Source organism: Sciurus carolinensis, chromosome 10 (genome assembly GCF_902686445.1).
Source record: "Sciurus carolinensis chromosome 10, mSciCar1.2, whole genome shotgun sequence".
Classification (NCBI taxonomy): domain Eukaryota; kingdom Metazoa; phylum Chordata; class Mammalia; order Rodentia; family Sciuridae; genus Sciurus; species Sciurus carolinensis.
The window spans coordinates 74,453,005-74,525,093 of record NC_062222.1 but is presented as its reverse complement, the minus strand read 5'-3'; the positions used below and the strand labels follow the sequence as shown (position 1 = coordinate 74,525,093).

Here is a 72,089-nt window from a genome sequence, read left to right as displayed (position 1 = left end):
TTTTGACTTTAAGAGCTTTCCAGCCTCTTGCTGCTTAGAAACGATCATACTGTTTTAGTGCTATCCTTGTTTCCACCGCTTGATGGCAATAAAGCCCTTGGACGTCTCATGCCCATTTTCTTTTTTGCAATGTTGGCTGTTCTTTCCAACGTCCTTCAGTCTGTGCCTTATCCATACACCCCAGTTCCATCCTGCTCAAGATGCTGTGGGGTCTTCTGAAAGTTGGATGCCAGGTCATGCTTCAGGCCTGTCCCCTCTTTCTGAGCTATCACTTACATCTTCCATGGGAGCCAGTGCAGAGATTCAGACTCACTTTCTCACTGTTGGTCTAATACTTTTAGTAATTTTCTACCTCCAACCTCCACCCCTCCACAGTTAGCTAAGCCTTCTTGGGTTCTTTTGAAAGTCCAGCTCACTCATTTGGCCCTCCCCGTCACTTGCAAAATTCCTACATGCCTCTGTACCTGTGGTCTCACATGGGGCAGTGGACACTGACACCTTGTGAAACACAGCTCCTGAGGGACTCTATCTAGTAGGATCAGCAGTCCTCACACACCTGTTGAAACTGAGATTATCTTGGGTGTTCTTTGTGAAGCCAGCTCTTACTTTCAGCAGAGCCCAACATGATGTCTGCCAGTTTATGGAATGAATGGGTAATTATGAAATTGTGATGTCCTTAGTTTCACTGATGCTGATGCTAAGTTTCCTGAGAAGAGGGGGCCCTTTCAAGTCCTCTGCTTAGAGTCAGGCCTGCCACTGCCTCTTCTGGTCCAGGAAAATGAGGACAGCAGGGGTGAGTCAGCATCACATAGGCCACAAGAATTATCTAGTGCGGGGCCACTGACAGGATTCTTGGAAGACTGTTAGGGAAGAGGAAGGTGTGGGGAGAGCAAAGGGGAGGGTCATGAGGATGGATATGATCAAAGTAGAATATGCCACGATGAAACCCATTATTCTTTTTTCTGGGGTGTAGGGGATTAAACCCAGGACCTTATACAAGCTGGCTAGTGCTCTACCACTGAGCTACATCCCCAGCCCCTTTTCTGTTTATCTTTTCATTTGAGACAGGATTCACTGAGTTGCCCAGGTTGGCCTCAAACTTGCAATCTTCCTGCCTCTGCCTCTCTTGTAGAGTCCATGGAATTATAGGTTTGTGCCACCACACCTGGAAAAACCCATTATTCTGTATAATTAAAAATCACTAATTTAAAAAAAAGACAATTCCTGGTTTGGCCTTTAAAGCAGTGAAGGACTACACGACGTCTTGCCCTCTAGGCTGCTGTGCCTCCATATCGACAGTGGCCTTGAACGCAACATCAAGGCTGTTGCGGATTTTCTTTCTCCTGAGATGAATTGACTTACATCCCGAGATGCTATTGCTTTGACCTTTTAAACCTCATTTCTTGCTTGAACATTGCTGGAAAGAAACAATGGAAAGGATTTAGGAAGCCCACTTAATGAACTAAAGGAAAAACTAAAGACCGAGGCTTTGGTGTTGTAGATGGGGAAGGCTGAAGAGAGGGTTGCTTTATAGTTCCTTAAATACTTAGAGTTGGTTGAAAAAAGGAGTAGATGGGTGGGTGGAGAAGCTGATGAACAGGACCTGTCCTCCAAAGGAAGTAGTCTTTGTGAAATCATTTCAACCTCTCCCCTTTTCTTTTCCTGTAATTCCGGGTATCCTATCTACTTCTCTGGTCTACTGTTACCTCTAAGATCGCATCTCTGTGCTGAGTGAGGCAAAGATTTCTTGGCACTCACTCACACACACTTGGTGTTTGTAGACAGTTATCATATCATTAGTCACTGCTAGTTAGTTCTTTCATGTTTCCACATAAACGAATCCCTCCCACTCCCTCAGTCATGTCTGTCCTGACTCTCTGATCTCTTTCCAGTCTTTCCATCTCCTTCCGGCCCCAGGGTACCTCATTGACAATTTATTGTCTCAGGTAAAAGATTAGACTTATCCAAGGTGAGAGTGGGGGGAATGGTGTGCAGACTCAGGGGAGAGCAAACATTTTTCATACAGTTCAAAGTCAGACCCAGAAACAAAGAAACTTTGTTATTGACCTCCTCATTTGTATAAAATGTCCAATCTGTTTCTGAAGTGTTTGACTACCTCTTAGAGGTACCCATAACAGCAACTTTGAAAACATGCCTCTAAAATACATTATCACACATGTAATGCCTTTCTCCCCATAATAATGAAAACTGTTAATAGGAACAGTAAACTTTTATAAAAGGAGGTGGAGCAAGACTCCAGGAGAGAGGAGGAGAGGGAACAGCCATCACAGGAAGAGATCTTCACCTTGGACAAGAAAAGACTGTCCTTCAGGAAGTTGGCAAGTAGTCACTCTGGGTTGGGCCCAGACGAGGTGGAAGAGAGGGTGGTGTAGGTGCAGGAAGGTGGGAGATGAGTTGATTTACACCTGTTGACCTCAGTTGGCTTGATGAATATGGAAGAAAGTGAATAATAAAGAAGCTACCAGGGGTTTTGGAGAAAGTAAAGGTTGGCTAGGCTGTGAAACACGGAGGCATTTTGGACTCAACAGGAACTGGAAACTCTCACCTGGAAATTCTAGTGCTTTACCCCAGCATACTAATTATACCATCAACACTTGTTCATTCCATTAAATACTCTTGGTTCTGCTCTCTCTTCTCCATCCTAATTGCTGCTCTTTTGCTACAGGGTTCATTATTTGTCTGTTGCTTCCTGCCTCACCCTCCCAATCCTCCTCCTTACTGGCAGTTCTTATTACCAAACCTTGTCATATGACTGCATGGCTAAAACCTCTCTTCCTTGGCTCCTTTGACTATGGAATGGAAACCAAATTTTCTTTGGTAAATGAGGTTTTTGATAAACTTTAAAAAATTGCAACAAAATTGCAACCATCATATATGTATGTGTGTGTGATACACACACACACACACACACACACATATACATATTTTTATGAAGTGACTTTGCACCTCTTTCTATCAAGAAGTGAAGTTTGTCTCTCCAGTCCTTTATTTGGACTTAGACATGTGATTTGCCTTGATCAAGAGGACAGCAGCAAACTCGACACACAGAGACTTTAAAATTACCTGTGCCCTTTCTTGCTCTCCTGTGGGACCCCAGAATCCCTGTGAAGCTCAGGCCAAGGGTTTGGAGGAGAGAGACCAGGTGGAGAGAGGAACCAGTCACCACCAGTATAACAGCTACAGCCATCATCGACCTGTCAAATCCTGTGGCTCACAGGAACAGGAACAAACCTGGTCTAGACTGGCAAAGTTGCCCAGCTGAGCTCACTCCAAAATACTAACCCACAGGTTAATGAGCTAAACCACGAAGTTTGGAGGTAGCTGAAGGCAAGTCCTGAATAAAGAAAAGTGAAGCCCTTGGGGAGCAACATCTAAGGAGGCCCTCACTGCACTCCCAGGACGTTGAGCCTGAGTGCTCCTTGACTCTCATGTCCCCACAGCCTCACTCACTCACCTCTGGCCTACTCCCGTGGGAGTGGCTACACCACCATGGAAAACCAATACAACAATCTTGATCTGGATCCTGGAAAGTTTATTCTGGCTACTCATGGCACATGCACTATGCCCACCACTCCCTTTAGTCTCCTTGTTGTGTCCTATACCACATTAGCCAGTACTCCCTGTCTGATGGGTACCTGGAACCTACCCTGGACCTTCCAGCAGATTAAGGAACATGTGATACAAAGTGTTCTGCTCAGATGATGTCAGTGATATTGAGTTAGGTCAACCAGATTCTTGATCTTGGACATTGGCTCAGAAAAGGTGAACAAAAATCTATCAGAGAACAAAAATACTAATTCATGAATTCCTACTTCTGAAGTCCCTAGAGACCTAAATCCTGAGTCACCTTCCAGAACTAGCCAGCAACAAGCATCAACATACTATTGTTTGCCCCCAAGACTTCCATGAGTTTCCTCCCTCTCTTGAGCTACCTTGCTAGTGGATTTTTATCTTGATGCCACAAAATTCTACTGCCTTAGACCTTTGCTTTATTTTCTCCTCTGTTCTCTTCACTCTTTGTGTTCCATTGAAATGACATCTACCCATCTAAGTACCCGTCACATTCTACATCTTTGATCATTGAGTTCTTTTGCTAGAAGACCCTCTCTTTGGGCTGAGGATGTAGTTCAGTAGTACAGCCCTTGCCTAGCTTGCAAAGGCCCTGGGTTCCATTCCCAGCATGCACGCGCATACACACACACACAGACCCTCCCTTTTGTATTCCTGATAAAGGGCACTGTTGGTGTTCCCACCAGATCCCTTTAACCATGCACGTGTGATCCTTTAACCATATCATGCTCTCATCCTCCAAGTTCTGCATTTCTTGCTGTTAATGGCTCACACTGTGGACCAATGATCTTCAGAGTCTTGCTTGGGAGATGCTCAGTCAATACCTCACATGCCTAGAAGTCTTGCATTCCCAGGCCTTGGGCCATCAGGTAGCTCATAACCAATGACAGATTAAGGAAGTACAAATCCCAGCTCTTTTGCCACAAGGGGAACGAATTCTCAAGAGCAATCATCCTCCCTAGGCCCAAGGAATCAGGCTGAGTCTGGAATGTCACTTGAAATTGCACTCTTACTTACTTGGCTTTTTATATATGACAACCCTAACTCCCTTCCTGGTTTCTTCTGGGAGCATTTCTTTAGCACTTGCCCCCTGAAAAATCTTACCTGTTCTTTTAAGTCATTCTTAATTGTCACTTCTGTGAAGTGTCATTGACCACCAAGGGAGAGAGAATCACTCCTTCCTCTGGACCACTACTGACTTCACTGCAACTTCAATGATTTTGTTTCAGTAGGTCAACATTTATCATGGAGCAAACTCTCTCTCACTGGTAGAGAGAGGGTAGAGGCCCAGTTATGTTACCATCCGCTAGAATATCTTCTGTAACATTAGGACTGCAGGACACATTTGTTGGTTGGAAAAATATTTTACATTGACTTGAAATCTGCCTCCATATACTTTTCACTTATTGGCCTGAATTCTTTTCCACAGTAGAGTGGTTCATTTTTCACCAAGTCTTCCCTTCAGGCCTAACAACTCCAGTTCCAAGAAGTCTCACTGTCTTTGATTTCTAAGTCTTGCCATCCTTATCATGGTCTCTTTGGTGCTCTCAAGTTTGTCAATATTCCTGTTAAAAACAAGGAATCAGAACTGAAAGAATGGATGACGAGAACAATAGGATGACATAAAGCAGATATGGTTTAGGAGCTGGACTGACTTCCACTCTTCCTCAACCTGGATGAAACGTTCTTAGTGAGACTAAGATGGTTGATAAAACACTTGTGTCTGTCACACTCTGGGTCCACATGAAGACAGGAATCAGTTTTAAAATCACTAGGTTTCTTTACATGCACCTTTCTTAAGACCTTTTTTCTTCTACCTGAATTTTTTAGATTTTTTTAAGGGTTTTGAATGTAAGTGCAAGGTTTAACTTCAGTTTATCAAGCTTCATCTGGTTTCACATTTTTTTTTTTTTTTTTGCAGCAAAACAAACTTTTTTTTAAAGTATTAATGCCACAATAGTTTTGCAGCCTGTTCAACCTTCATCCTGGTCAATGATGAAAATAAGAGCAAGACCAGAGAGCAGAGCCAGGACACTGTCACACCACTAAAAACCTGTATCCAGGTGGACAATTATTCATTGAGCCACTCTCTGTGGAAACCACTGCCCAGCAAGCTCTGACTTTTCCTAACCGTGTTATGATACAGTCTGAATTTGTTTCCCAGTAGAATGACAAACAAGAAGATTTAAAATTGCCAAGTCTTAATATGCCTTTAGAGTCTTTCTAATCAATGGAGAAGTACATAGCAATTAAGAACATGACTTTAAGAGTCTGTAAGACACAGGTAAGTCCCAATTACCTGTTTTGTGATGTTAAGTAAATTTTGGTATCTCTAAGCCATAGTTACTATACCCATTAAATAATAATTATGGTTTCCATTCCATAGGATAACTATAACTAAATGAGTTTATTTATATCAAGATAAATATAAATAAATATATTTATATTTATTTTAACAGAGGCTGGGTGTAGTGGCACATACACCTATAATCCTGGTGGCTCTGGAGGCTGAAGCAGGATAATAGCAAGTTCAAAGTCAACTTCAGCAACTTAGTGAAGCCCTAAGCAACTTAGTGAGACCCTGTCTCTAAACAAAATATTAAAAAGGACTGGGGATGTGGCTCAGTGGTTAAGTGACCTGGGTTCAATTCCTGGTCCAGAGAGAGAGAGAGAGAGAGAGAGAGAGAGAGAGATTTACAGAGAACCTAGCATATAATTACAACTTTTTTCTTATTATTTCCTACTCATGGGAATGCTGGGGACAGAAGGACTCAGATGACCTCACAGAAAAGATAACATTTGAGAAGAGAACTGATAAGGAAGAGGAAATAAGCCACAGGACTGTCTTGGGAAGAATATTCCAGGTCAAGGGAATGGTAAGCACCCTTGGCATGTCCACAGACCTGTGCAAGGAGAGAGTGCATGACAATCTGAATGACCACAGGGAGGATCATGAGGCTGATGAGAAAATGAGGCTGGAGATCAGCAGGCTTAGATCTTATAAGACCTTGGATTTTACTTACAGTGAGATGAGAAATCACCATAAGAACCTGAGCAATCATATAAGCCACATAAATGGACTTGTGTTCTGAATGACCAGTCTTGTAGAGAGGTGACAGACTTGCCTATAGGGAGGCAAGGTTTGGGAGGTAATTCAGCAAAGATGGTGTCTTTACCTGGTGGAAGTGGTGGAGGTGGCAAGATGTGGGCAACTGTTAGACATGTTTCAAGGTACCACTTCCAGGACTGTTGATATAAAGTGAAAGAAAGAAGAATCAAGAATAATCATGTGATTTGGGAAAACAGCCCAGAGGACTGAATTTGTGTTTACTGAGCGGGGGAAGCTGGAAGAGGTGCCAATTTGGGAGGTATATCAGTCAGAATAAGCTAGGTTATGCTGGGGTGACAAACAATCCCCTGACTTCTACAGCTTAACCTACAAGTCTCTTTCTCTCTTGCAGTGCATGTCCATTATTACCAGTTGGCAAGGGGCTGTGCTCAGTGTCTCCACTCAGGAAGCCAGAGGTCTGAGGTTCGTCTTGATACTTGTTATCTTGATCCTTGCAGCACAGCACCTGAAGGATTATGGAAAATTGCACTCTGGCTTCTAAAGCTCTTGCCAGGAAGTGAGGTCATTTCTACTCACATTTCAACGGACAAAGCCATCACATAGTTCTGCCTAAGTTCAAAGGGAATAATGGGAAGTACAACCTACCACAGGCCTGGAAATGACAGTACAGGAAATTTGGGGCTTATTAATTAAAAGGAGAAGGAACTGACTACAGGTCAAGAGAGTAAATAACACCTAGGACTGCCACAGGTGGGAAATCAGAAGGTTTTGGGTGTTTGGGTTTTGGGGGAGGAAAGGGGTGGGGCATGTCCTTCCCAGTTGAGTTTGCTGTACTCGTATGAAGTTCAGGGGAAAGTGAGGGGTCCAGGCTTGTGAGACTTGAAGTTTATACAACTTGGGGGAAGCTTCTTTAAGATAAAGTCCAAGGGTTGCATAAATGAGAGGCTCTAAAGCTTCAGTTTCCTAAGCTCCAAGGTGAATATACTTCTAACTAAGACCTAGAGTTGCAGCTAGAGATGCCACCAGTGGTAGAAGTTCTTAAAGCAGTGTGACTGAGGGAAGTCACCTGAGGAGTGAATATGAATGAAGAACGAAGGGTCCCTGAATCCTAGAGAAATCCAGTGTCTTGAGATTGAGGCATAATCAGTCAAGGAGACTGAGAAATGGCCAGTGAGATTTCCTTTCTCTTCACGTTTACCTATTTCTCATCCTTCTACAGGCTATTCATTTTATTACAGCCCTTTCCTTAAACTGCTGCAGGGTAGAGCATCTCAGATTGTTTTCCTTTTTTTAAGTGCTAGGAATGGAGGCCGGGGTTTGCACATGGTAGGCAAGTGCAAGTGCTATTCATTTGAGTTTTATACTTATATTCAAAAACTGGAAAAAACATCAGACTGATTTAGTTCCAAGGGAAGTGCAGCATTTAAGCAGAACAAGGAAAAAGAACTGACAACAGGTCAAGAAATTAAGTCTTAACTTCTAGTCCTGTTACCAACCTGCTAAATCATTTGCCCAAGGTGACATAAATTCTCTGAACCTTAATGCACATGCCTATAAAATGAAGGGATGTGCTATTTTCTCTAGGGTTATTTCTGTCTCTACCATTTGGCATGCTGTCCAGCCTCTGATGGTTTGGGCCTCAGGACTGGATCCTATCAGTTTTCCATCATAGTATTTAATTGTATTCATTGATTTGGGAATACACTTCAACTTCCCCATTTACTTTGCATTGATTATGATACAATTGAACATAATAAATAAATGAAGCCTAAAAAGGATATTTGGCAATAAATGGGGTGACTACTATTGTGGAGTTCAAGATAGAGTATTGCTTAAACTCTTTTTAAACATCCCCTTTATTAAGGGAATTTAATCAATGGAAGATATCAGCTAATAAATAATTTAATCCTGAAACAGTCTAGTTTACTAAGGCTTCTGAATGGCTTAAACAACAGACATGTATTATCTCATGGCTCTGGAGGATAGAAGTCCCGGCAGAAGGTGTTGGCAGGACCATGCTCCCTCTGATGGTGCTAAGGAATCATCCCTTCCAGGCCTCTCTCCTAACTCCTGGGAGTTCCCTGGCTTGTGAAAGCATCACCCCAATCTTCACAAGGGTTCTCCCTTGGTGCATATTTGTGTTCATTCCCCTTCACCTTCTAAAGGATGCTAGGTGTGTCAAATTAAGCCCACACTTACAACCTCATTTTAATTTGATTACTTCTGTAAAGACCATGCCTTCAACTAAGGTCACTTTCTGAGCTCCTGTGTTTGGGACTCCAATATACCTTTTTGTGAAGGACACAGTTCAACCCCTAACACAGACCTACACAGAACTGCTCTCCCCAGCCTCAGTTCCCCTTCCTCCTCAAGGGTGCCTGCACATTTTGTTAGTTTCACCCCAGGCTTTTATCTCTACTTTCTTGACATTTCTCAGGTCCACCAACTCCTCTCCATCCTCCTTGCTTTGTCTCAGACCCTTCCGAATTGCATTCTCTGGTCTAAGACAAGAATCCCCTCTCTGGTTCCTTAAGTCTTTCACAAACCCACTTCCCAACACTTGCCCTCTCAGAGCAGCCAGGGTTTTCTTGATTAAGGCCACCTCACCACTGAAAGTCCTTCAGGGTTTCCACATAGAACTCTAGTACAAAATGGAAGTCCTCAGCCTGGAGCCAGAAACGTCTCCATCTGCCTCATGAGCACCTGTTAAGCCTTAACCCTTTCTAGCTTTCACAAACACCAGGTAGTTCAAAGGGGACTTTGTTTCTGCCCGTTCTCAAGGCTGCCATCAAGAACCTTTGTGCCAATTAGAAGGTACCTCATCAGAAAAGATGAATTACTTAAAAAAAAATCTCTCCTTCCTCCAGGTGGAGGCAGACTCCACGCAGGCTTGGTAGACGGCCTGGTGACCTGGGGACTGGTTGGATTTCAGTTCCTAATCCATCTACCTCCATCGTGGGCAGGGTAAAATAATACGCCCATGCGGGCTGCCTGCCCACACTCACATGCATCTGGAGTTCTCCAGAAAAACATTCATAAAATCTTAGTTTTGTATCTGCCACACAAAGCTCCCTGACCTCCCAAACTGAGGGAGCTTGGAGATTAGAGGAGTCAGTGGCAGCACCAAAGACAGACTGACTCCAAACACCTGCTGTATCACAAGGGCAATTTCCCCATGAGAAGATGAGCTTCCTCCAAGGAGGAGCCAGGTCTTGCTCCTATCTCAGCATCTGTAGTAATATGCAGTGTAACAGCAATAGGGACTTTGCTAACCTTGCAATGAATTCCATTTTTTTCTTGCCAGTTAAACTATGGAGTCACAAGTGCTGGAATAGCTGACAACAGCAAGAATTGCTTAGGGCAGTGAATGTGGGTAGAATTCTAGGCAGGCTGGCCTGCTTGGGAGGCAGTCTGCTTAGTACTTACTAGGTGATGGTCCCAAATTCTGGGTCTAGACCCAGGCCAGACACCAGCCAGCTTGATGGCTAAATCAAGCAACCACTTGGTAGTATTTTAAAACCATTTATATTTTATGACTTTCGAGACCCTCCCATCTATATCTCTCCCCTCGGTCTTTGAATTTTAAAAGTTTACTCTAGGGCTGGGGAGATAGCTCAACTGGTAGAGTGCTTGCCTCACAAGCACAAGGTCCCGAGTTTGATCCCCAGTACCGCAAAAAAAAAAAAAAAAAAAAAAAAAAAGAAAAAAAGTTCACTCTATTATATGCCCTAAAACTCCACCAGAGTTGTAGAAAGCTAACATGAAAGAATTCTCAGTCAGTCAAAAAATAGTATGAATTAGGTTAACATTTTTAAACCTTCAAATCTTAAAATCCTGGCTAAGATCAGTATACTCTGAAGAAATGAACATTTTGATTTGGAGACAGGAGTAAAGGAAAGCTGCAGGACACAGAGCACATTAGGAAGAAGGATGGGAGCTGGAACTTAGCAAACTACTGGAAATAGTGTTGTCAGTTACGGGTGGGGTTGAGTTTCCTCCCTTCAGCTCCTAATCCTCTGCAGGCCTGGGTGGCACATATGTCCACTGACCTCCTGGAGCCCAGGCCTATTCCAAAGGAGCATAATTGATAACTATTAAGACAAAGGATTGTCTGGTTTTAAAATTATCTTAAGTTGTTAAGACAAAGAAATGGGACTCTCTAGACCTCACACTCCCTGGTAGTTGTGTTGGAGGAAAGAGGTAGCCACTGGCCACTGCAAAGTTCAGTCCTCACTCCCTTCCAGCTCCAGTAAAAAAAGAGACTGGAAATGACCGTCCACACTTGGCTCCAGGAAGAACAAGGAAGAACTCTCTTTAAGCTCATACCAGATTGACAGAGTGTGCACTCAAAAAATACAAAACAAAAACCAAAGAATTGCTTTCATCGCATTCAAACTCTGAACATAGGTAATTCTTTATGTAAGATCATTTTGGTAACAGACCTACACTGGCCTCAGAAAGTTTAAGGACAGAGCATAGGTACTCCATTTATTCCATTCTGTACCTGACCATCCCAGCAGGAGTGGATTAATCTGTGCACCTAATTATGTAGGAATACCCTAAAGCAAAGAAACGTTTTGCAACACTGGAGCCTGCTGGGGGCATTCAGAACCCCTCAGGTTATCCTCTGTTCCCTTTCAAGTCCCTTTTAACTTTAGAGAGTGAGCATTCCCACCAGTTTATCTTCACCCTTTACAAAGGCGTTGTTAGTTTTTGAATAGGTGGATAGGGGTTGGTCATGACTATTTTCCAGAATGTTATGGAATTTATTACAAAGAGTCAGTTCAATAAGTTGCTATAATTGAAAATAATCCTCTAAGTCATCTAGTTCTATTCATTTCCCTAATATCTATTTTAATAACAAACAATTTATAGTTTCCCAAGAGACTTTATTTCCTGGCTTCATTGTTTTCTTATTAGATTTTAAATGAGTTTGAGCATTTCAGATGCTATGACATTACTACTGTCACACCTCTCCTTAAACTCTCCTTGTCAAAAACTATTTGTTATTTAAATGTCCCTCTACATTTTCTCCCATGTAGGAGTTTTGTTTGGCTTTTTCTTCCTTTGATCTTTTTCTCTTTTGCAGAGGACTTTCTGGATTACAACTCACCGAGCATTTATAGCCCAAGAAGAGAAGGTCTCCAGCCTCCCAGGACTGCTGTATGCCCTTTTTCTGGTTCCCTTCCGTGGAGGACTTTCCCTAATACCTATGTCAAATTCAACAGCCCACCCTGTCTGGACAATCTTCAAAGGAGGTCCCCAGAAGTGAATGTTGACAAAATGCAGAATTGGACTCTGATTATTACTTCCCTTAGTCTTGGTCTGTTAAGCCAAATAGTGACTCATTTGTAAATGACTAGGTATGAACAGGCACTTTATATATGATTTTATCTGTATATCTATATCCACAAGCACAATTACGGCAGCTGCTGTGACAAAGATGTAGTCTATACAACAAAGCTATTTGGTAGGCTTTATGCTTTCTTAATCTAGCTCCTTTGAAATCACAGCAACTGATCTTGCATGAGGGTGTTTTCGATTTCTGGGCTGGGTAAAAATCACTCTTTGCTGTGAAGAACTCTATCCTGTTTTGTGGCGAGCTGCTAGAGGGGTGGGTTGAGGCTTGATCACTCCTTTGTTTCCTACCAAGTAGTAATTAGCCTCTTATCCCTTCCCTCTTCAAACACAATTAAACAAAACACAAAAGAGTCCTGCAGGAAGAAGAGAAGGCTGAGGCACACAAGCAGGATGCTGCATTTACTGGCTAATTTATCTTTGAAGCCTGTGAGCTGAGAAAGTGCTTTCTGAAACCATAGGCTATTAGACCCCCATCGCCCATTCCATGCCAATTAGTCCAGACCCACTCCTTTAGAAGACACTGAAGTTCAGAAGTGGGGGAGACTTTCCCGAAGTCCAGAAATCCAGGCAGTGTGCTTAGCACATAGTTCTCACAGTCTAAGTCTAATGTTCTGGCAGAGTACATTTAAAATTCACCCCATGTCCCTAAACCATGTTGATCCCTTGTAATGGCAGGTGTTTATATGATTGCTAAAGGAAGATGTATTGTCAGGATTATCGGTTCTAACTAATAAACACAGGGGAATGTAAACAAGCTAATTGATAATCATCATTTTTTAACAACTCCACAGAGATTTGGATTTTCTTTGTTGATCTCCATGACACTACAGTGGAATCATTTCAATTTCTACACATTTCCAAAATCTGGATGTCTTAAGGGTACATTGGAGATTTGTTCAACCAAAGAGAGGGAAATCTGTGACTCCCCAGTGATAACCAAACTAACAATTGGCTTGTCCATGCATTCAACATATATTTATTGAGCATACATTAAATCTCTATCATAGCTCACCTGCACTTAGGATTCATAATCACACTGCAAAACTACAATGCTCACGATCTTCCAACTGTCAGTCTCAGCCAACTTGAGGACACCTTCTGCTGAACTCACTTTCCCACAATGATTCATCCAGAAAAAGATGATTTCACGCTTTCATTTTCTCCAGGCAGTGTAGGTGGAAAGTGGGAAAGAAAACAAACTTTGTTCCATGCTAGAAAACCTTCTAGTTTGGCATCCAATTAGGAGCATATAATTTTCCTCTTTATTCTAATAAGTATCGTCCCCTTTTTCTTAATTCCCAAAATTATGATCTACGAACTTGTGCCTAGAAATGCTGAAGTGGATTATGTGCACCCTTTTATTTAAGTATGCTAACATTTAACTGTATTCCAAGATAACTGCCCCTTCTTTCCAGAATGTGATTATGTGCATGTGGATGTTTACTCTTTTTATTAGATTCTTAGAGAAGTGAAGAGTTTCCAGCTTGAGGAGTAGAATTTAAGCTTGCGGAAGCCTGCTGGCATTAAAAAAGGGATTAGCAATCTGGACTGCCCTCACTGCATTAAATGGACAAACAAACTGCATCCTCTAAGTGGAGTTGATTCTTAAGTGCAGAATTAAGGCACTCTTCTATTTTACATGGAAGCAGTCTTGTCTGCACTTTTGAATGTCAGGTCCCTAAACCATAAGATGTGGGTACATAAACCTCGAACCCCAACATCTTTCAGAGATCGAGTAGGGCCAAGTGAGCTTGCTTACATGAAGCAGAGTACTGAAGCAATTATCCAATCATTCAGACCCAGAAAAAATGTTGTCTTGAATTACCCAGGAAGTGCTCCAATTTACTGTTAAAAACTCTAGAAACCCAAGTTTGACCGAAGCCTTTCCTTTTTAACATGTCTTAAGGGTAAAACTAATGGAGTTGCCATCAGAATATCTTCCAGTTTTATATGTTTAGTTAGTAGTTTCCAGGTCACTAGCCACATTTTTTTGTTCCAGGAAACACATTAAAAAATTCCTTTGAACCCTCAGCTCCAGCAGAAAATTGGCCTAAGCCTCTTTTCTATTCCCAGTTGCTCATTCTCCATCAGAATAGTAAGATGTGTTTGGATTAAAGGGAGGCATTGCCTTTTGTTGAGACAGACCACAGGGTAAACAAAAAGCACCCAAGTGGAGGGTAGAGGCTGTTTAGAATCTACAGCTGAAAATTCTTATATAGTTTAAGGACTCAACTTCCAGTGGTGGGCTGTTTCGTTGAGGTTCTACACACCGGAGGCATGTGGACAGCAGTTGAAAAAGAAAGTACCAAAAGAAATAAAGTGTGCCAGGAGGAAGGTGTATGAGGAAATGGCAGAGGTGCCAGGGCCAGGTGGAGAGGAGGACAAAAGGCAAAATCCTTTAAGACAAAGTCAAGACAACCAATTTCCAGTCATGTTGTCTTTGTTAGATGGAAGACAGGCCATCCCTAGGGAACTTGGCCCTGTCTTTAAAAACAAGGCATACTTCAAGTAGTAAAAGGTGTACTCTCCTTTTACCTACCTACACCCAGCTTGTGCTGCGGCTCCCTCCAGGCCCCAGCCTGTAGCCTTGGAATGCGCAGCGTGCCTGGGCAGAACCACCCTCAATCAGCCTGACCGACATTGCCTGGTGCCGTTCATGCTTGTATTTATCCAGGCTTCCATCCAGCCTAGTGAAATTACAAATGCATCTATAAACCCAGTGGGGAGTGCAAATACACACATGCACAAGAGGGAGACTAGCCAACCATTTCCACAGATAAGTTAATTCAGGGTTTAAACCTCTGGCTAACCTGGACATTAAAACAAGAGGCTATATTTAAGAATGGTAACTCCATGAAAGCTTTTTGCTGAAATAGCCTCACATTCTTTAAGCCTAAGAGCACTTTAGGAAATTTTTTCAGCAGCCATGTTTAGGTACCTAATGCCATTATACAGACCTCTTGACACTTTTGTAAACCGTCTTGCTAATGCTTAAAAAACCCACTTAGATCAGGGGTCAGTAAACTTTCCTTAAAGGACCAGAGAGTAAACATTTGCAGCTCTGCGACCATACGGTCTCTGTCACAATTATGACTGCGGTGATAGAAGAAAACAGCCACAGGAAAATACTTAAGTTAATGAGTGTGGCCATCTTCCAAAAAAACTTTATTTATGGACATTGATATTTGAATTTTACATAATTTTCATGTCATGAAGTATTGTTCCTCTTCTGATTTTTTTTTTTTTTAACCCATTACCTTGTAGGTCACACAAACTACGCAGTTGACTGGAATTGGTCAGCAGCCCACAGCTTGCTGACCCCTGACATAGCTTAAAGAACTGCTGTCATCAACCAAAACAGGCAGTTCATGGAAGGCAGTGTAAGGGGACTGGATTGTGGGGTTGTATTAATCATGTATTAAGATATTTTTTAAAATATTTTTTTTAGTTACCAATGGACCTTTATTTTACTTATTTATTTATTTGTGGTGCTGGGGATGAAACCCGGGCCTCACACATGCCAGGCAAGCGCTCTACCCCTGGGCCACAACCCTAGCCCCTTAAGATATATTTTGACTTGGTAAAAATCTTGCTGGTCAGGGAAAGAAGGACCCTCTCAGGTCAGCCAAGACTGCAAAGAACTCAGCCCAGGGGTATATACCCTTTCATTTGCAAGCCAAATAATATCTAGTCTATAACCTTCTCTATTTTTCTAACTTCCACATACCAAGGCAGTATTTCCTGTTCTAAATCATCCCAGGGCAGGTATCAGGCACCAAGACCACTCCACCAGCCCAGAGCCTGCAGAAATTATTCAAACTTACCAATCTTAAATGTGTACCCTTGCCCTGCCTTTCCTTTCCTGGGGAAGTCTCAGTAAAGGCCATGGCTTAGGATTTCTTTTCGTTCCTGCTTCTGTCTCCTCACACTAGTGCTTCCCCTGTGGACCTTCATGGGGTGTCATGACGCCTCCTCTTGAGAAATGTCAATAAGACTTTCGATGGCACAGGTCTGTGTCAATACTCAGTTACCCCCATAAATTAAAATCTCCAAGTACAAAAAAGACAGGAGAGCCTGTATTCTAAGCAAGACCCAGGACTAGTGACATCGGTGTCACCTCCCCCCAACCCTATGCCCCCAGACCTATGGAATCAAAATCTGCAGGTAACAAGATTCCGCAGGATACTTGCAAGGTGCTTTGCTGGTGTGGTTTAAAGCTTGGGCTCTGGAATTAGAAGGCCTAGCTCCAATCCGCATGCCTCTCATGAGCTATGTGGCCTTGGACAAATTACTATTTTTAGTAGAATCACATACCTGTTTTTATACATAAAAAGTGGTGGTGATGATCACATAATCTTAGAAAGTACCTGGCAAGTACTATTTATTAAATGTTTACTCCAATTCATTTCTAGAAAACAAATGCCCCTGCACGTACTCCTCACAAACACACACATTCTGAGCCCGTCACGAGAGCTGAGCTACTGTGACTACATGCTCACCCACGCAACAACTCCATCCCTAAAAGAAAAGAAAGACTCCACAACTCCTGGCGGCAGAGTGTAAAATATATTGATGGCTGTAAAGGGACAACTTGGAGCCGTTCGGGCCTGCTGAGATGATGCGCGGCACACATGCTGTTTCTGGAAGCCGCATCTTAAGGTTTTTCATACATCTGTTTTGAACATGGTGTTTTGCTTTTTCATTAGCACAGAGTACTACTCTACAGTTTCTCCTAGAGTAAATATATATAATGGTTGTTTGCAGAGCAACTACAGATTATTTAGATTTTTCCCAAGGTGAGCTATTTCACAAGTAGATCAATCATTCAGTTAAGAGCAACATGTTTTTCATTTGCTTTGTTCACTGCTATGGGGGAGGAGGTAACTTCTCCAATTTATTCTCTGTTTACATGTTTAGTTACCAACAGACTCCAAAAAGTAATGAAAAATCATAGTCTGTTAAAAAAAATTAGATTGTGATTATGCCATGGGTTTTTCCAAGACCCTTTAAATCAGATCATTTAAATTTACAATAAAAAAATAAGCGTCATGGAAAACTAACAACAACAAAAAAAAAAAACTACGGCGAAATACATGTATAGAACACAGTGGTCGACTGTAAACAGCTCAGAAGGGCAAAGAAAACAAAAAGTCCTTCTAGCAAGGTAAGCAGCCCAACGACGACAAACTCTGCTTTTTTTTCCCCTAGTGGCTATTTTCCTACCACAGTGTTGAGCTTCATTATTATATTAAATAACTTATGTGGGTAAAAAGGAGTTTGCTAACCAGCAGCCAACTCAAAACCTTGTAGGAAGAGGGAGGAGAGGAATTTACAACACAGCACACGCTAAAGGAAAGGAAGTCCGCAGTCCGACCAGTCTTAGCCTTCTCTGGAAATACTGCTTGAGCTGAGGTCTGGGATCTAAACCAAGGAGGGCTTTCCCCCTCCTTCCTCTCCCTTTTTAATTTAAATTAACAAAGAAACATGGGCTTCCTAAGAGCCAGCACTCAGCTGGGTAAGTCCCATTAGCAGCAAATGTTCAACCAAATAAAAAACACACACACACAAAAGAAAACTCCGTCCAGGTGCAGAGCTGTGATTCACATGGAAATTCCAGGAGATGAATCATGTGCAGAGCCAGGATCTTTAGAGGATTCTTTCTCAAGTGTCTTCAGCGAACATTTCAGTCTCACAGAATCTGAGTCAATCTGTCAGCTGTGGGACAGGAGTTTCCCATCTGCTCTGGAGTAAGGTCCTTTGCTTTGCTGACTGGAATGCTCCCAGGGCTGTGGGGTCTTCATGAGTTTTCCTAGTACTAGATGTCAGAAAACAAAGGCCAGCCCCTCCAAGATCTGCAGGATGCAGCGGCGGCAGCAGCAGCAGAGGCAGCGGCAGCAGCAACAGCAGCAGCAGCAGCAGCTTCCATATGTTAAACTCTGCCTAAGAGGCTTGACCTGTGCAATAAAGTAAAGCATGTAAGTCAGGACACAGCAGACTATTAGTTTTAGGATTAAAACGCATTGCCTAATACTAATTTTGTCTTTCCTAGGTTTTATTTTTTGTACGGGGGATGGAAACCAGGGTTGCTTACCTCTATTCCAATTCTTTTAATTTTTTTATTTTGACACAGGGTCGTACTAAGTTGCTAAGGCCAGTCTCGAACTTGGGATCCTCCTGCCTCAGTCTCCTGAGTCGCTGAGGATATAGGAAAGCACCACTGCACCCCGCCTTTCTTAGTCTTAAATACAATCTTACATAGCTAAAACCTGGAGTGTGGTTGTGATCAAAATTTGAAGTCTTCCTTGCCCGTTAGGATAGTTTCTAATGGAGATAGCAAAAGCTTTGTATATAGATAAATGTAGATCTTGAGCAGTTTTATATTAACACAAAAACCAAAAATGCACAAAGAACATTCACGATAACAAGCTTTTAGGTAGGTGCCAGTCTTATAATAGGAAGGTTTACTTAAATAGATAAAAGCATCTTCTACAACACATTCTATGACCATTGGGAGCATTTAAATAGAAAGTGACAAGAAAAGTGCCCTCAGAGGTAGATTTGTCATTGCCTTTGATGAATGTGTCTGGAATTAATGACTCTAGGGACAGCAAGAAAAGTGTCTATGTACACATATCTTATGACTTTCAAAGTTATATACCGAAAAGTTTTTAGGTAGGTACTATCATTCTGGAATATTTAATATTTGCTTAACACATGGGATTTTGGAAACTGTGATAGCCTAGTTTCTGCTGTTTATCCTCTTGGTATTGCTACACCTTGGCCAACACCTGCAGTAAACCAATGTCATTCACACTGCAGAAGAAGCGGCTGCAAGATAGTGTGTCTAGGGCTGAGGCAGACAAGGGGAATGACCCTGTGTTTGCCCTCAAGGGGCCTATCGGATAGTAGGGAAAAAAAAACACATATACTGCCCAAAACAACACACAGCAACCAACAAGAAAGGAAGCCTGCCTCAGGAGTCTATGAGTGCAAGAGGAACTTTCTGAGGAAAAAAGGGCCAAGTACAGGGGAAGGCACTGGATCTGGACCATGAGAACAGACAGGATGTATAAATGGTATGTGCAAGGCTTAAGCACAGACATGAAAGGGAGTTTGCTTTTCAAGCCTCCTTGGAAAATAATTTCAACATGTAAAATAGTCTTTTATACTAAAGAATATTTCTTCACTGTTTATACATATATTTCCTTATATACCATTCATTTTATTTCTGCCACTGTCAGTCTGCCAATCAATTCTTACCAGAAGCAATACTACTGAGCAATCTGGAGTTGAGTACAATTGCAGATCTATTCCTGGATACAATGAAAGCCAGGACACTTTCTTTTCCCTCATATTCCTAAATTCTCCACTAAATTCTTTGGTCACCTTTCAACCAATCAAATGTTCAATTGTATTGTGTACTGTGTATATGGTACACACAGACATGGGAAAAAATTATGCAACTCAATCTTTTGTTTTTGCTATCAAACCTTGGACTAATGAACCTTCCAACCTAATTACTAAACAGTAGGAAGGTGTCATAACAGAGAAACAACTAAACCAAAAATGTAGGCAGGTCTGGATTCTTTTAATGTCTGAATGCTACAGGTAATGCAGATACTGCACATCCATTATGCACAGCCAATCTGTCCCCTGGACAATTTTTTAAAAATCTTCAAGAAAAGCAACAATAGCTAAGCTATACCCAAGGGCCTTACCAAACTTGAAGTTTTTAACAGAAAAAAGGGGATTTAAAAGAAAAAGTATAGAAGGCAAAATTCATCTTAAAAGGTTCATTTTAGAGGAGTATTTCCATATTTTTTTCTGGTTAGATGTTTAGACTTTGAAACTCACTTTGCATGTGAAAATATTAAAGAAAACCACAAGTATCTTTTAATTCAAACAGAAAGTAATGCAAAATTTAAATTGAAATGTGATACTGACAGGCACAAAATTTTAAAAAGTAATAGATTTGGGGCATCAGCCTAGCAGGACTTTAATGTGTCCTGACTCCTGGCATTAGCCAGCCGTTCTTTATGGTCCTCTTTATCTGTGTCTGAGGTACCAGAAACATCTCTAGTCCTTTACCTATCAACTTATTCTAAAGGTAATAATTCCAATGATACTCCTCTGTATCTCATCCCTCCTCATTGAGGGGTATATAGAAGGGGACCTAAGTTTTCCTTTGAAACACACAAATCAAATGTACACACAAAAAAACAAGTATATCTTAGAGATCTTGGTTCATGAAATCTAGCCTAATATCAAGTATAATACAGGTTCCCAAATGTCCCTAGGACAACAAAGGAAGAAGAGAAAATGCTTGACAACCCTGGTACATACCCAAAGGCATGCACTCCAGGAGCCTGTTAGTAGAAACAGTGATAGCAATTTTGATTATATTGTACTATACTCTGTCCTGGGCTACTTTTGCCTATTAAAGTATCTCAGAGTCTTAAAATACAAATGCTAACACATTTTGTTTGAAAATTCTAATAGGATAGCAAAATTTTAAAATATGAAACTCCTGATTTCATTTAAAATCCCAGCTTTCCTTCTCAAACCAAAAAGGGGACTGATATCCAGTTGGTAAGTAACTGTCCCAATAATATCAGCAACAATGGGTCCAGTGTTAACTTTGACCAATATTTTGTTCTTTTTTTTAATCTCAGATCAAAAAATATTTCTGGGTTGGAGAAACTATTCAGAGATAAGGTCTGAACTTCTGATCTTTTAGATAAAGAAAAATAGTTGGTGTTTTCTTTGTACCATACCATGGGATAATTTCAGTTCCTCATTCTATTATATTACAGGAGAAAGAAGAACAGAATCCCTGTGTATCTGCCAGCTTTAAAAAAAAGTGTAAGGTAATAAAACTGAATTAGGACAATGAGGATTCTAAGCCACAAAGATTCAGTTAGCAAGAAATAAGGTGTAGAGGACTTAGAACAGGTAGGCGGGGACTTCCCATAGAACATATGTGGCTTTCTTCAGGTAAAACTAACATTTCCTGTAGATTTGTGCAGCAATGAGAAGCAATGAGACCCACCTTAAGGACTTCCACCTGTCTTTCTCTATATGATTTTCAGGTCCTTCACTCTCGTAAGAAGCCAAGTAGAGAGCTACAATCAACCAAAAAAAAAGAGCATGCATGAATATTGGAGCCTGCTGCCACATTATCTACCTCCATCCACCCCTGTGCAACGTGACCCCATATTCAACACAACACTCTCTTTTAGGTATCAAATTATGACTGAGAAGGTTCATTATTTCATGGAGATATAACATCACTTTGTCTCTGACTGACCCTGTCAACAAAAACCCCAGGGCCTCTAGGCCCAAAACACACTGAATTAACTAAGAAATGCAAACCACATAATGCCATCATACACTCAGATTTATGTTCTTTACAAAGAAAGGGTTGACGGTTCTTTCCTGGTACCCTCACCTTTTAAAGAACCCTTCATAGGTTTCCTAGGTCATTTTTTTTATCCTTCTAATATTTTTTCTTCCTTTTTAAATTAAAAAAATCCTCATTTAAAAACTCGAAAGGTTATTAGTCCTATTTATAGAGATTAGAAACAATCAAGTACACTCTGAAATAGGTAATATTCACTCAAAATGTTTTTCAATCATTACTGTAAACACTATTAATCTGTGATGAAAAACTTCGCCAATAGGTGTTATTGATTCCTTTGATGTTAGGATATGAAAAAATCAATAAAATAATTCCCAAGATTATGAACATTAACTCTCTTCTGGTAAATATTTCCATACATATTTAATCACTTTTTCTGCCTTAATTTCCCTAATATTTTAATAGGTCAAGACCTTCTTTTACTTCTTGAAATAGCTGGTGGTAACAATTTACTGTTTTGGGAGTTTTTTTTTTTTTTTTTCCCTCCAAATTACCTTGCCTATTAACAAAACACAAAACACCTCTTTTTCCACTGAAGCAAGTCCAAACAAGAAAAAAAAAAAAAAAAAAAAAAAAAACCTCCAATAGCTTTCCATTTATGTTCAAAGCTTTGCAGATCAGGGATTTGAAAAGATTTAAATTTGGAAACATACTGGTTATGGATGAATATTAAGGTAAAATATTGTAGGGGTCCATCATAAGGTTGTTTGTGCTTTTAAGCTGGGACAGATCACAGGACTGGCCTCTTGTCTCTTGAGGAATCAAGCGTCAAGCATGTATATGCTTGTTTCCTAAACCCAGGATCTGGGGCTGCTCAGGGCGGTTACAACTGAAAGGCCTCACCATCTTCACTAAAGACTGGCACTGTGAGCAGATACTGAAGGATCTTTCGGTCCCTCTCAAATGGACACTCCACTTGTTTCCATGTCATAAATTCACTCACTTGTTTGGCCAGTTCCCAAAATTTCTGAAAGAGAACAAAGGAGAAGAATTTTAAAAGCAATCATCACACAACTATCAGTCTGCAAGAGACAATTCCATTTAAAATGCTTCCTTCTGATTTTTAAACTTCTCAGTTACATACTTAAGAAATCTAATGAAAACTATATTTGCTAGGTAGGTTCAGGTGAACATTTACTAACATTCCCTCAAATAATGATGATGAAGATGATAACAATCATATTATTACTACTACTAGTAATAATAATGCAGCTACTATATTCTACTTGGTATTACTAATTTCTTATAAAATATTAGGGAAAGAGTTTGTTCTAGAACCACAGCATCAGCTACGGCAGCCAGGCCTGAGATGCAGTGCTAGAGCAGCTGCACTTCCCTTTGTGCTCTAGTTTATTCATCCTACTTTATCACACTCACCTCAAAATTGACATGGCCATTTGGGAGGCGGTTGGCACAGCCCTCATTGAGGAAATAAATATCTTTGATTAAGAGACTGAAGAATGGTATCACAATCTAGAGAAAACAAAAGATTCTGGTTTGTCTGGGCAAATAAACATTTAGCCTCTCATCGAATAGTTCAAAAGGATTAATGAACAACATGAACTTTGAGTTGCATGCAAGGCCACAAAGAACTAAGGTATAGTGCTTTGTACACCTTATGTGACAGCCACTTCCTCCCTTGCATAATCTTGCTTAAGATACAAATTTCAATATTGATCAAAATATAGCAAGAACAAGTAGTGCTGAAAAATAGATGGGCAAATGCTTTTCCTACAGTTCTTCCTATTTCTCTCAGTGCAGAGCAGCAGATAATAAAATCTGAAAATTCTAGTTATAATGAAAGGAAAAAAATACCTAAGAGGAATTCTTGCTTTTCATTTACCATTCTCTTAGTTATGGTAAAATCTTAATAGAAGACTTATCTCTGGAAGTACTGAGATTTTAAGATGTGTGACCCATCACTTATATCGCTACATCATTTAGATATCTACAGTTTAGATGAATTTTTTTCCCCCAGATGATTTTACTTTATCCTGAGGGCTTTACTCAAGATAACTTGAGAGCTTAGGGTTATGGATGATCATTGCTACACACATCTATTGGGTAAAGCTGGCCCATGAATAAGAAAACAAGTTAGCACTTGTTGTCACGGAAAATCACCTAAGAAGTACCTGGCACAATATGTTGTGAGACAGATGTGCCACAGGGAGGGAGGAATATAGGTGTGTAATTTAAATTTAATAACTATTTATAAAACAATGAACTTTAACAACACTTTCCTGTCTGAACTCTTTGGTTTGATGAGGTGGTATTTTATAATAATTAATCTAAAATAATCTTTAACTAAGTACCCTACTAAGTACCTTACGATAACTATTAAAAAAAAGAGAGAGAGAAAGGTTCAGATACAATAACTTCCACTTTCTCTAAAATGTCAATGTATTTTTAAAGATTTTAAATTTTATACAATGCAAATAATACACCAAACACAAATTGTGAGTCTCTTATTTCCTCAAGATTAGGGTTTTGAAGTTTCCTAAGCTCATGGCTCATGTGGTACTTCAATACCACATGAATAGGAAAACATACTTTTAGACTCACACACAAAAATATTAAGTACCAATTTACTTCTAAAGAGAAAGTAAGATTTTCCCCTGAAGTCATTAAAAAAAGGTTAATTATTATTTGTTTTCACTGATTTCCAAAAATAACCAAATTTAATCTTCAGTTTTGATAGCTCTCTTGAATATACCTTTTTTTTTTTTTTGGTACTGGGGATTGAACTCATGGGCACTCAACCACTGAACCATGTTCCCACCCCTATTTTGTATTTTATTTAGAGATAAGGTCTCACTGAGTTTCTTAGCACCTTGCTTTTGCTGAGGCTGACTTTGAACTCAAGACCATCCTGCCTCCGCCTCCTGGGCTGCTGAGATTATAGGCATGTACCACCACACCCAGCTTGAATATACTTTCAATCATTTGTTTTTGTCTGTGAAGTTGCTAAGGCTGAATCAGTAAAGATTTCATTACCTTCTTCTAATGTTACTGGCTATTTCTCCACAGATGCCATCGAAACCATAAAAGTACACGTCAATAATCAAGAAGATTACTTAAGGGTGAGAAGTGCTGGACTCTGTCAGACATCAGTTTAAAATTTGGAACAATTTACTGGTGGCAAAAACTAGGAGTTGGCAAACTGTAGCCCCAATTTTAGATGGCTTAGGAGTCACATATCTTACATTTTTAAGTGGCTGGATAAAAATCAAGTGAATAATACTTTATGATACATGAAAATTATATGAAATTCTAATTACAGAGGCCTTTAATGGAATACAGCCATGCTCATCCATCAAATATCACCTATGTCTGCTTGCTTTCAAGCCACTATCCAGGTGGCATATGCACTTAAAAAATAATAAAGATACATCATCATATGACAGCTATAAGGATGTGAGAACAAAATTAAAATTGAGATGTAATATTTGTACACTGTAACAGCTTTTTAAAGCAAGAACTATATTCCTTGTGTTCTCTTCTTTGGTACTGGGCTATGGGATTCATGGGGTATTGATCATTTATTTTTTTCATATTGATATTTAAACTTTTTCTAAATGCATGCCATATGCCCCTAATTGGATTATAAATTCTGGGTGGCAGAGGTGGTTCCTTAGGTGATGTCTGCATGTATGGATGCCCGCACGAGTCTCTGCTATTGGTTGAGTGGCTCTCCCAAGGAAATGGAAACAGCCAGTCCCACCAAGAGTACTATACTGTTCAGTTCCTTATGCCCAGGTACAAGAAAGACATTTCACAGGCTTCTTCAACTTCTCATTTACTCCAAGATAACTCCTATCTTATGTTTTCCAATTCTCTTTTTAAATGTTCCTAATTCAGAGAGTCAGCAACTATACTTTAAAGGTATTATCAGTTCCACACAGACATGAATTCTGATGTGCAGAAAAAAGTTCACAGAAGCACAGAAAAGCAAAGGGACTGAAAACCATGGGATCATATGAGGAATGGTTAAAAACCTGGGAATGTGACATCTTCATTTGTTGAATATAAAGTTTAAAGTAAAAGAAAGCCAGAATCTAAACAGAAGATATCACCACCAAGTAACTCTCACTAGCCATTTACTATAACTGGGCATGTACTTCTCAAATAACATGATGACCAATATTGAGATGACTTGCCTTCCTCTGTAAGGAAATAAGAAAAAAAAGTACCAAGAAAGGAGGACCCTTAGAGTCAGGAGTATGGTAGATCTAGGGTAGTATTAATTTGTTTAAGCATAGACAGGGAGAGGATCATTAATTTCTCAGACATCCTTATACTTTTTTCTGCCATCCACATATCCAATTAGTAACAGCAGGCCTAATGCTACAGCAACTAACCTACTTTCTCAAAATAAATGACTTAACCATGGGAGGTAAGCTAATTCTTTTAAGAGAAAAGGTTACATTAAGTCAGCCACTTTGTGCAGAGCTTAAATGTCTATTTTCCATTAAACCAAATTACTCTCTAATGCTATTAGTCACCTTAACATGTAACTTATGCTTAAACACAAGTAAGACTAACTACAAAATAAGCATTTTAGTAATGTAACAATAACAGTACTATGTCTTTGCAATCTTATACATCAATCACTTTTCCTTTTCCTCTACCCAAGTTTTCTTTAGCATTCCTCTTCTCCTATATATCAAGTGACAACATTTCTATGGTGTGCATCTGTCTTAGATATGAATAGGTAAGAGAAGCTCAGTATAGGAGTTCCCATTGCATTCCATTATAAATTATGGTGACTCTTTCATGAATTACACACTGCTTTAAGTACATACCTTTTCTCTGCTACTATGGGCAGTCAAAGACCTTTGTGCTGCCCCTCGAAGAGCTGTTCGATAATTATAGAAATTGCTGGAAGGGTCCATCTGATGCTACAGATAAAAGAGAGAAGAGTATTAACCATTTACTTCTTATCTGTAGAAGTTTAAAAGATCACACATTCAACTATACATAAGCAATTCAAAATAAGTTAGGAAACTCATTAGGAATAATATTTATCCCTCTCAGACACCTACTTGTGCTCACAACACATTAGAACACAAATGTTTTCTTTCCTGAGGTTTGGTTCAGTTTCACAAGCTGATGTAAACTTTGATCATGTTAAACCTAAACCAATCTGTGTTGCTAACTCTTAATATCAGATCTAGAACTGATAACCATGAGTCAAACCTCAGCATTAGAAAAATTTCCTTTGAGGGTCACTGAGCCAGGTGATAGTTAGCCACTTTGTAAGGGAATTTATTATTTTCATTTGAAAACAAATCATTCAAAATAACTGAAAGCATACCATTTTGCAAGAAAGAAAAGAAATTTATTAGATAACATGAATAAGGCATCATATGAGATATTTAATAATTCCCAATTGGGGAAAAACTTGAGAAAGAATGTTTATATTTCCAAAGATGGTAGACTGAAAGTATCAATACACCAAGGTAATAGATGAATCAATGTGATTCAAACACATATGCCCTGTGCATGATTCTTACTATCCTTACAATTATATGGTAAGAGCTTTGCACAAGTTAGCTACAATTGTTGAAAGGATGGTAAAAGAATATTCTGTGGGAATGAGAAAATCTTTCCTGGGACATAAATGAAGCTACTTTAGGCAAACTGGGAATAAACTCTCAACTGTTCAAAACCCCAACTCTATTCCTGCATATGATGTGGTGTGATTGACAGGTCAACACTTCTCCAGTCAAACTCAAAATGGACACTCTTTTTATAAAAAGACTAGTCTAAAACCTGATTCATTTTCCCTTCCTGCAATTTGAATCCCTTTCTTTCTCTTTGGTCTGTAAGGCTTTTTCTTCTGCAGCACTATCAGAGAGGAAAGATCATACAGAGGAAGCCCACTTTCCACATGTAAAACATTTAACAGTAAGACATTTTCACATACCTCAAGAATGTCAAACTTTGCAGTCTTCACTTTGGCCCAAGTTTTTTTTAGTCGAGAGACTGGGCTCATATTCATGCCAGCTTCCGATTTAAAATGCATGGAAGGAGGAGAAAATTGAAATAGAGATATAAGCAAAGTCATTCCAACTTATACTCCTGAAAAGTGTTTAGTGCTAAATGTAAGTAATTGGATTCAACAAATTGTTAGTAAATGATAACCTCCAGCATTAAATTTTTTCTTGCAAATTCTCCTCTAGCCCAGAAATAACATAATGATAGCATTTGCTTTGAGTAGAGAGGTAAGCACATTTTTTTTTTTTTTTTTTTGAAAAGGAGAAATAGTAAACATCTTAGGCTGTGCAGGCCATATGATCTGTGTGGTAACTACAAAACACTCTCATGTTATGGTACATAAGCAGTCATAGATAATTATATAAACAAACATCTATAGCTATGTTCAATAAAACTGCATTTCTGGATACTAAAATTTGAATGTTATCATTCTTTTGATATTTTTTCAATCTTTAAAAATGATTATCTCAGAAAGAAAACAGTAGTGGGCCAGATTGGGCCATGAGCTGTAGTAGCTCCCTGACCCCTGATTGAGCTTCCTTCAATTAGTGGTTAACTGGACATCCCCAGGAAAATCTTTTCCTCTGGAACTCAGCTTATTCTTGTAGGAGTACTGAGTGGATAAATAAGATGATAAATGCAAAGCATGGATGTCATGCTTTGACATTTTCTTGATGGTGGAAGATAGAAATTAAGTAATCTTTTTTTATTAGACCAAGAACCTTTCAGATTTCTGTCTTAGATAATCTTTCCATTCACTATTTTCATGGAGTGAATCAAATAAACAACAGTTGAAATCTGGCTAGTATTTTTATGAGAACAGTAAAGGGGAAATTATATGCAAATAAAATGGAAAAAATGAATTAGAGATAGGGGGTTTGATAGGATAAAGATTACTGAATTAAATTTGGTAGATTCTCTAGCTTCAAATTGACCCCCACTCCTTTGTTCTTTTATTCATATATTTACTGAGCACCTATAATGTGTAGGATGGTCACATAATTTGTCATATAAACCAGTACATTTTTCAATGAAAGCGTCATTATCAATAATTATGGCAAGACAACAGGCATAAACTCGAACAACTAGAACTTGTTACTTCATGTCCTATGTTTATAGAATGAATGGAAAGAAACATGGTTTCTAGCATTAAAAATCCCCATGATATAGAGGAGAGGGTTGGCATGCTAGAGTAGTAAGGACTGCAACTCTATGTACTAGGAGCACAGGCAGTCAGAAAATGATCAGTTCTAAGCTTTTGCAGATGAATATGTAGTGGAGGATAAATTAAAAGTATTCCATGAATTCATGCATACTTGGAAAAGATTACACACACTTGCTTGCACCAGTTTGGCTACTTAAAACATTCTGAACATTCTAAAATAATTCAGTATTAAAAAGTATATTTTTCATTAATGAAACTGCAGATTTTTGGTGAATACATTTCACAATTTTATACATTTTATTTTATAGAAATAAAGGACACATATCCACCAGAAAATACTCACAGATTATTGCCATCAAGGAATTAAAGTTGCCAATGTTGAAACATTCTCGTGCTACATCAATGAAATACTCAATCATTCTTGCTCGGTGTTTCTTCTTTACAGGCTATGTAGAAAAAAATGATGGAGAGCAGTTATCCAACATGCAGGCCCCACAAATGTAAAGTATGAAAAATAATCGAGAGTCAGAAGACAGAGAAAATTCATTTTCTCACCATGCAGATTTCAGTAGCAACCAAGTAGCTCAAGCGATTAAACCATTCCACATAAGCTTCTAAGTTTCGTGTTTTCTTCCGTTCACTGTAGCAACTCTATGGAGAAAGCAAAGTGAATGGGTAAGTTAGAGAAAAAAAAAAGAATAGACTGGGCTCTCATTTTGTCCAATATGGGGACTTGAATCTCAGTTTGTGGATTAGGAAAGCCTCCTAGGATGACAGGAAGTGGGTGAAGAGGAGAGAGGAACCACCAGGACCACTACCATTCTTGATTATTCTTAGAGAAATACCAAAATCTCTTAGGTTCAGTGAAACCTGAGGTCTAGAACTATACTCTGGTGCATTCATAAAAGTACCCCTCTCTACCTTCCCAAGAAACTAAGTTAATTTGGGTGAGATCTGTCCTCAGAAACACAACTCCAAGGAAAAGCTCTAGCTGTTCTAAAACAATCTTGGACTGATTAATAGATGCAAATACCAATTGCTATCAACACAGGAAAGAGAGGCCAAGAGTGCAGGGGCCTGGAAAACCTTCTCCCAAAATGAAGCTGCTGAACAAAATTTTGGATCATCTTGTACCAAGAAACTAAATATCTTCTAAAGAAGATAAATAGAAGTCTACACTCTCATGGGCTTTATGAGGGTGAGTGACACACTGTTCAAAGGCAAAAGAAGTTCATCGCATCTTGGAGTTCAAGGTCAAGCTTGAAGAGATTCATTAACCCCTCTGTCCTTTTTTCCAAAAGAAACAAACAAAAAAGTCCACTAGCCTTCTATTGCAAAACATAGTCTTCACTTCCCGTACTTAGAGGAACTATTCTAAGGCCGGAAAACAGCTGTTGCCCCTACTCCCAGAGGGGACTTTCATCAGTGGGTGATGTGGTCTTTTTTTGCTTAACGATTCAAAATGCTTATGGAAGTCACTGGGGGATAAAAGTCTTACATGTGTATACTGATTTTACATTCTGTGTCCAGTATTATTTTCTTAATGTGTAGGCTCCACCACAAACCTGTCACATGGGATCTACCTTCATAGAAAAGGCAAAGTAGTGAAGATCCTTGCTCAGCAGGCTGGATGTGCATCCTGTCTTTCCTGCCCATGCTATTGTTGAATCATGAGCACAGCATTGTTTTTTTGTTTTTCTTTTTCTTTCTGGCTTAATCTGCTAAAATCATTATGCTTTTATCTTCTACCTTCATCACCCCAAACTCCTGCATGTACTTGCTGTAAAGGGTTTATTACATTTCCCAATAAGGATGAAAGACAGGATAAAGTTAGTGATGGGGTAAGAATATTGCAAAGGCACTCAGATATCTAGCTCAAGAAGAACTGCAATGAATCACACACAGCTAAAGAAAGAAGGAAGGAAGGAAGGAAGGAAGGAAGGAAGGAAGGAAGGAAGAAAGAGAAAGAAAGAAAGAAAGAAAGAAAGAAAGAAAGAAAGAAAGAAAGAAAGAAAGAAAGAAAGAGAGAAAGAAAGAAAGAAAGAAAGAAAGAGAGAAAACATCCTGATTTTAAAACCTAAAACAGAATAGTTTCAACCTGTATGTCTTATAACTATTATCACAAACTAAGGCATTCCATTTCTAGTTTCAGGACTGATGTCTGGAGGGATTAATTACCTTGTCATTGTCCAAAGGATCCTTCTGCACAAATGCCTGAACAAATTCTTCTGGCCCGATATAATTAAGCCTCTCCTGAAATGAAAATCCAGCATATCAACAGCATTAAAGAAAATGAAAAGAAATGAAGAGTCAATTCCTTCCAATGGCTTTTGGCATCACCCTCATTTCTTAATGCAGATTATAAAGTAAGCTTTTAACCCCCAATAGTTTCATTATCTTCAAGGTCTGAACAGAGGCAATTTTCTGCTTAGGTCAATGTTCTAAAAGATAGTTGAAGACTGAGCCAATCATGGAAAAATTAATTAGAGGCAGAAGATGAAGAAGGTCAATAAACTCTGCTTTTCATTTTTGTTTAGGGTTTATTTGCAAGTAAATTCCCAGAATATCAGAAGCATTCATATTCAAATGCCTAAAAAACATGTTTCAGCTATTATTTCCCATTTGCATTACTCTGACCTCTCTTGTGACATTATTGCTGGCAAATACATTGTCTGCTTGCCAAAGCAAATCAAACCTGTGGTTGCAAAGGACAAGGACAACAAGGGCCTCACCAGCTCTATGTGAGTCAGCTGCTGGGCCAACGTGTAAGGGTCACTGCAGACAGTAATGATATCCCTCTGTATGGACTGTGGCTTGGTCTTGAGAACTGTGAGCCGATCAGTGGATGTAGAGCTGATTTTTGCCAGAACTTCCTCATACTGGCTGAGAGCAGCAAGTTTGCGGATCAGACACTGCATCATCTGCTGGACATTTTTCCGGTATGTCTGCTAGGGAATAAGCAAAAAATAATCTCGCTCTGCATGTCCTTTTTCAGTGTTAGGCTGCCTCGGGGACTATGTCTGTGAGTGATTTTACCTTGAGATTGGGCAATCAGCTTGGTTTAGGAAAGCTACAGGAGGATTCAAATAGCTCTAATAGTTCAAAAGAGACATGGACATATCAAGTGTCTTCCCAAACCTGAAGGGTTTAGTCATTGTTCTCAGGTTGGGCCTTGGGAACACTACAGACATTACAGATGAGCTATTGAGGGGATCCAGTGTTAATGAGTACTACATACAACTAACTGTTCTCTGGTAGAAATGCATTGTTTACTTCTGGAAGGTTAAAATACAGTGACCTCAAGTCAGAGCACTTCACATTTTCTTTCAGGCCACCTTCTTGATTTCTCCATTCCTATTGTGAGGTTTTGGGGACATGAAAACTACTTGACAGAAACACACCATTACTTCCCACTTGCCCGCCCACCCACCCACCTTCCTGACTTTTCACTGTGGAAGTGGATATTCATTTTTGATATCTGATCTCCATTTGGCTCCTGTCCATTTTTCTGGTACTCACGAGTCAGTACTAATGTTTAAAATCAACTCTCTCCCATGGCAGTTCTCCCCCTAACGCTACTACCAGATGCCACTTTGTTTGCAACTTCCTTTTGCTATAGCCACAACACTTAAAGAGAAATTGGTTTAAAAAAGCACTGCAGGTGTTATAGATAAGTATCATCCTCTTCCCTTGAAAACACTTGTTACGTCAAGAGAAATAACTTCCTGATTCCTTGGGCACACTTATCATAAGTTGTGGAGTTTTTTGGTCCTCCTTTTCTGGTCCCAAATTGCCAACAGCAATTCCCTTTCTAGTGAATTATGATGCCCATGTCACACATAGGCACATGGGCTGATATGATACAGCTCTCAAGACAACAGTCTCAGTGAATCTGCAGATGTAGAAAGACCTGTTTATGCTTCACTAACTTTTTAAAAGGTATCACAGTATCATTTGCTGAGATTAACTCTCTGAAAATTAAGTGGTACTTACCTACAAGTATAAGAGCTACATTTTTTTTTTTACAGAAGTAATTTGGTTTAACAGAGCACATATAAAAAACTCAGAGATGTTTGCACATAAGGAAGATTACAACACAGCGATCAAGAAAGGGTTCACGCTTGCATAGTCAAGGATAAAAAGCATGCCCTTCTTTTTCTTCTTCTCTACTTGTCGTTATATATTCCAATGAGTTCTTTATTGCTGCCCATTAGATGACCTTATTATTCTCTGCATTTGCAGATCATCCCAAAATGATGAAATACCTAAGTGTTTAAAAAATTGAATCTTCAAAAAAACCTATCTTCCAATCAACATTAAAGTTATCAGTTTAGAAGATGCTATCTGTTTGGGAATGTATTTGTTACTCAAGGAAAATGCCTTTCTTTGGCATTCCAAGCCATTTAAGGCTGAGTTGTGAGCTATTTTCAATCCCTCATCCCTGTTGCCCCAACTCTTCTACTTTTGTAACATGGAGCTACATTAAAACTCTAAGAACTTAAGATGTTTTCTTCAGTCCTCTGTCCCAAATGTCATAATACATGCCTACAGGAGAGTTAGTACTACTTGTTCAAATTACACAAGTATTTCCCAGCCTATTAAGACAAATAATAAACATTTTTGGGGTACTTTAGTTACAGTGTGTACCATCCAGAGTACAAAACACATGTCATAAAGTTGCAGTTTCACAGTCATTAAAGTCTATTTACAAGAGTAACCCACAACTGTCATTACATTACTACTCTACTGAACACAGTTCAGTGTGAATGAGGGACTTGTATTCTTTGTTAAAGCTTTCTAAGAAAAATCATATACTTTCTGCATGAAAAAATGTACTTGTTTCCAACAAAATAGTTTATAAAAAGAAAACTTTTTTTTTTTTAAACTATCGTACAGCAGGTGAGAGAGGATACAGATCTGTCCATTGACATGGAAAGGTCCCCAGGACACATCACTGAGTGGAAAAACAGGGTGGCAAACACTAGGTAAACACACACACGCACACACAAACTATACACACTGCTTCTATGGATGTGTGTATCTGTGCATGAATATGTATACACAAAACTGACAACAGTTGTTACCTTTATAATACAAGTGGGATTGGTGAAACTTTTGAGTATTTTTGCTTTGTGTAAATTGTTTTCTCTTTTTAACAATCAGAATGCATTCCTGTATTAATTGATTTATTAAAAATTAAAAAAATTCACTTTTCTACAGTAGGATTTCTGGGATAACATAAGTTCAAGACATGTAAGAAAATACTTTTTACTCAGAAAAGTCACACACAAACTTATTTTAAAATAGCACCCACCCATTATTTTACATCTCAACAGATATTCCACAGGAAATCTAATTCCTACATTATGTACCCATTCCACCTCCCTTCCTAGAATCCCCATGGAAAATACTTGAATCAGAAACAACCACATTCTCTTCAGGTTACCACATGAGGAGAAGCAACGAGCACACAACAGTTGAGGGTCACAGCCCACAGCTTGGATCCCACCTCCAGAAATTCTGACTGATTGGCTTGAGGTACAGTCTGCAGAGCATGTTGTAAATGCTCTTCAGGTGATTCTGACACATAGCGATGTGTGAGAACCCAAGTTCTACTAGCACATCTTGTGAAAGATTTTTATTCTGCATTAAAATTTTAGGTTTTTCCGGGTGAAAAGGGGACTAAGTAGGGGGATTGTATATTCTGGTTACCAGTGAGCAAAAAGACAACACCAAAACATAAAGGGGAAATGTACACAAGAGGATACAGGAGAAAGCTATTCAAGTAATTGTGTGCGTGCGTGTGTGTGTGTGTGTGCACGTGCACGTGTGCATAAAAGGAAAACAGAGGGAAACAGAATATGTGTGTGACCTCTTTTAAAAGTTTCCTGCCTCCATTTGATTTCATTTGAGAAATCAAGTTTTGTGTTATTAAGCATGCTTCCTCACTGAGTCATGAATTGCTAAATATGTACTTATTCTTTTTTATAACTTCAAATGCCAGCGACAGTAATTACCTGGCAAATAAAGATAGAAGTTCTTATTATAAAGACCAGCCCCTTAAGGAAGAGAAAATTGCATTCTAGCCACTACAGTCATTTGTCATGTAATTCAATCATTAATTCCATTTCATGTTTCTTGCAGGCATGTCCTAATAAACCACTTCATTTGGGGCAAATCCCCAGGGGAGAAACATATTAAGCCAAATTATGTGGAACTGTCCTAGCAGATACAGAAGAAGCTGACTAAATTATATATAGGGCACACCTGGCTTCACTGACTGCCAAAAACATCCCTGAAGCCAGAGGCAAGAAGCAACAAGTTGCAACTCAAGACCACACTCCTGCCACAGGAGGGAAATACCATTTTCCTATTGTAGTAACCCATTTGCCTGTTCCTTCCTTCCTTTGTCCTGCCTTCATTCATTCAAGCACTGAGAGTCTATTAAATGCCATGGTGAACAAAGAGGGCACAGCATGGAACCCAGGGGGAGCAAAAAGAAAGTAATAACAAGTCACAGAATGCTCTGAAGGGAGGGCTGGTGACAACCAGGAATGGAAGCAGGCATAATCTTAGCGGGGTGACCTGAGTAGGTCTATCTGAGGAGAGACACTTAAAGATATGACAGATAAAGAGCTGTCAAGCCAAGAGCTGGGGAAAGAGCATCCATCACACATTTGAGAGCTGGAAGGGATCTCAACACGGGGCAGTTAACTCCATGATTTATAAAGATGAGAAAGGAGCAAGGAATTTATGGGATTTGCCAAAGCACACTCAGATCAACCCACTGCCAGGTGTGGACCTGATTTCTGAATATTGGATCAAAGCAGCCAAAGAAACAGCAAGTTCCTGAGACACCCAGCCTGACAAGGCAGGCACATCTCTCCACTCAACCCCTAGTTCATTAGGTTCCTCAGTTAGACTTGGCTTATCTTCTCATCTCCTCTTTACATGCTCAAAGCCTGCTATATTTTCCAAAGTTTATTAAGTCTATGTTATTAAAATAGGAGTGCTGATAAGAAGGTTGGGTCAGAAGGCTGACTGGCCCTTTTCTCAGCATTATGAAGCCTCCTCTACCCAACTCTTGAATGGCTCTATCTTGTTCTAAAATAAAGACTGGGTTTCATTTGGTCACAGATAGAAATGATCTCCCTCTTTAATGCCCATGACAAGAAGGAACAAAAGGAACAAAATTCATTTGGCATTTTCAAATCACTAACATTTTATCTTAAAAAGAAAAAAAAAGGTTTTTAGGTGATTCTTTAAGGAAAAACTAAGTTATAATTTCTATGTTGTAAAAGGCAACACAGGGAAAGAAGATAAGCCGACTACCATACAAAGTAGCTACACACACTTACCTGGAAGGTAGAACTAAGTGTCTGACTCAGGGCTTGGCCTTTATGCAATAAATGATCTGTGATGCCACCAATCTTTTGAGCAGATTGTCATAAATCAAGGTCATTGAGCCTGCAATGACCCTGCCAAGCTACCCAATAGCTAACCCCTCTAACTTAAGTCTTTTTATAAAACTGCACTGTGAGGCTTAATGTGTGCCTCTGTGAATGAGGGACCCATCAATCCAAACCTGGCAGAAGCCAAGACAGGCAAACGGGCAAAATGATTACAATAGTCACAACCTGCGAAATGACTCAGGAAACGACCTTTAGCCTTGCAGAAAGTTATCTTGAGCACCCAGCTTCAATATCATGTCACAAAGTAACAGTGAAAAGGTTAAGTCCTGTTTTGTGAGACCTAATGCAGGAAAGCCAAGTTCCAGTTTTTTAAGTGGGGAAACTTAATATAATTTTAGTTGACTTCCTCTTTGCATTGGGGAAATGGCATGAAAACCATTAAAACAGATTGGGGTCTTGTTAACATTATCTTTACAGCACACCACTGAAAGGATGAATTCCTCGTGAAGGTTATGTGTGATGGGAATGTATTTTCAGATGAACAAAACAAGATATTACCGCCACTGCTCACAGTTTCAGCCCATTCTTCTACATGAAAAGGTTATATCTGTACTGAAGCAACTTGTTTCCAGAAAGTTTCCAGCAACAACAGACACTACAAAGACATCCTTAGGGCTCAACAAGTCTCAACACTGAATACTAGCCCTCCAGGCCTGCTTCAAAGGGAATAACCTTGAATTTGTCACAACTAGTTAGTTCTTATCAAAGGCTCAATTGAGGGAAGTGGTATTTATGGAAGATTATCTAAGAGACTTTCAATCTCCACCTATTCTAGGTCCTAGCCTTGAGTCAACCTCCAGCAACAGAAGACTTGGGTTATTTTCTCTGTCTTCTCTTCATCCCCCAACGAATTACCTTTGTTAATTTACACACTAATCTCTGGTCTCAGTTTTATCAAGGAATACTCATTATAAAGAGCACTATAAAGAATATCTTATTCAATTCTCATTTTAGGTTCCCTAATCGAAAACTCTTATTGGAAAGATTTACTTATTTATGCATGTGTGTATGTATGTTTGTGGTGTTGGGGACTGAAGCCAGGGTGTCACACAATCTAAGCAAGTGCTCTACCACTGAGCTATGCCCCAGCCCTAGGTTTATAAATTTTCCCTCTAATGCACTGAGGAATTAGTACTTTTTTCCCTCCTTAACAATGAAAATTAAATAACCAGTTGCATCTCCCTTTTATCTGGAACTTAAACTCACCCCACAGCAGTCCTTTCCAAACCTACTGGCTCTCAATAGTGGCATATTTGTTTTTTCCCTTCCCTGGTCCAGACTGTCTATTTCTATTGATGATTGATTAATATGCCACTGATCAACTGCTACACTAATATGCTATTTAAGTCTATTAGTGCTTATTAATATGTTATTTATTATCTTGCTAGCTCTGTCAAACCTTTTTGGAAGAAAGAAAGATAGAAGTAAAGCAAAATCAAAACATACTGGCAACATGAGTCCCATGCATGAATTCATATGAATATATCCCCAATTAATCATAAAACTCCAGATCATATCCCTTTGAAGTGGGATGGAATAATCACCGCCCCCCACCGGACATACAGAGGAGGACAATAATACACTATGCAGAGGGTTTGCCCAAAGGCAGAACCGAAAAGAAGTGTTGAAATTCTGAGGCACCATCTCCCTCCCAGGTTATGTGCTAAATTCATGTTACCAACCTCCTCGCCACTGGCTATTCTGTGAGCCAGATCTTTTAAGTTTCTCATCATTCTTTCATCCCGAAAATCATAAGGAAATGTCTCTGTCCATTCAGTCAAGAGCTGAAGAATTTTAGGTGCAATTTTTCTCATCTGGATATAGGGAGAAAAAGCAAATCTAATTCAGTGGTATCTATTGTCATGAACTATATCAAATAAACAACAACAGGGTCAGTTTAGTGTAAAGTCTTTGGGGTTGAAGAAGCAGCTCTAATCAAGCCCCCGCCCCCACCACCACACTACGCCCCACTGTGTCTCCACCAAGTGCAACTAAATTATGGCAGTATCCAGGGATCCACCGTGGCATTAGGTTTGTGTGGTATTCTTTAAACTATTTCCCATTCCTAAGCACAGCCATGATGTCACTTATGCTTTTCATCCTGGGGACAAGCTAGGGTCACTTAAGGTAACCAACTTCACAAAATCTGAACCTTAGAGTTAGTAAGTCTAAGAAAAAGCAATTATGAAGTTTGAAATGTTTCATTACCTTGTCACTATCAGGATCACTTAGTCTCTGGTGCTCAACACATAAGTGGCAGACTTTGGCCATTAGTTCATAAGGATGCATAAATAACCGAGAACTGAGTAGGAAAGTAAATATGTACGTCCTCTGTGGAAGGAAAAAAAAAAGTCATTGTTACATACTTTCTGAAATTCATATCTTTCTTATATATTATACATCTTAGTTCATGAAGCTCTCTTGATCAAAGTTAATGTGCTACAGTTCCAAAAGTATCGGAGTGAGACAGTAAGATGGATTTCTCCTTTACCTTCAGATGTGTCTTCTCCCTTAAACCATACTAAAAATAACAGAAGTACAGGATAAGTTTGGCTCCTGAAATTATTCAGAGAACATTTCACATTTATCCTCAGGCAGCTGGGATATCAAGACACATAATTCACTCTAGTGAAGAATGAAATTCAACCCAGAGAGATAAATCTAACTTAAACATACCACACATGCAGAATACGGTTCTGTGTTCAAATATTATGGTAATTCAATTGAAACCAAAATAAAACAAAAAACAAACAAAACAAAAAACCCACCACCTCTCCCACATTCAGTTCAAGAATTCTCCAGAGAGTACAGTGTGGCACACTGAAATGTTTGTGTCAGAATATTTGAACACAGGCTTTCAGGAAAACTATTTACTTGTTCAAGGGCTAAGCAATTTGATAAAGCACAATATTGCACTATATACTTTTCTTTAACCACATTGTCTCCCAAGAAGCCAGTAATGAAGTGGTGCTTATTTGTTATAATAGTTGCAGACTCCCAGTGAAAAGAGAAATTCCATGGTTTTTTTTTCCCCCTTAGGCGCCTTTAGTAGCTCATAAATGCTTACAGGGTTGAACAAGGGATTCCTTTTATTTTTGATTACAAGTTTTCCCTGTGTGGTAACATGTTTGAAAATGCTACGTAACAATTCACACACAGAGAGATAACCCAGTAAGAAACATCATGGTGAATTATAGTGGCATGCACAAACGATTCTTTGTGCATCAAGGATATTCATTATATTTATAAAAACTAATGGATGTGGTCTCTAGATATTTTCCTGAACTCTCCATTAATAACCAGCTGCTGAGTAAATTTCATTGTCCTACTAAAATCAGTTCCGTAGAGATAGCTACAGTACAAAAGAAGGGGGAAAAAACACTTGCCCCAGAAAGAAAACCTGCATTTGACTACTGATGCTGGGACAAATCCTCAACATTGTGAATTTCAATTTTCTTCCCTCCACTCTCTTGGAATTACTGCGAAGATTGAGATAATGTGTCATGAATTCCCTAATACTTAAATGTACCATCTATCCAAGTGTAGGTTATTAAGGTAAAACAAAAGCAAACATGCTATATGATGTCCAACTGATGTCCAACTGATAAATCATTGCATCTTGAGTTTATAGCATCTTCTCTCTTCCATATACTTTCCTACTTTTCTCAGCAGAGTGATGGTATTATAAATAAAAAGGGCATTAAATACCATAAGCTGGGAGCATCCAATGTTTGCTGGCATTTTTATTTATGAACCAAGGTGTATGCATGAATCAAAACAGTACAGATACTTCATTCAGGTGATATCAGACTACCTACAATGTGATACCTAACCTGAAAAGAAACTGATATGGAGACTACGCCAAAATCTGATCCATACCCAGGTTCAATTTGACCTGAAAAAATTCAATAATCGATATGCAATTTCTTATTAGAAAAATCTTAGCAACCCATATATAATAATTGTATAGTATACATGGTCCCTATATATTATGTTATCATTTCTGCTTAATACCAAGGGTGGGTTTCAGAGGAACATGAATACCTACATCTGGGTAGTAATCCACATTAGGTACTAAGTGCTGGATAAGTGCTTCCAGAGACCCGGAGAGGAGGTTGTTGTCATGGTAATACAACCCTCCACAGCTGTCCTCTGCAGACTGATAGAGGTTTCGGTTATAACCACTGCTGTCAAACATTGCTGAAAAGGGAGGAGTCTGAGGCATGCTTTCCTAAAAGGAATAAAAAGAAGAAAACACGGTTTCAGTAACACACAATAAGGAAAAAAAAAAAAAAAGCTTAAATAGGCAGTAAGCTTTAATGGTAATGAGGACACGCAACAAACCACCAAGAACCAAGCTGCTGTGTGAGTACCATGGATATGCACACTTTTGAGTACCAATTCAATCAAATACCATAAAATATATATACCAAAGGATCCAATCTGGACTTAAATCCAAGCCTCTGGCTGTCATATTTAGATATCACTCCTTCACATTTGGTACTAAAGTACTGCTTTATTCATCAGGGAATCCTAAGGTGGAAATGTGTAGGCCTCGAAATTTGGCTGGGAAGAGTCACATAGTGCTTAAGAGACAGCCAACAGCACTGTACATATGGAGAAACACCAAAACTGTAGCTGAAAAAACTAACATGCACAAGAGGCTTAGGAGCAAAGTACACAGGGCGTGGTTGTGTACATCTGCCTGTACCAAGAGATGAATGTTGACTCCCATGTTGACCAGATCAGATGCTGTTGATTTTCACCCCTTTGTGTCAAATTCTCAGGGTGGGAGGTGTGTATAAAGCCTCCGTACTCAGTAAACATACTGGCTGAGGAGGCACCTGATTTGGGAACAAGGAGCACTGTGACAGTCCTTGAGATAAGTTACTCCTTTCCATCTGTGTGCCTTGTAACTCACAAAGCCCTTGTCAGAGGGCGCTTCATAGAGGCCAGAGGTTATTAAGTTATTACTTGGATTCCTAGGGACACAGCGCCTGGCCCTGAGAACAGACTGGGGTTTCTGGCGGCATGTCTACACAATGGAGGCATTCAAGAGTTGCTGAAACTGGGGGTTTCAGAAAGCAAACAATGAGGGGGAGCCAAACTCCAGGCCTTGGACTAACAGGGACAGGGCTTGTGGAGGCTGCAGAAGGACACAACCTGGACTAATCCTTCTTTTCAAGATGCTGAAAGACATTTGCATCTGAATGGGGGTGGGGTGTGGAGCTCTGTCTGAGAAGTCACATCCATCAGTCCACTTGCATCTGTTCCAGCCACAGTTAATGGAGGACACAGAGCATCACAATGTGAGCACGTGCCTAGGCAGGAGGGGGCCAGGGACGGGTGGGAGTGTGAGGCCAGCACCTAGGAAAAGAAACATCAAGAAAAATAAATAGAAAAAAGCTTCCTGTTCAGGCACTCTATCCCATCCATGAACTAGTGCTGAGGGAGAATTTAAAGCAATCTACAGAAAAAAATAGCCACAAATGGGAAGAAAGTGATTATTGAGAATCACTCTGGGGGATTTGCCACTACAGGGTCATGGCTGCCATGCCTCTAACTTAAGTAAGTAAACATGGCCATCACAGCCAAAGGATCTGGGACTATGGGATGCAACATTAACACAATTCCTCTGCAACCCCCTAACTTAATGTTAACATTTTATTTATTTATTTAACTCAATGTTAACAGTTTAGAAGGCAATGGACAAGAGTACATTTCTTCCTCTTCAAATTGCCAGTTTTCATGAGTATAATTCATGTGTAATATAAGCATAGAAAATAGGTCATCCTTGGTGGGAGGAAAAAAAATCAATCCACCCTTGTCATAAGAAACAGAGAGTGTCTTCCAACTAGGAGGCCTGGACCTGAAAAGAGAGGCACACCTAAAAGTTACTTCTATAACTTTGAGGGAATCCTGTCTGGATTTGGTTGCCTGTGGCTTAAAAAAAGCTTTTCATGGTTATAAGCACAGTGTTCTTCCTATACTGGATGAGGAGTAAGACTCCCTTGAAGTGGGAACTTTTTCTGTCAGGAACCATGAATTTTCCCTGATATCCTCACTTAGTTGTTGCAACCAATCTAACAAAGTGCTTTTAGAAGATGACCGGCCAGGACTTGGGAACTCCAGAAAATCAGAAAATGACAAACATTCAAAGAGGTCATAGAAGTCATCTGATTCAGGCTACAGAAAAGAGTTCATTTCATTTTTCAACTGCAATCAACTACAAGTAGTTGCCTAGGGGTCTGAGGATGAGCGAGGAAGATTTGGAGGCTGTAATGCCATAAGGGAATGTGTATCCTGTGATTGGAAATGACTGTAAGATGGTCATGGATGCAGCCAGAGCCCCTGTGCCATCACAGCCAGGTCCAAGCTTCTTTTGCTACAAATGTGCAAACTGAGACCCAGGGAAGTGAACTGGAATGACCAAGCTAACATGACACAACCACGTGGTGCAGCACAAAGTAAGTGGATGGAACTCCCTCGAATCTTGCACCCCTGCTATCTTGGGCTTTTCAGTAAGTAAGCACTGACCCACAAAACAGCCACAGGTCACTCAGAGTTCCCTTTCAAAGAATCAGCACGAAAAGCCACCAAGCATTGGTACTTCTTAATTATTCATTCCTATAGAGCAGACAAGGCCTCAGATCTGGATAGAATTCAGATTTAATGAAGTCCTAACTGTGGCACTTAACAGCTGCAGAATCTTCAGAAAGTTACTTATTATGCCTGATTCCCAGGCACATTTTCAGACACCTTCAATTTTGCTTGCCCCTTCCAAAATCCTAAATTATTAATACACACTAACACCCAACTGCCACTTTTCTTTATACCAAAGTTCTTAGAATATTATTAGAGTTATGGCAGAAGGCTTTTTTTATTTATCTTTGAAAATGTACCTTTCACAGGATTTCTTTGAGGAGGGACAAAATATCAACACTTAAAAACTCCCTCCAAGGAGGTACCAAAAGAAAACACTGCAAATAGCAATGGAATCCAAATCGAGGTAAAAAGATTGGGGTTATTACTTATTACACTTAAAAATCAATTGTAAGAAGAGAATATATCATAGTATGTTTTCCACTTTCGAATTAGCTCAAAGGTGTGTCATGGCTAATCAGCTAGTTTCTTTTCCCAGGTGCCACCTTGACTGTTGAACTTGCCCACAACAACAATCAGCTACTGAGATGAAAGTCACTCCAGGAGAAGGGAGCCTCTTATTTACATACCGTGGGCAATTTTATCTACCATACCATATACTCAAGACAGCATCTTTTCAATTCCTTAGCTCTTCTTCTTTGTTAATTAGTCTTACATTGTTTTCACTAAGACATCTCCAGTGTTGGAAAAGGTCTGCACATTCCAGAGGTCTTTATGTCTCTCAATTCCCCTTAAGAGGTCTCTCTGGAGATCCACAGTGTGGTAGGCTCTGAGAATTTCATGACTTCTGTTTGTGTGTTTACTGACTACAGATGCCTTTCTGGATTCTGCAACCTCCCCATGAAGCTCATTTCCTCATCCTTTCTTGACTGCGGAAGAAGCTGAAACCCAGGAAAACTTGCTTGGGTTACTCATTAAGGAACAGAAACGACAGGGTTCCAAACCTAGGTCCTCAGATTCCAGGTACAAAATTTATGACAGGGCTCATGTTATACTCTAAATAATCTTCTTTGAACTTCTAATGCTTAATCATAAAATGAAAAGCCTGTTAGTCTGTCTCAAATTGCAGGCTATTAGGATAATTTATATGTTTTACATGATCTACATAAATCCTTGCTCCAAAGACATATTAATACCATTAATTACTCTTATTAAAAAGTCACACTGTCAACAGCAATATTGAAGCTACTGACCTTTGCAATCAAAGCAGGGTTTCATCTAGAAACAGGCCTCAGAGACTCCAACATGTACTTTAAAAAAGATACTTTAGTATCTTTAATACTGGGATGCATGTAAACAATCAAATGATGAGAAAACATGCTTAATGGACAGTGTTGCTTCAGCAGCATATGAAATAACAGAGCATCTTACAATAAATGGCACCGTGGATTAAACGAAGCACATAATATTTGCTTGTATTTATCGTATAGATCTTCAGCAAAAAAATGTAATGAGACAAATGACCATGAGAAATATCATAGTTCATCATACACTCATTTCTGGATAATCTCAAACAAATGGCCACACTGTTTTAAGAAGGATTAACTGCCTATGTAACGGATAAACACAAGAAAAATTAAGCAGAATGGTACAGAAAGTGCTGTTTGTGAAACTTAATTTATTAAGATAAACAGTAGTTTGTTTTCTCTCAAGTGTCTGCCTTCTTATTACCCACACCTAGAGCTATTGTTTGTTCAGTATTACTTAGATTTGATAGACAGGTCTTTAGTTTTACCTGCTTTAAATTTTGGAATTGAAAAGTAAGAACCAACTAAATATTGACTTGGTTGTTGTTAAGAAAATAAATCTCATCTCCAAAGTACTGGACATGAGAATCCAGAAAAGTATTTATCCCTGGACACTATTAATTCCAGCAATCACTTGCTAATGATTTTTCTAGGGATAGAAAGGTTAGCGTGAGGTTGCTCTTAACCTTTGGCTTCCATTCTTTTTTTTTTTTTTTTTTAAATCTTAGTGTAGTCCTGCCGCCTTCTTTATCTACAGCAACCTTCTTCTTTCAGCTCTCACCACTAATATTTTCTGTCTCTGGGGTCTATAAGCTCTCAATTTACTCCTCTCTATACTTTCCAACATAATGTCAAAACCAGCCTCTCCACTATTCATCAGTCTTCTTTAGCACAGAGTTTGCCCAGTCCAAAGTACCTCTCAATGGAGGCCTGCTAATCAAAAACTTTGTTTAGGAAACACTATTTTCCAAAATTAGAATGTGACAAAGCAGCAAGAATACTAGCTTAATTTACTGTTAAATCAAACTTCAAAGGAGTAAATTCCCTTAGAAAAAGAGATTTGCATGAGGCACATGAAAAACCTACTGACTATTCAAATCCCTATCATTAACACATAATGTAGACTTTGAGAGCCAGGCTCACAAAGTTTCATTTGTAAGCCATTTCTCACCATTCATAATATATTCTATTCAGCCAGTGGTCCTTAACTTTTTTAAGGAAATCACAAACTTCTCCCCTACTATGCCAGCAGAAATATACCAACAATATACTTTAAGGGAGTTCTCTGACCGCAGATTAAGAGACCCATACACTAACTTGGACAGAACCTCTATGTCATTTCTCTATCCAAAAGCAGGAGAACATGGTAGATCAGTACATTTAAGACCAGCTCCTTAGAAACCATGAAATACTTTTTTTTTTTTTTTTCAGGTAACATCAAACAGATTGAATTGAAAGAATACAAGAATGAAATTCCTTTGGTTTAGGTGGAGCTACTGAAATAGCGTTCTTTTCTTCCCTAAATTCACGCAGCATTTTAAGGTAGAAGAAGATACAGCTAGACAGTGGGAAGCAGATTTTGGATTTTAAAACAATAAGCTGAGCTAAAAGAAAGCTTAGAGCCATAAAAATTAGTGTGCCAACTATAGGTTATGCTGGAAAACTTTCAAGAGGAAAGTTCCAATAGGAAAGTTATACCCAACCTAAGTAGAGAAGATGAATATTCTCTCTTAAAATTAATTTGGTAAGCTGAAAAGTTGGTTGACAGACACGACATCTTACAGGGGCTGCTAATTTGGCCACAAAGATAGATCATGTTCTTCCAAGGACCCTGAAAAAGTTCAGCCTGACATTGATCCAGCAGCAAGGAAGCCAGCTCTGGGTGATTTACAGGATGAATAGATTTGAAAGGCATGCCTAATGGTTTCAAACCAAGTAAAGCACCAGATGAAAAGCTGCTTTTTTCTAAACAGCAGACTGTGTTTGAATTAGCGACTGCTTTGCACAATGTTATTTATGATGAAGCAGGTGCACCAGAATAAGGTGGTTTCAGGTGACGATTCAAATTGGAAAAGAGGTCAAGGAAAATATGGGTGTGGGAACTAAATCAAAAGATATCCTTCAATGTCTGTTATAGGTGCTTTGTAAACCTCTACCAGAATGTCATGTCAGCATTTCCTTTACACTCAAGAAAACAAGATAAAAAATGTAGAAGTTCATGAAACAAAAGATTTTTTTTTTTCAATACACAGAGTGCAATATTTAATAAATGCAAGGTCTTTATGTTGACTATGGTATTTTAGCATCTGTCCAAATGCTGGACATGTGTCCCAATTCAAAAAAAAAAAAGTAGAGAAAAAACCACTTAGTAGACAAAGCCTTATCATAACTGAACTTTGAAAGCATATTTGTTTAGTGAGGAGAGGTTTAAAATCCTGGAATTATAGGTTCCCCAATTCCCATCTAGATTCCAAAGGAACTTTGCACTTTGGTGAGGCACACCTTCAATAACCCATTTCTTTCTTTCTTCATTTGAAGTTTGTAGAGCCCTGAATTAGGAAGAGTTCATATATTTCTCCAGCAGGTATCGCAGATACTTTTAGCCTTCTTTTGGCAATGTGAGATCTTAGCACACAACGACTCACTGCACACTCACAGGGTGTACCTGCCTGTAGATTTGATTCAAGGTGAAAGGTAGAAGTCCAGTTTCTGACACTACCTAAAACATAGCTTATTTTGATCTTAAAAATTTATAGAAGATTATACTCTCACTTCTTTCCTTAGGGGAAGTCTGAAAGGCAGAGATTTCTAAGAGCATCTGTGGAAACTGTAGAAAAGTTACCCCTCTGCTAACCTCCTTGAGAAAAAGAGGTATTGTGTGGAGAAGGCGACACAGTAGACAACACAGAATCACCTCACTTCTTTGGCATGTGAACAGAAAGTAACTAACTCCAAGATAAGTACATTCTTTGGAACTGAGTCCAAAATACTTAGCAGATTTCCCAGTTAAGGGAGGACAAAAGTCAGTGTTTTTGAGAAAGGAAGATTCTATTTCTCTCCACAATGAAAAGCTATGTTAATTCCTGGTTTAAGTTATAGGTGTTCATTCAAAAAGTAAATCTGCACTTTGCTTGATCTTTCCTGGATGCCACTTAAAAAAAAAATTCTTCACAAATTCTAATTGATGGAGGAAGGAATTGTCACTCAAATATTTACAATCTTTGGTTTCCTTTGAAGAAAAACAAAGCTAAAATTTGTTATCTTTTGTTTTGGTGGTGTTATTAGTAGTTTATCAACACACAAAATGACATTTCATGGCATTTCTGAATAGACCTGGAAATTCATTTAAAACTTTTCCATGAAATGAAACTCTCCTATGTGGGAAGTCAACCTAGAACAGGCTGCCATTCCTATGTATTAACTGCCTTTAGGTCTGCAACTCCAAGCAGTTCTTGAGTTTAACAGTAGATGGCTCCTCATTCCATGCTTTTCAAATGGTTGGTGCTTTTTCAGCAATAACAGTTCGTGACGATTTAGAAAAGCAAAAGAAAGGCAACTAGAGTTCTGGGGAAAAAATATTGAGAAATTAGGGCTTATGATCATAGCATCAGCATTGCTCATGCTGAACAAATGAAGACATACTGGCTGACAAAGCCAGTCAGTTATGTTTCCCGATGTCTTAGATGCCCATCTATGATGAGAATTAGTTATTTCATTTTCCCAGAAGAATAAAAATGATCTTCTGGATAATCAAAAGCACCATTGTCTAATCAAACACTGTCAAAATGGCTGGGATCCTGGAAATGTCCCTCTTCTGCACTGTCTAATATAGTTGCAACTGGCTGCAGTGACTACTGAGCACTTAACATGTGACTCGTGCAACAGCACTAAATTTTTAATTTTGTTCAATTTAAATAAACTTAAGTGGAAATATCCCCACGTGGCTTGAGTCTGCCTCACTGAACAGTATTGATATGTGTAGATGAGTTAGCATTTATACATGATAGATCTCAAGCTAAACCATAGAATATACTATGGGGAGCACTTAAATAAAAATATTTTATATTTCTAACCCAGTTCATTGAGCACAAAAAAGATTCGACACTTAGAACACAAAATAGATCTGACTTAGTGTGGGCATTTTAAAAAGTACGATTTTCTCTATATTTTATTACATAACACAGTTATTTGGATAATTTTATTTTCTGGCTGCAAGTTCTTGAAAAACTGTTTATCCCTCCCCTTCCATTCTTCTTTTTAGCTAAATAGAATGATGCTGGTCTATAAGGTGTTTACCTTTCTTACAAGGCTAATTTTTACTTTGTGTTAAACTGATTTTCATATCAGGGTTTCCTAATAAAATTTGAAAAAACTGAATGACTTCATATATATATATATATATATATATATATATATATATATATACTTTGATAGAAAATAACAAATACATAAACCTAAGAAAAAAATGATCAAAAGAGTTAAAATTAGTAGATTATAACACTGACTTAACAGGCCAAGAAAAATTGTATTGATAATTAGTAATTTCTAATGTTCACACTTGTAGGAGAAAAACAAGAGAAATTCAAGAAAATATTTCCATATACATTCAGCAACAAAAAGAATTTCACTCTTCTCTCTTCATGTCCACAGAGCCGTAAAGTAACTGAATATCAATAGCACATCACTCCATCCTTCACTGTCCACCCTAACTGCAAATTCATGAAGACAGCACAAAATAAAGCAGTTATGACAGAGAGAAAAGGAATCCGGAAATCATGTAGTTCAACTCCCCATGTCCATTTAACAGATCCTGCAGGAACAGGGAGAGGACATGTGACTTGTTAGTGCTCCAGATCCACCAGACTCAAGTCTCCTCATTCCCAGGACAGAAATCTTCCCATAATACTAGGCTACAACTGTCAATTGGAATAATCGAAGCTTGTACAGATCTAATTTTTGTAGATTTTTGGAGAAACCAAAATAAAAAACAAAACAAAACAAAGACAACTATAGTTCTGGAAAAGAGAAAGGTGTGGAGAGGTAATACCTAAATTTAACCACTAACAATGACAAAAAAAAAATCCCCATAAATCTTAAGCAGCATGTTCAACATTACAATTTGCCTCTTTGAGATGTCCCAAATTGTTATAAAAACTTTTCCACTTACTATTTGTGACATCAGAAGTTAAGAGTCTCAAATCTTTAAACAGAGATTCCTTATTCTTCTCCCAAGAAAGGCAGAACACCCTCTTTTCCCTATCTCCTTCCCAGTGCAGTGCTCTATTTGGGATTATCCAAATGTTCTTCTCAAGTTCAATTCTTCAGGTAATCTATGGAAATTGAAAAAGCTGAGCCCATGAATTCCTGTGCCATACTAGGGATCTCACCAAGTGAGATGGGAACACCTTTCCAGATTTCCCCCTCAATTTTATTACCATATTTTCTTTCCCTTAAATGAGAGGTATTCTATTGACTTTATACAATCCATTGTACTCTCTTTGCCAGTAGTAGATTTTAGATTATAAGAATAAAATATTAGTAACAGCACAAGAACTATGTATCATTATGATAAATGATGAATACATATTTAATATTAGGTTAGACAGATGCTAACCTAGGGGGTGGGTGATAAATGCAAATACTTTTGTGGTGATTTTTGTCTCCAAAAGACAGTATGATCCCCATATATCAGGTGTGGTCAGTATCAGATAAAATGTCTAGTGGAGTACAAAAGATGGATCAAACTGAAAATGTACCATAGAAGAAGTTTTAAGAATTGAACCCTCCAGTAGACAACTGGAAAGTACAAGGCCAGTATACTTAGGAGCCAGAAATGTTGCCACCTCTAGGAAAACAAAGGAGACTGGCATGCAGGGGAAGAATGCCCACAAGAAACTTGCTAATCAGTGGCTGATATTCTCATCCTCAAGAAAAATCTGCTTGAAAGGAATAATACAACACTGCTGGTGAAATGTGACCTGGGTCAAAAGTGCCCTGGGTCCTCACAAATCTGCCCCCCTCCCCACACACAAAAAAACTGCTATTAATGTTAGGGTTTAACCAGCTGCCAATCTTTTCTTCTGCTGTGAAAATTTCAACAACCATTTTTATTCCTTTTTTGAAAAAATCAATTCTACATTTGCTCTAATCCTCATCTGACCTGTTATTTCCTCCTAAATCTCCAATTTGCTTAATTTCAAACCTCCCTGTTTCTTAGCATTGACTGACCACCATAGTTCAACTATGTTTAAATTAAGGCACAGTCATCACATGGCAAGCTCCAGCTACTGTTCTCTGGAGGAAAGAATAATTATTCACCCCATCTGAGTCTGACTGTGTCAGACATCATTCAAGAGTGCAACACCCTGATCCCTGGACTCTTCCCCTTTATGCACCCAGTTCAGAGACCCTCCCTGGCCATGAGAGATCACCAGGGCTAAATATAGATCTACGCACACCAGCAGTTCCTGACCATCATCACATGGTGGTGCTGACGAAGGACTCCTTGGAGACGCGTTCACCCAAACATACATACACAAAAATGTGTACATATCCATCTGGACAACCCATACCCACCAAATTCATCTGTGAAGACGATACAATTCAAAAGAGAAAAATGCTAACTAGATGCTGTCCTCACTTGCAACACCCTCTGCACTGTCAGAGGACTTAGCAACGTTGTTTGCTTAAACTGCGCCAATTTGGTTGGGGTAAAGTGGGAAACGAGTCAAACCGTACATACACATACACCCCAGCTCCCCGTTTTGCCCTTTCCTCTTAAACAACACTGAAACTGTTCCCACGGCTCTCCCTTAAAGAGGAGCTTCCCTCACGCTGTCTGCCCAAGAGGCTTCCAGGTACCCCCACCTTATGTTAGTATCGCCAGGACAGGTGTCCCAAGGTAACTCGCTGGAGCTCGGACTAAAAGCAAAGCGACTCGGTGGTTCCCAGGCAAACCTAGGTGAACCGAAGAATGAAAGAACTGAGGGATGAGAGTCATGACTCCTGTCTCCCTGTCCCTCCCTAAGTCACACTTTAGATAACACGAAACCGGTAACAAAATAAGCACCCTATACACATACAAAAGCAAGAGAAAACTCGCAAGTAGTCGGAAACAATCTAGTTTGCACAGAAAGAAAAGAGAGTGGAAAAGGATGAAGGTGACCAGCCTCAGACAAACCGTCAAACACTACCAAGATCCCAAAAAAGAAGCCCAGGTTGTGGGACTGGAGAGGAAGAAGCAATGCACAACCCAGCGTATCCCTGCCCAGGTTCCAGCGGCTCAGTCTAGCACCTGTTGGGACCCGGGTGGACCCAGAGGCCGGCGGCGGCCAGGCAGAAGGCTCCCCCATCCCCTGCTTTTCCCGCTCTCAGGGTCAGCTCGCTCGCCCCGGGATCTCCCTCCGCCTCGGAGCGCAGCCGGCAGCCAGGGCGCAGTCTGAGAGCCCGGCTCATTCCTCGTGCAGCTCTCGGATCTCCCAGGAGAGCGCAGCGCGCAGCCCCGTCCCGCGTTCACCCCCGGGGCTCGGGTCCTTCTCGGGAAAACAGCCCAATCATGGGACAACCTACCCGCAGATAGACCCCGGGTCCTCCGCCTCCTGGCTGTTTGTCGCGCGCCTACCAATACGACCAAAGGACAGGGAAGGAAAGCGCGCGGGAAGAAAGGAAGAAAATCCGCCTAACCAGTCGGGTTCCTTGTTTATACTGAAACTACGGCACCAGCACCCGCGCACACCCCCTTCGGGGTGAGAGCCCGCCTCCAGCTCCGGCCGCCAGCCCCGCCCCGCCTCAGGGCGCGGACCAATCACCGCGCAGTTCACCGCCCACGCCGCCGCCGCCTCCGCCGCTCTGGGACTTGCCAGTCAGGCCCAGTGGGCCGGGGACTCCCGCAGCGCTGTCGCCCGGGTCCCCTCCCACGCTGTGGAGACTGGCCGGGCCAGCGCGGCGGTGTTGGGACTCACTACCGCATGCGTTTCATGCCGAGTGCACCGGCCCGGGGCTGTTTTTGCAGTAGTGGGTACGCATGTGTGTGTTCATTTACCCGCGTACTACCTGTAAATACCGGCCCGACTCGTTATACAGTATCTATTAACATAATTATGAGCTGAAGGTTACTGTCCATGTAACTTTCAGAAAAGAGCTAAGAGAAACCACCAAACATTTGCTCTGCAAGTATTTACCAAGAGCCTGAGTGCTAGGCATCGTGCAAAACGCTGGGGGCACACTGGTGGCAAAAGCAGGCTGGTCCCTGCCATTATGAAGCTTACCGGGTAGACGACAAACGTTAAGCAAATATTCACCCAAACAAGATGCGGAATTGCAACTGTTAGAAGTTCCACAAAGGAAAGGAACCTACTCTGTGAAATATGATTCTGGAGGCAAGGTGGGGAGGCTAGTTACCCCGTGAAGGCGGTGTTGTCATGGTAACCGCATACTTAACGCTACCATTGGCTACTTGATAACTATTTCAGAAAAAAAGGTAAAAACCTCAATACTTCACCTATACACATAAAAGAAGGCCGAGGAAACAAATGATGGCAACAAAGAAAGAGACCCCTGGAGAAAATGTACATGATCAGGAGACTCTTGGCAGCCTCGTGAGCTTAAGTTGTTTTTCTGGGTTTAAGCTTACACACAAAACAACGCTATTCATAGCTGTCCCAGTGGGTTGTAATTAGGGTTACTGAGATAGAGGAAACCTTTTTGGCCGTAGTCCACGTTTTCTGTTTCTCTCTTTCCTGGGATGGAAAGAGCCACCTTGAATCTCACCTTGCCTCTTCTTAACTGATTCTTCCCCCTCAATTCCTTCATTTGTGCGTCCTCTTGCTTCTCTCTTTATCATCCTCCCTCTCTCCTTCTGTAAATGGGTCTCCCCTGACTCACTAATTCACTCACACAGACCTGAGCCTTGGAGTTAACCTGGCTTCTCTGCCCTTTAAACAAGACACCCCACAGCAAAGGGAACTTGGCAGGGCAGCTCCACTGTGTAGTTCTGCTGGCTGGTTGTTTTTTCTAGCTCAGTTTTCCATCCTGGGTCTGTAACAAACAAGCTATGTGATGTTGGGCAAGTCACTTACTCTCTTGAGGGTCACAGTCCTGTAGCAAGAAATTTAAAGGGCTGGATTAATTCAAGATTTCATAATAAAACTGATTGACATATCCTTTGTAACCTCTGGGTACACACAGCAGCCCAGAAGACTGTGCCCAATTTTACTTTTTGACTTTGTTTTTTCCAAAACAAAAGATACTTATTTTGGATTCACAAAATGTAAAATGGATACCATGAGGATATTGAGTCAGTATTTTTTCAAACCACATTCCTGCTCCCCTTTATGGCAGATCCCTCAGCACCCCTTCTAGCTCCCTATAAGAGAAGTATTACATTAGGAAACAGCTCTGGACCCAGACATCTTGAACCCTGGCCCTGTTTCTTATCGTAAGCACCTATAATGTCTTAGAATAGGAACTGAAGGAATCAGGAACCCAGTTTACTCATCTGAAAAGCAGCATCATGATAATCAAAGTAACGTTTCCTATATCAAGAGGATTAAAAGAGTACTACATGAAATGCTTTGAAATAATGTCTCTCAGAAAAGCCTTCCCTGACCCCACCTGAAATTGTAATCATGCCCACTCCATGTGTCTCTTCTTTCTTGTTCCCTCCATAGGACACATCACCATTTAACATATTGTATAGTTTACTTATTATTGCTTCTCTCCCTTCACTTGAATAGAAACCCCATAAGAGCAGGGTTTGTTGAGTAGGGTGTGGTGGCGCACACCCGCAATCCCAGCTACTTGGGAGTCTGAGGTAGGATGATTGTAAGTTTGAGGCCAGTCTGGGCAATTTAGGGAGATCCTGTCTCAAAATAAAAATCAAAAAGGATTGGGCACTCCTGTAATCCCAGCAGCTTGGGAGACTGAGGCAGAAGGATTGTGAGTTCAAAAGCAGCTTCAGCAAAAGTGAGGCGCTAAGCAACTCAGTGAGACCCTGTCTCTAAATAAAATATATAATAGGATAGGGCTGTGGACGTGACTCAGTGGTAGAGTGGCCCTGAGTTCAACCCCCAGTACCAAAAAAAAAAAAAAAAATAGTCCTGGGGAAGTAGTTCAGTGGTAGAGAACTACTGTGTTCAATCCCTAGTACTGAAGAAAAAAGAAAAAGATCAGGACTTGTTATTTACCTGTTGTATTTCCTGTTTAGAACAGTAACTCACAGATAGGCATTCAATAAATATATATTGATTGGATAAAGAAGGAATGAATAAATGCATGAATGTAAATCACTCAATAGTCGATATTACCACTACATCTTAATTATTTTCTATCATGAAAAATAATTTTTTCCATTCTCTACTTCTCCTAGTTTCTTTCTGGTCTTTTGACTCCACTGGTTCAACTCCTATCCTTATAAATAAGGATAAGTTCAATAATGGTCATGTTGATACAAGTAAAGCCCTGATGAGTAGTACTCCATCCTAGGATTTAAAAATAGCCACCTATATTGAGTTTCTACTATATCTGAGACACTACGTTAAGGATTATTTTTCTTTCCCAATCCTCTTGTACTTCAGGTGCATAAAATTAGGGCAAGCATCGTGACTGATCCAAGTCCAACTTTCTTTTATTTTAGTCCCTTTCATTTCCCATCTAAAATCCCAGTTTTCACCACATGGTATTAGTGTGTTTTTCAAACCACCTTTTGTGAACAATGGTAGTATTGTTTTGTGTGAATACCACAAGGGTATTTACCTAAATGTTATTGTGCAATCCTCTCCTGCTGTTTTCCATCCAACTTACAGTTTTGAACAACTGTCCCTGTTGACAGATATTCGTATCATTCACTCCTTTTACTCACTGTTAAATGTTGCACCATATCTGTTACAATTTTTACTTCCTTCTATTATCTTTAGTCTTCACCAAAACCCTGAGACATGGGTACTATTATTTGCATTTATGAGAAAAAGAAATGAGGCTCAGGAAGGTAAATAACTTGCCAATGCCAATTAGCTGGAGAAACTATGATTAAACCCATCCATCTCTGATTCTACTGCTTCTGTCTTCTGCTTTCATAAAACTGAATTAATTACTTCTGTAAGATTTATGGAAATAATGTTTAAAACTAGAAGATATGTGTATTTAACCTAAACTAGAAGTCAGTTGTTTTCTTGCAAAGTTTATTATTTGTCTCACACATTTTTTTTCCACAGACACAAATTTAATACCATTATTCATGATTTACGATTTCCTTAAGACACTTGAATCTTGAATAAAACTTTCATAAAACATAACTATCTTCAGATATTTAAAACTCTTCAAGCTAGAAGGGCCTGGAACAACATTTTTCAAGCTCTGAAAGAAAATGGATGCCAACCAAGAATCTTATACCCAGCAAAACTTACCTTCAAATTTGACGATGAAATAAGATCATTCCATGATAAACAAAAGCTAAAAGAATTTACAAAAAGAAAGCCAGCATTACAGAACATTCTCAGCAAAATATTTCATGAGGAAGAGATAAAAAACAAAGAAGCAAATCAGCAAAGGGAGGAATTATCCTAAAGGAACTGTCAAATAAAGGAGGAACCAAGATGTGTCAAAAATTTTAAATATGAACCAAATGACTGGGAATACAAATCATATCTCAATAATAACCCTGAATGTTAATGGCCTGAATTCATCAATCAAAAGACATAGACTGGCAGATTGGATTAAAAAGAAAGATCCAACAATATGTTGCCTGCAAGAGACTCACCTCATAGAAAGAGATACCCATAGACTAAAGGTGAAAGGATGGGGAAAAACATACCATGCACATGGGCTCAGCAAAAAAGCTGGAGTATCCATCCTCATTTCAGATAATGTGGACTTCAAGCCAATGTTAGAAGGGATAAAGAAGGACATTTCATACTGCTTAAGGGAAGCATAAATCAGCAAGATATAACAATCATAAACATCTATACCCCAAACAGTGGCTCATCCATGTATGTTAAACAAATCCTTCTCAATTTTAGAAACCAAATAGACCATAACACAATAATACTAGGTGATTTTAACACGCCTCTTTCACCACTGGACAGATCTTCCAAACAAAAATTGAACAAAGAAACCATAGATCTCAATAACACAATCAATAATTTAGACTTAACAGACATTTATAGAATATACCATCCAACCAAGAGCGAATACACTTTCTTCTCAGCAGCACATGGATCCTTCTCTAAAATAGACCATATATTATGCCACAAAGCTAATGTCAGCAAATACAAGAAGATAGAGACACTACCTTGTATTCTATCAGATCATAATGGATTGAAGTTACAAATTAATGAAAGAGTAAAAAACAGAAACTACTCCAACACCTGGAGATTAAACAATATGCTACTATATGATGAATGGATAACAGAAGATATTAGGAAGGAAATTAAAAAATTCTTAGAGGTAAACGAGAACAAAGAAACATCATATCAAAATCTCTGGGACACTATGAAAGCAGTACTTAGAGGAAGATTTATTTCATGGAGCGCATTTAATAAAAGAAGTAAAACTCAAAAAATAAATGACCTAACACTACAGCTCAAAGCCCTAGAAAAAGAAGAACAGACCAACACCAAAAGTAGTAGAAGACAGGAAATAGTTAAAATCAGAGCTGAAATCAACGAAATTGAAATGAAAGAAACAATACAAAAAATTGACAAAATAAATAGTTGGTTCTTCGAAAAAATAAACAAAATTGATAAACCTTTAGCCACACTAACAAAGAGAAGACGAGAGAAAACCCAAATCACTAAAATTCGGAATGAACAAAGAAATATCACAACAGACACGACTGAAATACAAAACATAATTAGAAACTATTTTGAAAATCTATACTCCAACAAAATAGAAAATTTCGAAGACATCAACAGGTTTCTAGAGACATATGAATTGCCTAAACTGAACAAGGAGGACATACACAATTTAAATAGACCAATTTCAAGTAATGAAATAGAAGAAGTCATCAAAAGCCTTCCAACAAAGAAAAGTCCAGGACCAGATGGGTTCTCAGCTGAGTTCTACAAAACTTTTAAAGAAGAACTCATTCCAATACTTCTCAAAGTATTCCAGAAAATAGAAGAGGAGGGAACTCTCCCAAACTTATTCTATGAAGCCAATATTACCCTGATTCCTAAACCAGACAGAGACACATCCAGGAAAGAAAATTTCAGACCAATATCCTTAATGAACATCAACGCAAAAATTTTAAACAAAATTTTAGCAAATCGCATACAAAAACATATTAAAAAGATAGTGCACCATGATCAAGTGGGTTTCATCCCAGGGATGCAAGGTTGGTTCAACATCAGGAAATCAATAAATGTCATTCACCATATCAATAGACTTAAAGTCAAGAATCACATGATTATTTCGATAGATGCAGAAAAAGCATTTGATAAAATACAGCACCCCTTCATGCTCAAAACACTAGAAAAAATAGGGATAGTGGGAACATTCCTTAACATTGTAAAGGCCATCTACGCTAAACCCATGGTTAATATCATTCTAAATGGTGAAAAACTGAAAGCATTCCCTCTAAAAACTGGAACAAGGCAGGGATGCCCTCTTTCACCACTTCTATTCAATATTGTCCTTGAAACTCTAGCCAGAGCAATTAGACAGACCAAAGAAATTAAAGGGATACAAATAGGAAAAGAAGAACTCAAACTATCCCTATTTGCTGATGATATGATGGTATACTTAGAGGAACCAGGAAATTCCACCAGAAAACTTTTAGATCTCATAAGTGAATTCAGTAAAGTAGCGGGATATAAGATTAATGCACATAAATCTAAGGCATTTTTATATATAAGCGATGAATCTTCAGAAAGAGAAATTAGGAAAACTACCCCATTCACAATAGCTTCGAAAAAAATAAAGTATTTGGGAATCAATCTCACAAAAGAGGTGAAAGACCTCTACAATGAGAACTACAGAACACTAAAGAAAGAAATTCAAGAAAACCTTAGAAGATGGAAAGATCTCCCATGTTCTTGGATAGGAAGAATTAATATTGTCAAAATGGCCATACTACCAAAAGTGCTATACAGATTCAATGCAATTCCAATTAAAATCCCAATGATGTACCTTACAGAAATAGAGCAAGCAATTATGAAATTCATCTGGAAGAATAAAAAACCCAGAATAGCTAAAGCAATCCTTGGCAGAAAGAGTGAAGCAGGGGGTATCGCAATACCAGATCTTCAACTCTACTACAAAGCAATAGTAACAAAAATGGCATGGTATTGGTACCAAAATAGAAAGGTGGATCAATGGTACAGAATAGAGGACACGGTCACAAACCCAAATAAATACAATTTTCTCATACTAGACAAAGGGGCCAAAAATATGCAATGGAGAAAAGATAGCCTCTTCAACAAATGGTGCTGGGAGAATTGGAAATCCATATGCAACAGAATGAAACTAAACCCATATCTCTCACCATGCACGAAAATAAACTCAAAATGGATTAAGGATCTCGGAATCAGACCAGAGACCTTGCATCTGATAGAAGAAAAAGTAGGTCCAGAGCTTCAACATGTCGGCTTAGGACCAGACTTCCTCAACAGGACTCCCATAGCACAAGAAATAAAAGCAAGAATTAATAACTGGGATAGATTCAAACTAAAAAGCTTTCTCTCAGCAAAGGAAACTATCAGCAATGCGAAGAAAGAGCCTACAGAGTGGGAGAAAATCTTTGCCAATCATACTTCAGATAGAGCGCTAATCTCCAGAATGTATAAAGAACTCAAAAAACTCTACACCAAGAATGTAAATAATCCAACTGACAAATGGGCTAAGGAAATGAATAGACACTTCACAGAAGAAGATATACAAGCAATCAACAAACATATGGAAAAATGTTCAACATCTCTAGTAATAAGAGAAATGCAAATCAAAACCACCCTAAGATTCCATCTCACCCCAATTAGAATGGCAATTATCAAGAATACAAGCAACAACAGGTGTTGGCGAGGATGTGGGGAGAAAGGTACACTCTTACATTGCTGGTGGGGCTGCAAATTAGTGCAGCCACTCTGGAAAGCAGTGTGGAGACTCCTTAGAAAACTTGGAATGGAAACACCATTCGACCCAGCTATCCCACTCCTTGGCCTATACCCAAAGGACTTAAAATCAGCATATTACAGAGATACAGCCACATCAATGTTCATAGCTGCTCAGTTCACAATAGCCAGATTGTGGAAGCAACCTAGATGTCCTTCAATTGATGAATGGATAAAGAAAATGTGGTATATATATATACAATGGAATATTACTCAGCCATAAAGAATGATAAAATTATGGCATTTGCAGGCAAATGGATGAAACTGGAGAATATCATGCTAAGTGAGATAAGCCAATCTCAAAAAACCAAAGGAAGAATGATATCGCTAATAAGTGGATGATGACACATAATGGGGGGTGGGAAGGGTTAGTGTTGGGGTTGGAGTTGGGTTTAGGGAAGGGGGCAGGAATGGAGGAAGGAAGGACTGTATAGATGGAGGGGAAGGGTGGGAGGGGAGGGGGGGAAGGGAAAAAATGGCAGAATGAATCAAACAACATTGCCCTGTGTAAATTTATGATTACACAAATGGTATGCCTTTATGCCATGTACAGACAGAGAAACAACATGTATCCCATTTGTTTACAATAAAAATAAATAAATAAATAAATAAATAAATAAATAAATAAATAAAAAACTCTTCATGTTAAAGAGGAATGAGGCACTAGAACAACATAGGAAAAGGTATGTAAGGAAAACATTCAAGATGTCCCAAGTGGAATAGTAACCCTTTTCAGCATTGATCTCTCTCTCTCTCTCTCTCTCTCTCTCTCTCTCTCTCTCTCTTAAAGTACCTTAGGAAATGGACAAGTAGATTCTCAAAATATCCTCACGCTTTCTCTCTCATTTATTTTCTTATTTTTACTCTGGAACATGAATATAAACAGTTCAAGGAGATGAAACCTTAGCCCCACTTTGTAAATTGAAGAAGAAAAAAGCATTGGTCAGATTACATATCAACAGTCAATCTGGACCATTGTCTAGGTTTTCTTGCTTTCAAAGCCAAGGAAGGCCAACACACTTTAGATTAATATAATATACACTGTTTCTCTTATATGTTGACAAACAAGTCTGAGGATTTCAGAAAGCAAAAGCATGAAGAATGATCAGATGCAGTTTTGAGGAAACCATTTAATAGTTCCTAAGCAATCCATGTTAATATGACTTTTTAACTTGTTGTCTTATAGGGTCTTCAAAAATAGCCACAGTTTCTCTGAAACCCAATACTTTTTTTGGACAGGTAAGAAATTAAAAAAAAAAAAAAAGAAAAGAAAAGAAAAAAAAATACCTTTGATACCTAGAATACTGAGCATATAACAAACCATTTCATGTTAAAGAAAGAAAAATAATTCCTATTTTACAGAAAACAGATTTAAAGAAAGAGGAAGAAAGTCTGACTATCCTGGTTCTAGCCTCCCCACTTCACAGAGGAGGAAATACTACATGGTGTGGCTAAGCCAAGACAAGAAGCTGAATAGCCACAGGACTCATTTCTTGGGATCCTCTCTCTTTAGACTCTCTCCCCCTGTGGCCACAGTGGAAAGAGGAGTTACTACGCTAACATCTTTGACAGGGCAGTTAGACCAGCTCAGCTTCAGACTTCAGAAAAAATTCCCTTGTTTTCCCCTTACTACTTAGTATGCTTCTCCGTGACTTCCCTTTCCTCATCATCTGAAGCCCTAGAGCACAAAATGGGAAGGAGGCTGCATGGCCATGCTTTGGCTTCTTGCCCTCTTCCTGCTTCTGGCCTGGGTAAAAAGAAGTCTGTCTGTGGGCCAAATTAGCTTACAAGGCACCATGTTGGACCAAGACAGTAATACAGTGTGTATATGTTTGTCATTGACCTCTGTACATACTCATCCCTGGAACATGATGAAAACGTTGACCAAGGCAGGACATGAAGATTTAGATATTTAGGATTCCAAGTCCCTGTCCAGTGCCATCAATCCTTTGATAGCTATGAACCCTGCTACTCAGAAGGGATTTTGTGATGAGACAAGTGATTGGGTCGACCTTGGAATGGTCATCTCAATAATAGTCCCCAACATCTGTTAGTTTACAATGTTCTTTCACATCTATTAACTTAGGAATACCATTGGGTCTGTGAGGGTCATTCAGTTCTTACAGTGATCATTACAGAAGGAATGTATTTTTCCTTTCCTGGGATCACCAAAAATATTATAGATAGCCATTCATTTAAACTTGCTAAGAAGGTAGTCCGAAATGGAAGGAAATTGAATAGAAAAGGTAACTTTAGGAAGTTTTTCCCACACATCTATGCTGATGCTTTGTCATCGTCAATTTTTATCTCCCTTACACTAAAGTTGCACAAAAGAATTTAACAACTCTATGGGAAATTCCACCACAGATAGATTTTCAAGTTCCCTAAGAAGATTCAAAAAAGTTACTATCGCCTTATTTATAGACAAGAAATGTTGAAATGCACTTTTACTCGTTTTTCTTTAATAAGCACTATTATTTCACTCATTTTCCCATTCATATCTACTCTTACAGAGCAATTATTTGCAATATGTTCAGGAGATATATTGATAATGGAGAACTAATATAACTTGACTGATCACTAGGCCATTGGATAGTCATCTTCTTCATTGATTATATAATGCACAGTAATTTTTCTGAACTGACAAAGAAACATTCAACAATCTTAAAAATGAATTATCCTGATAAGATGTATCACTGTTTCGAGTAGAAATTCAACTATGTTTAACATGAGCTTATTTAGATTCTTCATCCTATAAAATTTTTATAGTGAATAGTAAATATAAATATATTTCTCTACTTGTAACCTCTCTCTAAGCAGTTTTTTTTTTTCCTGTTTTCTTTTGGATGAGTTGATCTTATAATGAATTAAGAAAAAGATTTATGGTAGAGATTCTTAGAGCCTTTAATTTGTTAAACCTGATTATTTTTCTAGCAGATTTCCTCAGTTTTGACTAATTAGTAATCTGTGTCCTAAAATATTGAGTGAGAAGGAAGAAGGAAGAAAATGAATAATAATAAAATTTGGGAGCTGGAAGAAATATTAATGGTCATTTTTAAAAACCTTTCCCATCCTTGTACCACCAGCAAAGGCATTTTTGAGATGAAAAACTTGAGAGAATAAATGATCTACCAAAGCTAACAAGATAATAGCAAAGTTACAGCAGTCCAAGAGTTCAGAAATAAGCCCAGGAATAATGGTTCAATGGTAGAGTGCTTGCCTAACAAGATAACTAATTTTCACATGACTATGTCATCTTTTTAAAATATTAGACAATTTTGCTAAAGCATTGCTGTGAGTTCTGGATGATTCTGTGAAGTTTTAACTTGTAAAATGTCCAAACATTTATTTTGGCACATGAATAATCATTATTTCAGTAGAAAACCCAACTTTTCTGTAAAGTATGTTCCAATATTGTTATGGAAAAGCACAATTATTAAATATATATTTCTACATGAAAATGGAACATACTATAATTTAACTGTATATTACTAGAGAATTAGAGAGATGGTTGTCTGTGGAAGAGGCAGAGGTGGAATTGGGATTGGGAAACAAAGGTGACTTCACCTTTAGCTGTAATATTTTATTTCTTTCATAAAGAAAGACAAAGATATGATTATAGGATGTGGGTTGTGGGTACGCAGGAGCTTGTGTTTTTTAAATTTCATAAAGTTCTCAAAGAATTTTGTAATCAAGACTGGATATTTATCACATAACTGTACTATATAACCTTAAACTTCCATGTTCAAAACTTACACTTTAAGGCAAAATATACAAAGTTATTGTTTTACCTTTCTTTGTTGACTGATTAATCACATATATGAAGTGTAACTATTCATCAGTGTTTCAGATAACTTTATTGGGTCCCACTGTACAAAATTATATTATGTGATATAAATGTGTTAAGGAATGTTACACCTCTCATAGCTTTATCACATCAGCCCCCTCTTGCTTTTTGATGTGATTGTGTTTGTCCTCTCGCAGGCAATGATGTGCATTGTGACTCTCGAAGTTAACATAAATGAGCTTTGATTCTTGACTAAAACCTACTTTAAAGTCAAATCTCTCACACTAACACCAGTAGCACATGATTAATGTTTCCAGGGCCTAGAATTAACCAGTGATAATTTTAGAAACTACAATTATCCACATAATTGTCTCCAGTTAGCTGTTTCTGAAGAGCGGTCAAGAACTAGAAGAAAAGGGAGGTTGAATCTGGATATATCTCCCTATTAGTGAACTGGTCCATTTACGTTAGGTCTATTGAGTGATTGGAGGGATAGATCTGGGATGAGGAGATGGGCTGGAAGGACACAGCTCTTGCTTAGAAAGGTGAAGTTTGGGAAATGTTACAAGAAAAGAAAACAAATTTTTCTGACCCAGATCTTGCCCGATGATTTAAGAGATTATCTCTTAAGTGCATAAGGAAATAAATCTAAGAAAGACCAAGGCCTTCTCTACAGAGATATGAATTTAACACCTCTCACAGAAGAAAATTCAGAGACAAGGGCAAAATAAAATGGCTCAGTATGGACAAAATTCCACAGATGAATAAAACATTTGGCTTAAGTTCTGTTTGTTGTCTTGTTTTTAAATCTTGTTCCTTCTATGGTACTGGGAGTTGAACCCATGAGTACTCTACCATTGAGCTACAGCCCTAACCCTTTTTAATTTTAATTTTGAGACAGGGTTTCACTAAGTTGCTCAGGCTGGCCCGGAACTTGTGATCCTCCTGCCTCAGCCTCCTGAGTGGCTGGAATTGCAGACATGTGCCATTGTGCCTGGTTCAATTTGTTGTTTTTTAAGAACACATAACAAATTCTTTTTTAAATACCCTGATTTCCTAAGTTACGAAGTCAAACACCAGTGTTACAAAAGGCAGTCATGAGCCCAAATTTTCTAACTTCCAAAACACTAACAAGCTATATTTTTCCTCAAAAAAGTTGATCTAGGACTTACTGTTTTGAAAATATCTCTGAATAGATGGAAATTTAAATCGGTCCTGTCCCTGCTTTTGCATTAAAGCTAATGGCAGACACATTGATGTCTTTTGATTCAGAATACACAACAAAATGAAAATGAACCTGAGTTTTGTTCTGTCTTCCCATTGGTGAGACAAAAACATATTTGCTGTCACAGCAAACCCTTTAACGCTTATTACAGTGACAGAAAGTTGAGGAACAGTTTACCCAACAATCAAAGTGATTAGTCTATAAAACTTAAACAGGAATATTTTAGTTTCTTTCCTCCCTCCTTTTTTCTCCTGCCCTCCATTTCTTTTTTTAAAATCTGCAAACCACATTTCACTCCAAATCTGGGAGTAATTAACTCACACGTCAAGGAAGAGGGAATGTTTAAACCTGTTAAACAGCAACTCCTTTAGGAACAAACAACCAGCATATTGAAATAAGGTGTTTGCAAAAAAGTCCAGTAGAACTTGTTCCAGAGCGCACAGAATGCGGGAAGAAATCAAAACAGGACAACTTTATCTCACCCAGGGGGCAAGAGCCTTTGGCAGTATTTCACTCTAGTCAGTATAGGAACAAAATAAAGGTGATCCTATAGAACTGGCTTGGCCACTAGAGAAGATGTTGCAGAATCTTAGTGTTCACGATGGTGGTAAATTGAGAGGGTGAGACTACATGATGTTAAAAGTACTTTTTAATTGACAAATGCTAATTTACATTAAGACTTTTAAATTGTTAGTCTTTAGTCTAGTTCCATCTAGATACCTGTACAACCAAGAGGTTTGAGGAGACCTAGAGATAATAGACCTACCCCAACCCACTGACGGTAGGGAGTGTGAACATAGCTTTTCCCTGTAGCTCTATGCCCACATTATTATACTGATCTTTGTGATGCTGGAAAGATTCCCTGGGGATCTGTTTTCACTTTTCCCTAAGGTTCAGGTCTATACTAAATCCCATGACAACAACTAACTAGACAATGGCATAGTAACACCTCTACTTTGAGTCTGTTTTACTCAGACTTGAAATTCAACTTTAATAGTGGGAGGTCTATTTCTGGAATTAATTTCATATCTAGTACATATGCATGCCATATAGAGTAACCACCTGTCCTGATTTAACCAGGACCAGCCTGGTTTTAAAAAGGTTTGAACACCATCTGTCTTGGGGAAACCTTCAGTTCCAGGTAAACTGAGATGTTTGATCATCTGAGTTCCAGATATTTACCAAGAATCATCTTTGGGCCAGGCCTGGAAAAGGTATTGATAATCCAGTGAGAACAAAACAGACAAGGTTCTTATTGTCATGAGGCTACCATCCAGGAGACAAGACACATTATGAAAAGAAACAAATATTCACCAGTGATTACAGATGATGACTTCTGTGGGGACCTGCTTAGAGGGTGTACAGGATGGTTTCTCTTCGAGTAAGACCTGAAGTATAAGGAGTCAGCAATGGATATTGACAGAAAGGGTCCACTCTAATTCATTTTTAAGAATGAAAAGGCAATTCAAGAAAACCTTAGAATATTAACCCTCTCTAAAATTATCTTATTTTGCTATTTATATACCTACTATTAGAATTAGAATAGATATCCTAATAGAAAAATTGAATAAAAATTACATGCTAGCAAAGGCCTTGTCTCTAACCCTAATGCCCACAATACTTGGTTTATAATAGTGGCTCAATACCTATTGAATAAAAAAGTGAAAATATTAGTTCTTTTTGAACTATCTCCCCAAAATTCACTTTCCCTAGGTTATTCCATTCCTTTCAACCACACTATCCAGATGAAATTATAGATTGCATAGGCCATGGAACACCCACACATAAGTGGCCAGTCTGCCTACTGGCTCAAGGAGAGACTTTTAAGTCATTCCTTTGCCATGTAAGAGCTCATACAATGTCAGGTGCTCTGCTACCCAAGCTGAGATGAGCTATACCTCCTGGTTTTCAGCCTTCAGCATTATGATGACATACTTTCAAAGATGGGTTCTGGTGTCACTAGTGTTAACAAGGCACAGAGGTGAGGTCTAACAATTTTACGATTTCCATTAGGAAATTTCTCACCTCCTCCAAACCAGCACATTCTATGACTCTTTCACTTCTGATCATGGTACCTTTCTCCTGACAACTCTGCATGAAACCACAGAGCCTGCATAACCTCTTCACCAAGTCTGTTGCCTATATCCAGTCCATGGATATATCTGCATATTTTTTATCCCCTGAATTCTCCTTACCTTTCCTTGACTTTTATGGTCCCATTGCATTCTAAGATCATAGCTATAAACATGCACTTATATAAACATAACACCACACATAGGTACAGGTATAACCTGCAAGGTTAGACTATCTCTGACATGTGACATTGCTCGTTTACTCAAGAACAGACGATATTTAAACAATCAAGAGTCTCAATCAAACTTTACAAATTTATCTCTTACATACACTTTTACACATGCAGTAATTCAATTGAGTGGATTACTTATAGTTAGGGGGGAAAAACAGCCTAAGTTTATCTATTCCAATGACTTTCCTCATACTTTTCCTCTTATCTGGAATAAACTTTCACAGTCTCCAAATAAATAATAACGCTTTCGTCCTAACTTTTAGAAACTAATTAACAATATCTTAATTTTAAGTTCTAGAGAGAATTTTTAAGTACTTGGCACAGTCTTCACAAATGTATCATAATGGCCTTGAGACTAATGAGTTAACACTAACAAACATGTAATTTTGAATGCGAGTTGAGTTCTGTTACAGGTTTTAGGGATTCAAAACCATGGTTTCAATACCAAGTTGATAATTGCTAGATGCGATTGAAAGGTCCAGCATTGGAAATTACTTTTTTTTGTGTGGTGGGGGGGAGTACCGAGAATTGAACTCAGGAACACTCGACCACCAAGTCACATTCCCAGCCCTAATTTGTACTTTATTTAGAGACACCTCACCATTGCTGAAGTTGGCTTTGAACTTGTGATCCTCCTGTCTCAGCCTCCTGAACCACTGGGATTACAGGCAATTACTTTTAACATGAGGATTGTTTGTTCTTTCTTATGTAGGCAGGAGTCATTTGTGGCCATTTGAATTAAATTTAAGGAAAGAGGGGGGATAACTAATATTTATTGATCATGTATCATATGCCAGAGATTGTGTTCTTTCCTTACATATCAATTTAATCTGCATAGCAATTGCATATTATAGATATAATCTCCATTCTCATAGAAGAGGAACTGAAGTTGAGAAAAGTTTTAAAACATTGCTTAAGAACAAACATCTAATAAATGGTAGAACCAAGATATGGGCCAGCTGAGTTTGACTCCAAAGACTAAGTTTTTTGTGTCTCAGGAACAGAGTGTATAGAACAGACACATACACAATTAGATAGACTAACATTGTAAGTTCTATAATTGAGGAAAAGAAAACAAAATGTGTGTGCTTTCCATTACCTCACGAGTGGTTATGTTACAGTTGGGGAAGTGCATAGCTACATAATGATCAAGATCACCCACAATGGAAATGGGAAGGACTTCGTTCAAATCCTGGCTCAGGGTGAGAACAAATTGCTTAATCATTCTAATCATTCTAAACTTTGGTTTTCTCATTTATAAGATCGAAGTAATACTTGTTCTAAAAATGAAATTAAATCTGCATTTAAATTTATCAGTACAATATTTGGAATACAGAACTCACTCAATAAATGATAGTTATTTAAATATAATTGTTGGGGCTGGGGAGATAGCTCAGACGGTAGAGTGCTTGCCTTGTAAGCACAAGGCCCTGAGTTTGATTCCCAGCACCAAAAAAAAAAAAATATATATATATATATATATATAATTGTCATCTCTATTCAGCAGGTTTTTCATACTACATACCTCAGCTTCTTCCAAACTCCTTTAAAAAATGTGATTATATTTCCATGTCTATATGTGTGACTTCATTTTGTGTTGTTGAGGAACCATTTGAAAATTGTAGGCACCCTTAAAAACATTTTATTGTGCATCTCCCAAAAATAAGGACATTTTTGTACACAGATAATATCATCATTCCTTAAGAAAAATCAACAATGTATCCTGATACTGTCTAATTCCTACTACATGTTTAAGCTTCCTAAATGTCTCCAAAAATTGTCCCCAAGGATATTTTGAACCAGGATGCAATCAAGATTCATATGCTCTATTTGGTTGGTGTTTTTATTCTCTTTTAATCTGTATTAACCCTCACTCCAACCCCATTTCTTTTCTGTTTTTCTTGACATTGCCCCTCTTGAAGAAGCTTGGTCATTGTCTTGGAGACAGTTCCACTTTCTGACTTCGTCTGACATTTTCCCTTTCAGTGTCATTTAACTTGTTCTTCTATCCTCTACGTCATCTCTAAATTAGAATCCAGGTCTTAAGATTTTGTTGCTTTTAAGTTAAATATTGTGTCAAGAAAGCTTCAATGTTAATGTTACGTACCTCACATTAGATCCTATCAAAATTTCCATGACCACTTCCTCTTCAAAATATTTTGAGGTTTCCTAGCTATCCCAGGTATGGTTAGACCAGTGGTTTTCAACTCTGGCTTCACTTAGAAGCTCTTGGGGAGTTTTAAAAAATTTGTATTCCTGAGTTACATCCCTACAGATTCCTGGCTTACGTAAAGGCATTGGTATTTTTTTGTAAAACTTCCCAGGTGATTCTCATGTATAACTTGGGTAAAAAGTGTCTAGTTTAGACTAAAAGTTCTGAGAAGGTCTGACTTTCTTACTTACTACTACATATAGTCAGTGTTTGGCAGAATGTCTGAATTACTGCTCCATAATACATGCTTAATTAATTAATGTTCAGTATATAGATAATCTCATTCTCCTTTCATATTCTAGATTTACTAAATGATGTACTATAAAGCCAATAGGTTAATTTTATAGCATATTTAAAGAAATCAGAAAGGCTACTCATTTCCAAATATCTAAAAACCATATATTGATTGAGAAAAATTATTTTCAAACTTCTTAGGAGACAAGAGCAAACAACAATTTAGCTAAGTGCTGTATCAATTTGGTTGTAGACAATTCTCTTTTTTCTTACTATTAGTTCCTTCAGTTCTTATTAAAAGGGCTGATGAGATGATTCCAAAATTACTTAAGGAGGAAGAAAACCTGGGAGTTTGTCTCAGTTGTAAATTGTTGTTTCTTTCAAACATATTGAGCAAATTTCTGCCATAAGGAGGAGTGCTGTAGAGAGAGAAGAAATTTGAGTTAAGTTATGCTTCTATTTGTTCAAATTCAACTAGGGCCAAATGTTAAAAGAAGAGTGGAGTGTATGGTTCATTACTGTTTGCCACCACTACCCACTAGTAGCTTCAAATAAAAGGAGAAAAGAATGGCACCTTGCCTTATAAAGGAAGCCTATACCAAAGCAAACTTAGTAACAGGAACAGTACACTTGTTCATTACACTGCTACCAAGCCAAAATCACCAACAACCCAATAGCAAATAGCAAATCATAGAAGCATACAGTTTGTATCTGAAACAACTTTTGCACAGATGAAAAATGCTTGCTCCCACTCATAGTAGTAAAATTGTAAATTAAAACTATATTGAGATATTTTTCTTTAATTCATGAGATTGGTGAAAATCTACTGTATTGTAAAAGAGTACAAAAGTGATACCTTTTGATCAAGCAATAATTTCCTAGCCTAGGAAAATTATCTGACAGATAGTACTGTATTCATCATGTGAAATAAGACATGAGCAAAAATATTCATTCCCTCATGGCAAAAGATTAGAAGAAACTAAATATCCATTATAAGAGAAGTTTTGATACATTCACAAACTCAGAACATTTTTCAGGTAAAGTAGAATATAATAAGGAAACTAGGCATATAACATTATGTAGAAACAAGAAGGAACACATTTTTGTGCTGTATTATTTTTATATGAAAAACTTGGACAGATAAACAAGGAACTGGTAAGTGGTTAGCTATTTGGGGGAGGAACGCAATAGGAACAAGAGACAGGAAGAAATTTTTTCACAAGACACCTTTTCATACTTTATCCTGTTTAAAATATGTGAATATGTAACAGATGCAAAATTTAAATATTTTTAAAGTATCTTATCAGAAATCTGGGGAATGTACTTTATTTCAAAAGAAAGTATTCCATGTGTTTTCATAACCTTCATTCTTTTTGTGGAGTTTCAGAATAAATTCTTTTACTTTCCATTTCACTAAAAATGAAACTGAAATTCTGTATTCTTCTCAATCCTAAAACCTGGACTCTGGAAAAAGACTCTAAAGACAATTTATTGATAATTTCCGATCTTGATTTTTGTTACTCTACAAAATTTCAAAGCTTTAGATTACATTTACGTATGCATGATTTAAGGCCTAAACAGACCACTTTTGAAAAACATCCATCTCAATACTAATACTTATCCAACATCGGTGTTATGGCATTAAAGTAAAATTAATCTCTTTCTCTCATGGAGCTCCTAACCCAGAAGAGCTGTGTATGTGTATGTTTGAGTTTGTGTGTGTGTGTGTGTGTGTGTGTGTGTGTGTGTGTGTGTGTGTGTAGGGGATGGGAATCTCACACAATGATGGGGACAGTCCATCTAAGGAAAAAAAGGGATTCTTTCTTTACAGACAAATCAATAAGATGAAAAGTCATTATGATGTACGTATTTGCCTGTTAGCATCTACAACTTGGGGTTATCATTTGTTTTTACATATGTAGTCTGTAACAAAAAAGAATGGAATTGTTACTAAATCACTTGCACTTTGCCCAGGGTGATGCATACAAGAGCAACATAAAAGTCTGACAGACCACAGTGAAATATTTTTGTGTTCTAGGGTCTCTATAACCTTGCTAAGTCATGCATTCTCCCCTTGTCTGGAATTTGGAGTGTTGAAATTCCTTATATGGAAATGGAATGTCAGTGCCTTCTGTGAACATCTCATAATTTTGATACTATGACCAAATGACACAATAAATATAAAGATTTTGGAGCGTGTACATTGAAAGCATTTCTAGAGTCTCTGCCATTGTGACATAGATATAACAGGACAGAAGAAGGAAAATAGGAATCCCAGACTATGGCATCATGGAGAATAGTCTCATTTTTACAGATGAACAGAAGGAAACCTAGAGAGGTTAGAAAAATTGCTGAACATCCATAAGCCAGTCAGAAGCAGAAGCAGAGGCAAATTCCTATCTAGATATTTTGATTAAATCTCTCAATTTTCTATTTTACTTCTATTACCTGAGACTTGAGAGCTCATGGAATATGTGATAATGAAGAAGGGCCTGGTGAGGACCCTGGTCCTAGCAAGGCTGGAGAAACACTGAGGAAGTGATCAGAGAAGGCCCAGAGCATAGTAGTATATTGGTCACATCCTGTTTGAGATGGTTATAGCAAGAAATATGGCAGGGGTGGTGGTTCTAGAAAAATTTACTATGTGTTTTTCATCTACTGGGGTCTTTAGAGCTTTTATCTCATCTAACCATCACTGTAGTCTAATTAATGTCTTTATTTTCTAGTTGAGGAAATAAGGTATGAGGCAATTAATAGGTGCCAGGGTCTTGATAAACCCAGGGTCTGTGAGTCTGGTCAGGCTCCTGATGGTTTTGCCTCATTCCACAATTACCGATAAAGATTACCAAGGATGTAGCCCCATGGGAGTACGTTGGAGATTTTTTTAGTGAATATTTATAATACATGTTCAAAATTTAAAAAAAAAATTATCTTTGCTAAATATTTTCTTCTGAATTTGTAGGGTGAAAGATTAGTACAAATCTCAAGATGAATTTATTTTGGGTTGTATTTTGAATTTATGTTGTTGTTTGAGAATGAGAAAATCTAAAGCTACCTCTTTAACACCTGCAAGATGCTCTTATCAGAAGGACAAGAACAGGAACTTTCAGCTAATGAGTAAATACTATCACATAACCATCTTTTAATGAAATCAACCTGGTATACTTTATTTCTCTATGCTAAGAAAGTTCCTGAATAACAATATCTAACATATGCATGAAACTTTCTAAATACCATGCAC

General features: G+C 38.6%; 1 protein-coding gene across 3 annotated transcripts; it reads right to left on the bottom strand.

Moving 5' to 3' along the window:
• Positions 1-16,566: 16,566 nt before the first annotated feature.
• On the bottom strand, positions 16,567-51,689 carry Rasgef1b (RasGEF domain family member 1B). Of its 3 annotated transcripts, none has more exons than XM_047566406.1 (14): positions 51,554-51,689; positions 40,123-40,305; positions 38,283-38,405; positions 37,757-37,888; positions 31,335-31,550; positions 30,781-30,855; positions 29,158-29,253; positions 28,946-29,048; positions 27,367-27,446; positions 26,243-26,338; positions 22,818-22,913; positions 22,284-22,407; positions 21,072-21,144; positions 16,567-17,976 (listed from the first exon to the last, which is right to left on the bottom strand). In XM_047566406.1, exons 2-14 carry the CDS (start codon positions 40,297-40,299, stop codon positions 17,952-17,954), a joined length of 1,416 nt encoding a protein of 471 aa, XP_047422362.1. In that variant the 5' UTR covers positions 40,300-40,305; positions 51,554-51,689; the 3' UTR covers positions 16,567-17,951. The 3 variants fall into 3 exon arrangements, with proteins under 3 accessions (XP_047422362.1, XP_047422363.1, XP_047422361.1); XM_047566407.1 differs by lacking the exon at positions 51,554-51,689 and adding an exon at positions 51,279-51,441; XM_047566405.1 differs by lacking the exon at positions 51,554-51,689 and having other exon boundaries at positions 31,335-31,547.
• Positions 51,690-72,089: the final 20,400 nt, after the last annotated feature.

Excerpts from the sequence above, each read along its gene's own strand:
- Rasgef1b (XM_047566406.1), bottom strand. The coding sequence starts at position 40,299 with ATGCCTCAGACTCCTCCCTTTTCAGCAATGTTTGACAGCAGTGGTTAT. Across the intron at positions 38,406-40,122 it reads ATGTGGATTACTACCCAGAT|AGGACGTACATATTTACTTT; the intron begins GTAGGTATTCAT and ends TTCCTTCCACAG. Across the intron at positions 22,408-22,817 it reads ATGGCCATGTCAATTTTGAG|AAATTTTGGGAACTGGCCAA; the intron begins GTGAGTGTGATA and ends GTTCTCTTTCAG.